This window comes from Aegilops tauschii, chromosome 2 (genome assembly GCF_002575655.3).
Source record: "Aegilops tauschii subsp. strangulata cultivar AL8/78 chromosome 2, Aet v6.0, whole genome shotgun sequence".
In the NCBI taxonomy this organism is placed as follows: domain Eukaryota; kingdom Viridiplantae; phylum Streptophyta; class Magnoliopsida; order Poales; family Poaceae; genus Aegilops; species Aegilops tauschii.
The window spans coordinates 18,505,314-18,577,402 of NC_053036.3; the positions used below are offsets into that span (position 1 = coordinate 18,505,314).

Sequence of the window (72,089 nt, forward strand, 5' to 3'; positions counted from 1 at the left end):
AGTTTTCTTGATCTTTGTTGCACTCTCAACTCCCTCCACAATCCGAAGCACCATCTTTGTAACTTCACTTCCACATATCTCCCCATGTTGTTGAAAACAATTTACCGGGAAACCATCGTAGCTCGGGGCTTTTGTGGGAAACATCTGAAATAAAGCCCGCTTTACCTCCTCAGCCGAGTATGGAGCCATCAACTTCTCATTCATCTCTCGAGTGACCTTGCATGGGGTTGTCTGCAAACACTTCATCTGTATTGGACACCCCCCTCGCCGAATAGAGGTTACTATAGAATTATGTCGCCATTCCCTCCAACTCTAACATCCTCTGTCACCTGCCCATCATCCATAATCAGGGATGAAATTTTGTTGTTTTTCTGTGTCTGGTCACTCTGAGGTGTAAAAACTTGGAGTTTTTATCTCCATCTCTTAGCCAGTCAACCCTAGATCACTGCCATTGCGTCATCTCTTCCCGGTGGAACAATTCAACCAATCGGTCACTTATTGTTGCTTCTTCCCGAGTCGGACCTACTTGTCCCAGAATATTCCTCAAAATTTCAAAATCTTTTTTCGAAATTACGAATCTCCTTCCTCACATGACCAAACGTGTATTTGTCCCATGCCGATAGCGAAGCTACTAGCGACGTGAGTTTGCCCTTAGTACCACTAACTGAGAGGCTCTCTTGTTTGCGATTCCGAGAAGAAGCAATAAGATCGTGTAGACCATCGTGCATTTCCCACATTGTTTCATACTTGAAGGACCTCCTACCCCCGCGTTTGCAAACAAGTTCACCAAAATTTCCTCGTGGACTGAAGACACCGCATTCAACCAAAATTATGAAGCTTTTGGTTTCCCTAGAAAATGAAGAAAACTAAAAAATGAAACAACCAACGAAAAAAAAGAGAAGAAAGAAGCCAGTCAAAACCATGAAAAGAAACAAAAAAAGAAAGTGGTCATAGAAAAAAGAAAATAAATAGTGAATACCAAGAAAAGAAACAAAGAAAACGGGTAAAAAAGTAAGGAAAACAAAAAAAATATTAAGAAATGAACAAAACAGAAAGAAAAAAATAAAAATAAAAGGAGCAAAACCCAAACAAAACCAAACCTGTATAGCAATCGAGCAAGGAGAAGAGAAGAGTGACTGCGGAATGGGCCGGTTCATAAATAAAGCACGAGAGGGTTTCTTTAGGGTAGCATAGCGTATATGTCGCTTTAAGCGAGATATAGCTCTCATGACCTCATAGTCCGCGGATAGTGCTCAGGGAGGCGACCAAACGCTCAACCTACCAATGGTGTGATAGCAAAGTGGCTGGCCCCCTACGGCATCTGTGAGATAGCAAGTCATGTGTACGGACTTGCAATTTTTATCGATTTTCATTTAAATGTTTTTGGAATTTTCAAATATATTCAGGAATTTACCACATACATTAATTTCAGAAAACGTCCATAAAGTAAAAATGTGCGTGGATTCTGAAAAAATGTTCGTAGATCTTACAAAATGTTTTGAAAATTTTAAAATATTCACAAATGGCAAAACTGGACATGATTTTTTAAATGTTTCATGAATCCAAAAATGTTACTAAAATTGAAAAACTATTCAAGAATTAAAAAATGTTACTTAATTTAAAAAGTATTCCTGAAATTTAAAAAATGAAAATAAAAGTAGACAATGAGAAAATGGAATGAAAACCGGTAAAACCAGCAAAAAAACATAGGAAAAATCGGTCGAGGGGAGGATGCCAACCAAAAACCAGAACCGTGACTCGTCACCTACCTATTCACCCAACATGGGCTGGCCTAATAAACATTCGGTTATTTTTTATTCTCTTCCCTTTTCTACACTTTTTAATTTATTTTTTTGTTCTTTCACAAAAAAGTTACTTTAAGCTTTTTATTATTTCGTTAAATAAATAGAAATCACCTTTAATTTTTTTCCCCATCGAATTGGCACATGGGCGATTCAGAGGCGATCCGATCTGCCCTAGGTCTCGTTAGTAGGAAAGCTTCCATATCGTCTTCCTCCAGCTCCAATCTCCATCTAGAGTGCGATTCTTGTTCTCTACATGTTCCTGCAACCCTAAACCAACCACATAGACCTTTCGTGTGTTCACTAAGTCTAGTCCTCTGTGCCCTAGGAACGACTTTCAAACTATTGGCAATGACTTTTGAGGCAATCTCATATAGCATCTTACACAGACTAATAGGGGAAAATTGCAAGCAATGCCGATTCTTTTACCTTGGAAATTAGTACTAAAATAGTTTTCTTGATCTTTGTTGCACTCTCAACTCCCTCCACAATCCGAAGCACCATCTTTGTAACTTCACTTCCACATATCTCCCCATGTTGTTGAAAACAATTTACCGGGAAACCATCGTAGCTCGGGGCTTTTGTGGGAAACATATGAAATAAAGCCCGCTTTACCTCCTCAGCCGAGTATGGAGCCATCAACTTCTCATTCATCTCTCGAGTGACCTTGCATGGGGTTGTCTGCAAACACTTCATCTGTATTGGACACCCCCATCGCCGAATAGAGGTTACTATAGAATTATGTCGCCATTCCCTCCAACTCTAACATCCTCCGTCACCTGCCCATCATCCATAATCAAGGATGAAATTTTGTTGTTTTTCTGTGTCTGGTCACTCTGAGGTGTAAAAACTTGGAGTTTTTATCTCCATCTCTTAGCCAGTCAACCCTAGATCACTGCCATTGCGTCATCTCTTCCCGGTGGAACAATTCAACCAATCGGTCACTTATTGTTGCTTCTTCCCGAGTCGGACCTACTTGTCCCAGAATATTCCTCAAAATTTCAAAATCTTTTTTTGAAATTACGAATCTCCTTCCTCACATGACCAAACGTGTATCTGTCCCATGCCGATAGCAAAGCGACTAGCGACGTGAGTTTGCCCTTAGTACCATTAACTGAGAGGCTCTCTTGTTTGCGATTCCGAGAAGAAGCAATAAGATCGTGTAGACCATCGTGCATTTCCCACATTGTTTCATACTTGAAGGACCTCCTACCCCCGCGTTTGCAAACAAGTTCACCAAAATTTCCTTGTGGACTGAAGACACCCCATTCACAAAAAATTATGAAGCTTTTGGTTTCCCTAGAAAATGAAGAAAACTAAAAAATGAAACAACCAACAAAAAAAGAGAAGAAAGAAGCCAGTCAAAACCATGAAAAGAAACAAAAAAACGAACTTGGTCATAGAAAAAAGAAAAATAAATAGTGAATACCAAGAAAAGAAACAAAGAAAACGGGTAAAAAAGTAAAGAAAACAAAAAAACATTAAGAAATGAACAAAACAGAAAGAAAAAAATAAAAAAAGGAGCAAAACCAAAACAAAACCGGACCAAAAACCAAACCTGTATAGCGATCAAGCAAGGAGAAGAGAAGAGTGACCGCGGAATGGGCCGGTTCATAAATAAAGCACGAGGGGGTTTCTTTAGGTGAGCATAGCGTATATGTCGCTTTAAGCGAGATATAGCTCTCATGACCTCATAGTCCGCGGATAGTGTTCAGGGAGGCGACCAAACGCTGACCCTACCAATGGTGTGATAGCAAAGTGGCTGGCCCCCTACGGCATCTGTGAGATAGCAAGTCATGTGTACGGACTTGCAATTTTTATCGGTTTTTATTTAAATGCTTTTGGAATTTTCAAATATATTCAGGAATTTACCAAGTACATTAATTTCAGAAAATGTCCATAAATTGTAAAAATGTGAGTGGATTCTGAAAAAATGTTCATAGATCTTACAAAATGTTTCGAAAATTTTAAAATATTCACACATTGCAAAACTGAACATGATTTTTTAAATGTTTCATGAATCCAAAAATGTTACTAAAATTGAAAAATTATTCAAGAATTAAAAAATGTTACTTAATTTAAAAAGTATTCCCGAAATTAAAAAGATGAAAATAAAAGTAGACAATGAGAAAATGGAATGAAAATCGGTAAAACCAGCAAAAAAACATAGGAAAAATCGGTCGAGGGGAGGATGCCAACCAAAAACCAGAACCATGACTCGTCACCCACCTATTCACCCAACATGGGCTGGCCTAATAAACATTCACCTATTTTTTATTCTCTTCCCTTTTCTACCCATTTTAATTTATTTTTTTGTCCTTTCACAAAAAAGTTACTTTAAGCTTTTTATTATTTTGTTAAATAAATAGAAATCACCTTTAATTTTTTCCCATGGAATTGGCACATGGGCGATTCAGAGGCGATCCGATCTGCCCTAGGTCTCGTTAGTAGGAAAGCTTCCATATCGTCCTCCTCCAGCTCCAATCTCCATCTAGAGTGCGATTCTCGTTCTCTACATGTTCCCGCGACCCTAAACCAACCACATAGACCTTTCTTGTGTTCACTAAGTCTAGTCCTCTGTGCCCTAGGAACGACTTTCAAATGATTGGCAATGACTTTTGAGGCAATCTCATATAGCACATTACACAGACTAATAGGGGAAAATTGCAAGCAACGTCGATTTTTTTACCTTGGAAATTAGTACTAAAATAGTTTTCTTGATCTTTGTTGCACTCTCAACTCCCTCCACAATCCGAAGCACCATCTTTGTAACTTCACTTCCACATATTTCCCAATGTTGTTGAAAACAATTTACCGGGAAACCATCGTAGCTCGGGGCTTTTGTGGGAAACATATGAAATAAAGCCCGCTTTACCTCCTCAGCCGAGTATGGAGCCATCAACTTCTCATTCATCTCTCGAGTGACCTTGCATGGGGTTGTCTGCAAACACTTCATCTGTATTGGACACCCCCATCGCCGAATAGAGGTTACTATAGAATTATGTCGCCATTCCCTCCAACTCTAACATCCTCCGTCACCTGCCCATCATCCATAATCAGGGATGAAATTTTGTTGTTTTTCTGTGTCTGGTCACTCTGAGGTGTAAAAACTTGGAGTTTTTATCTCCATCTCTTAGCCAGTCAACCCTAGATCACTGCCATTGCGTCATCTCTTCCCGGTGGAACAATTCAACCAATCAGTCACTTATTGTTGCTTCTTCCCGAGTCGGACCTACTTCTCCCAGAATATTCCTCAAAATTTCAAAATCTTTTTTTGAAATTACGAATCTCCTTCCTCACATGACCAAACGTGTATCTGTCCCATGCCGATAGCGAAGCTACTAGCGACGTGAGTTTGCCCTTAGTACCATTAACTGAGAGGCTCTCTTGTTTGCGATTCCGAGAAGAAGCAATAAGATCGTGTAGACCATCGTGCATTTCCCACATTGTTTCATACTTGAAGGACCTCCTACCCCCGCGTTTGCAAACAAGTTCACCAAAATTTCCTCGTGGACTGAAGACACCCCATTCACAAAAAATTATGAAGCTTTTGGTTTCCCTAGAAAATGAAGAAAACTAAAAAATGAAACAACCAACGAAAAAAAAGAGAAGAAAGAAGCCAGTCAAAACAATGAAAAGAAACAAAAAAAGAAATTGGTCAGAGAAAAAAGAAAAATAAATAGTGAATACCAAGAAAAGAAACAAAGAAAACGGGTAAAAAAGTAAAGAAAACAAAAAAAACTTCAAGAAATGAACAAAACAGAAAGAAAATAAAATAAAAAAGGTGCAAAACCCAAACAAAACCGAACCAAAAACCAAACCTGTATAGCGATCGAGCAAGGAGAAGAGAAGAGTGACTGCGGAATGGGCCGGTTCATAAATAAAGCACGAGGGGGTTTCTTTAGGGGAGCATAGCGTATATGTCGCTTTAAGCGAGATATAGCTCTCATGACCGCATAGTCCGCGGATAGTGCTCAGGGAGGCGACCAAACGCTCACCCTACCAATGGTGTGATAGCAAAGTGGCTGGCCCCCTACGGCATCTGTGAGATAGCAAGTCATGTGTACGGACTTGCAATTTTTATCGGTTTTTATTTAAATGCTTTTGGAATTTTCAAATATATTCAGGAATTTACCAAGTACATTAATTTCAGAAAATGTCCATAAATTGTAAAAATGTGCGTGGATTCTGAAAAAATGTTCATAGATCTTACAAAATGTTTTGAAAATTTTAAAATATTCACAAATTGCAAAACTGAACATGATTTTTTAAATTTTTCATGAATCCAAAAATGTTACTAAAATTGAAAAAAAATTCAGGAATTAAAAAATGTTACTTAATTTGAAAAGTATTCCCGAAATTAAAAAGATGAAAATAAAAGTAGAATTTGAGAAAATGGAATGAAAACCGGTAAAACCAGCAAAAAAACATAGGAAAAATCGGTCGAGGGGAGGATGCCAACCAAAAACCAGAACCGTGACTCGTCACCCACCTATTCACCCAACATGGGCTGGCCTAATAAACATTCAGTTATTTTTTATTCTCTTCCCTTTTCTACCCTTTTCAATTTATTTTTTTGTTCTTTCACAAAAAAGTTACTTTAAGCTTTTTATTATTTTGTTAAATAAATAGAAATCACCTTTAATTTTTTCCCATGGAATTGGCACATGGGCGATTCAGAGGCGATCCGATCTGCCCTAGGTCTCGTTAGTAGGAAAGCTTCCATATCGTCCTCCTCCAGCTCCAATCTCCATCTAGAGTGCGATTCTCGTTCTCTACATGTTCCCGCGACCCTAAACCAACCACATAGACCTTTCTTGTGTTCACTAAGTCTAGTCCTCTGTGCCCTAGGAACGACTTTCAAATGATTGGCAATGACTTTTGAGGCAATCTCATATAGCACATTACACAGACTAATAGGGGAAAATTGCAAGCAACGTCGATTTTTTTACCTTGGAAATTAGTACTAAAATAGTTTTCTTGATCTTTGTTGCACTCTCAACTCCCTCCACGATTCGAAGCACCATCTTTGTAACTTCACTTCCACATATTTCCCAATGTTGTTGAAAACAATTTACCGGGAAACCATCGTAGCTCGGGGCTTTTGTGGGAAACATCTGAAATAAAGCCCGCTTTACCTCCTCAACCGAGTATGGAGCCATCAACTTCTCATTCATCTCTCGAGTGACCTTGCATGGGGTTGTCTGCAAACACTTCATCTGTATTGGACACCCCCATCGCCGAATAGAGGTTACTATAGAATTATGTCGCCATTCCCTCAAACTCTAACATCCTCCGTCACCTGCCCATCATCCATAACCAGGGATGAAATTTTGTTGTTTTTCTGTGTCTGGTCACTCTGAGGTGTAAAAACTTGGAGTTTTTATCTCCATCTCTTAGCCAGTCAACCCTAGATCACTGCCATTGCGTCATCTCTTCCCGGTGGAACAATTCAACCAATCGGTCACTTATTGTTGCTTCTTCCTGAGTCGGACCTACTTGTCCCAGAATATTCCTCAAAATTTCAAAATCCTTTTTTGAAATTACGAATCTCCTTCCTCACATGACCAAACGTGTATCTGTCCCATGCCGATAGCAAAGCTTCATTAGACACTAGACATGCATCTCTACTTTCCACTTCATTCTTTTCAACTTTATGCACTGGACCACACTTCTCCTAGCATCCGCCTCCTGCAGAGGATCCCACTGCTTCATCCGAACCTACTTGTACTGATATTCGATCCTACGTGGCCTACGTGGCATCACCCGGGGGTATTGTACATGGCCTAATGATGGGCTAGATAATGTAACGCAGCCCATCCCCCCCCCCCCCCCCCCCCCCCCCCCCCCAAAAAAAAGGCCTAGCCCAAGTAAACATCATCGGCGATGACGTCAGCTTCTTCCTCCCCACCTCGCCTCCTCCACCACCCCACCACAACCAACGCAACGAGGCGAGCACGACACGAACGGAGGAAGGGGCAGGGAACGGATGGTGGGGCGAGATCGGCGGCGGCTATTCCCAAAACGCCATCCGTCCAGAGAGACGAAGGAAACGGGGCCAGGATTTGCGGGCACAAATACCATCACCAGCCCGTCCCTCTCTCCCCACTGGAAGCTCCAATCTAAACCGAGCCAAAGGAAGGAAGGAGGAGGGGGCCGGATTGGAAACCCTCTTTCCAATTCCTCCGTCCTCCTCTTCCTCCCTCCCTCCCAACCTCCCAACCTCAATCCCTCTCCCTCTCCCTTGTCCCGCGGCAAGGACAAGGACAGGCAGTCGGGAAAGAGTGATTCTTTGGCCGGCGGCGGGAGGGCGCCGCGCGCAAGAGGCGGCGATTCCCCCCGCTCATGCGCGGGCGTCCAGACACCGCTGACTGCCTTCTCCTAGCGCGCGCGTCGGGGAGGGTCGGGCGAGGAGGACTACGGGGAGGGGCGGCGGGCGAGAGGGGGCGTCGGGAGGAGCCAGCGCCATAGCTCCCTCTTCTTTGATGGGCATTCCGTTCCAGCTCCAATCCCAGCAGGTAGCACTTCTTCAGTTTTTCTCAAGATTAGTAGTGCAACCAACATTCGCGATCTCTGAATGCGTCATGTCCCATATGTGCAGAGCCGATCTGTTTTCCTCTTGGTAGAATTTCACGATGCCGTTGTATGTTATTATTATTCATCCATCTCTGCTTATGTTAGTTCCTGGTACAAGAAATTCATTCTTTTTGCACAATGTTACCGGTTGTGTTTCTGATAAATGGGATAAATCATGTTGCCCTGGATTGCATTTTGCTGACAGTTTACATAACTTCAGAGCATGGAACGTCCGGTCAGAATTGTCGAGTCGTAATCCAAAATTGAAATACTTGCATTTTGCTGGCAGTTTACAAAACTTCAGATCTCATGGAGCGTCCAGTCAGGATTGTCGAGTCCCAATCCAAAATTGAAATACTTATAAAATTCTGTTTACGGATGTAAGTATATCTTTGGGATTTGCACGGCTCTTTGCTCCAAAAAGTGCACAGTCGACCTCTGGTCCAGGCACCAAGTCAGCATCAAAGTCCTGCATTTTTATGGTGTATCACTCATACACCTACACGTCGTTAGAGCCTCGTGTAGCTCCGGCGCATTCTTCTAGCACCGGAAAATGTGCAGGCATCCGTGTAGTTGGGATAAATATGGCACACTATGTTGATCATGGGTGGGTGGGGGTGAACATCCTCTCTCCGAGTACTAAGATAGAAGCCCGTGCATTATAATTTACCCATTGGAGTTATCTTTTGTGCTTTGATTTTGCTTTTGAATGTAAAATGTTTATAACTACCCAGAAAAATAAGCTCTGTGCGATGTGATTATGAACTTATCCTCTCTATTTTTCCTCTTTTTGAAGGGAATACAGCAAGCGAAGGCCCTACTAGCAGAAAACAAAATAATGATCAAAGTATGTATGAATTATTTACATGTACACCGGGCATGCAGTCCTCGCTATCTGTTTGCCTAGCTTTAACTCTTTATAACTGTACATCATGTAGAAGGAAACTTCTCCATCTGAACCTTTTGGGGGGCAACCTGCAAAAAATGCATCCACTCCGAAGCCAAATATGGCAACTGCTGCCAAGGGTGATTAATTCTCTCAAGAGCCTTCTCACCAATATTTATATATTTGTTTTTGCTTCCTAGATATCTCTACATTTTGCTTGTCAGATATTTCTACAATTTGGCTTCTTAAATGTACAAGTAATTTGAACTTTAAATCGGCAACACATTATTATATACAGAAGTACACGTAGAATATTTTGGGAATATCTTATGCCAATCTGGTGTGCAAACTGGAAATTAATTATATGATTCCACAACAAGGTAGTTGCACATCATAGGTTGCCTCTTTTACACGTATTCTAGGCCACAAACTTCGAGAAGGTAGTATTCCTTGTTGATGTTTTGTTGCATACCATGACACCGCTGGAAATGACAGAATCATTTTTACCCTCTGTACAAACGGTCAGAAACTCTATCTGATTCCAGAATATTAGACACATCCATGTTGCAACTTAGAATTCTACATATTTGACATGACATGGATGCCGTTGTTTCCCCTATTTCTTTTATTTGGACTCGTTAGCATTAATTTTTTAACGGAACTCATTGGCATTGTGAACAGCATAGGCATTGATGGGGAGCAAAAATCCTAATTCATGCTCCCTGAATGCCTTGTCAATTTGATCAAACTTATTTGGGAATTTTTTATTCATATCTTTTCTGTAGGTTTTCCTTGTTGTCAGTTCTGCATTCAATAAACCTAGCATATGTGTTATGCTTCTCTGAGAGAGACGTTTCATTGCGAATGACTTACTGTTTTCTGATAACTTGACTGCAGTTAATGCTATGGTCGGAAATAAGACATGGTTTGGAGGGCTTTTCACTGGCTCAGGTAAAAAGCGTCAAGTCCATGCCGAGAAGAACTTTGAAATGACCCCTCTTCAGGTAAAGTTGTATTAGGGTTAGCAAGCGAAAACACACACTATATTTCAACCATATTCTCCCCAAAAAAATCACGACTATTCTTCTGTAGTAGAAGTGTTGGTTGTCATCTAAAGTAACAAATACAGTATCTGGCTAGTTAAATTTACAAGGATTTGGATGATCTCTTCTTTTCTGATATGATCTATTGACGGCGATCCTACATGTCTGCAAAATGCCTTCCCTTGTTTTTTTTTTTTTGCAACTGAACCAAAGCTTCTTTTAACTACTCAGGAACAAAGGATGCAAAAATTAAAGGACAGACTAAACATACCTTTTGACGAGACCCGACCGGATCATCTGGTATGAGATGCAATAAACAAAACTTACACCCAGTTGGTTAGTTATTTTCCCGTTTCTACCGTACCGACTTCCAATTGATGATTGCATCTCCACTGTATTTGTTTCGGACTGTGGTTGTAGACATCCCTGAAGGCTCTTTGGAAAAATTCCTTTCCTGATACAGAGCTCACGAGCTTAGTTTCCGAACAGTGGAAAGATATGGGGTGGCAGGGCCCAAATCCTGCAACTGATTTCAGGTACTTCTTGTTCTAATTGTATGATTTCTTTTTTAACTTTGAGAAAAGAGGGGGTTGGCCTTTGATATCCATTATAGGAAACCAACACTACAAAGTTCAGTACATAGAAGTAAACACCCCAACAAAGTTAATAGTTGCATCAGTATGGCTGGAGTCTCAAACAGCTTAGCGAGCAGGCTACATTTATATTGAACATTCATCCCTGAAGTATTTTCACCGTCGGTTGCATTTGTGTCGTCAATTGAAGATCTCAACCTTAACCTGCTGAAGTAGTTTGGAGGCCAGACACAGTCAACTGTGTGTGTCCTCCACTTCTACACCACAACCCAGAATCTTAACCAGTGATAAACTAAAAAAATAAAAAGGCTGTTGGTTCATTGGGCATCAGCCCAGCCGAAACATGCATTGTTCCAATCTCCCCGAATAGTCCACAAAAGAGCTGCTAACCCAATCGAAACCAGTTGCATTTTTGGCCCGGTCAAACGAGTGCAGCCATGCTCCCAGAAGATGATTGACGTTCATGGGTACCGTGGATCCAAACGTGTGAGGACAAGAGAAGAAAATATGGTCCCTATCCACATTGTGGCTACAGAACTGACATTTCCTTGAACCCATCCAACCTCTGTGTGTCATAGTCTCCTTGGTTAAAACTTGAAATACTCCTCCAAGAGACTAGCCAAAGGAAAAAAAAATGGTCCTCGAAGAATATTAATTTTCCAAAAGAACTTATTTCTACTGAAAACTTCCCACTGGTGGTTAACCTCCACTGGTATAGTGTTGCTGCAAAAAGACTCTTAACTGGACCCACAATTGAGAAGTTCCTCCCAACAAAGTTTAGTGAAAAGATATCTGTTCCAGCCATTAGGAAGAATCTTGGAGACTGGGATCTTGGTGCTAAAAGTAAGATTGTACAGTCAGAACCTAGCCAATCATCTTCTGGAAACCTAACATTCCTGGACTTACCTAGCCTCCTTTGGTAGCAGTCATAAGAAGATCCTTAACCTCCATCAGACGAGGCCAAAAATTACGAATTGCCAAGTTTGAATTTAACTTGAATAAGGGTCGAGTTGAGCAAGTATTTATTCATAAACAGTGTACATCATAACCTGCACTCAAACTTTATGGTTAGTTTGCATATCTATTTGACAAGTATGTTTTAAGAGCTTAGAAATGGTCCGATTTTGATTTTCAGGGGCTGTGGATTTGTCTCGCTTGAGAATCTTCTATTCTTCGCAAGAAGATACCCGGTATGCCATTTCAAGCAAAATGAAGTCGATATGTTAAACTACTTATGTGCTGAGAAAACTGGCATTCGGCTTCTTCATACTGACATACTATATGCTGTTGCTGCTTACCTGGTTCATATGCAGGCTTCTTTCCAGAAATTGCTGCTGAAAACACAAGGAATGCGAGCCACATGGGAATACCCCTTTGCGACAGCAGGCGTTAACGTCTCACACATGTTGATCCAACTGTTGGAGCTTAATTCAGGTATACACTCTACACGATTAAAGATCTTTCCATGTAGTACATGGCAAATATGGTTTACATGCATATATATGTATGAAAATCTAACCTGATAATTACACATGGCCTGTATGCACTGTATCAGTACTGATGAAGCCAATAAATCTAGTGGTGAGGGTACATGTACCATGTGCTACATCCACACAAGTCAAACCACTAGATCAGCATAGAACCCCAGAATGATCTGGTGCTGGCCCTCATTAGGGATATTTAATTTTTGAAACATGAGGAATCTTCTAACTTGATCATGACCATTTAACCATAATCATTTCAATAAACACACATACAGCTGGCGCTAACTGCTAACTGACGGCCAACAACAGTCTCATTGCGCTGTGGTTACTGATTAGAGTGGCCCTGCTATTATTACCCGCATACATACATACAGCATCGGTAGGTCTCGCCAGAATCATTGAGCCGATGGCCAATAATTCTAAAATTTCTATGATTTGCACAAAGGGTTTGCTTGATTGTTCATGTGCTGTTTGAATGCAAGTAGTTGGCTGCAATTACTGGGTCATTGTTGGTTTCATAATTGGCAGTAGCTCTACTGGTTTTTTCTTGGTTCATCTAACATATAGAAGTCAATGCCACAATCTTCTATCATTGATGTCCCTCTCTTTTTTATATTATTAACTATTATTTTTTAAAACTCTGGCTGCTCAGCTCGACCGAAAACTTTGCCGGGGATTAACTTCGTCAGAATGTTGTCCGGTGAGCTCAAACCCGCCATGGTTCATCTCCGGGTTTCAAATCGCTCTGTTATTCTTTGAGAAACACTAACGCCTCGCTACATCCTTTCAGAGCACGAGGACGTGTTCGACATCCTATACTGCATAGCCTTCGAGATGATGGACGCTCAGTGGCTAGCGATGCGCGCCTCCTACATGCAGTTCAACGTAAGAGCACGCTTTCTTTCGCTTAAGCAGCATGTCATGCCATGTTTATGTAACCTAACGACGACGATGAGCTAACGGGTGCTGCCTGAATGAATGGATGGATGGATGGATCGACCAGGATGTGCTGGAAGCGACGAAGGCGCAGCTGGAGAGGGAGCTGTCTCTGGAGGACCTCCTGCGGATCCAGGACCTGCCAGCTTACAACCTCTTGTTGAAATGAAATAGGCTCGAGAAAAGAAAAGAAAAGAAAAACAATATAAACCTGGGGAAAATGTATGTTGGGTTCCTTCTCTCCTGTGTACTGACCGATGAAACAGGCAGAGTTTTGGTATGAAAGCCTGTGCGTTTTCAGCATCACAGTCTGAACCATGTTGTTTCTAAAGAGGAGCTGTTTGTGTGTTCCGTGTGCACAATCCGCCCTAGGACGCTCACCCTGCAGGGCATCGCGCACAAACCCTATGACGACGATCGGTCGCACCCACGCGGCGCGGGGCATTTCGCTTTCTGTGCTTCTTCCTTGATCCTGAAGCTGAGAAGCTAGAATTCGCAAAAGTTCTTGTGGGGATTTTCCTCTGCGCACGAAGACGGGCAGGCATTCGGTAGCGGTCTGCGGAGGATGCTGTTAGATGGTGCTTGGTTTGTAGCTCTGGATTTCATCCGAGCTATACTTTGTAATAAACTTGCTGTGATTTGTTCAATGAATTGCTGCCCATTATACCTTTAAAAATATAAGAAAGTGGAATACATGATCGGAGGAAATTTGAGTGGCATTTGTACAGATTGGAGGAGACCCCATCATTGAGAGCTTATGTATGTATGAATGCAAAAACCTGCCCATCATTGAAATCTGTAATAAAACTTCATATTTAAAAAGGGGAGTATATGTTTGATTTGATTTTATTAATTTAGAATGAAAAAAAAACATGGAGATCTGCGCCCTGCGGGTGCGGACAAGCGGCCGGATCCGTCGGGCGGCAGCAGCACGCAGTACCTGCGACAGTGAATCCCTGCCAGAGGAGAAGAGAACAGAGGCGCCACTGTGCCGTGCAGTGTGCACTGTGGCTACTGTAACCAGACCAAGAGTCCGTCCACTCCAGTCCAGGACAAGCCTAACTAACAGGAAGGAACTGTTGTTAGGGCAGGCATAAGGGAGGAAGGAAGGGCAAGAGGAGGAGGAGGAATGATCTATCTTTGCAATGAATTTGATGTGATGAGCTAGCTGCACTGTGAATCCTAACTGTAACTGTGTGTGGTGATGTCTCTATGTGGTGGTGACATGGTCTTTGCAATGGACATCCCTTGCTGCAGCCAATCACTCCACTGCTCCTAAACATTCCCCTATCTATCTATCTATCTATCTATCTTTGACCCTAATGCAAAGCACACAAGAAACACACAAGATGCATGCATGGATCACTCACCACCACTTTGCTGGATTGTCATTTCACCTCACACAGGCACCATTTGCAGGTCAGGGTCAGGGTCAGAGTATGTATGTATGTGTGGTAGTTCAGGTTCAGTGATCGGCACCCACCAGGTCATTTTCACTGTGCAGCAGGGTGAGCATTGGGCGACTGTAACGGCAGAAAAGCAGAGCTGATGGATGGATGATCAACAACCATCAGACAACAGTGAAATTGGTGTATGGTGCAACTTGATTCAACGAATGCTTCATCCATCTATCTATCTATGCTGGATGGATGCAGTTACAAAACAACGGGGCAAACCTTCTTCTTCTACTACTACTTCAGAGAACAATCATGGACGACCATTCAACCACAAGCTCAGATTAAGAATGAATCAAGTCTTATAATTACTAAGGAAAAAACATGGAGTAATTAACAAGAAGGAAAGGAAAGGAAAAAAAAAGCAATATCATGGAGGATCCTAGTATTTCACTTGGCTACTCTTTTAACAACAACAATGGCAGCAGCACCTCTAGCCGTCCGTCCACCGCCGCACTCCGGCAGGGTCTTCTTCTTCTTCACGTCCGATTCACAAAACCAAACCAAAAACAAAAACAACTTCCCGTGCTCGTTACAGATCGACCGTCGACCGTCGCCGTCGTCAGAAGCGCGCGTTCTCGAAGCCGTGCAGGTCGCTCACCCGGTTCATGGACTTGCGCATGATGGCCACCTTCGCCAGCTGCTCCGCCGCGCGCCACGCCGACGTCGGCGTCAGCGGCTCGCCCCCTGCTCCCCCTCCGCCGCCCGACGACGCTCGTGGCGTGCCCGACGGCGTTGCCGACCGGGATGTTGGCGTTGGTGGCTGCTGCTGGCCGCGCCGCCACCGCATGTCGCTCAGCTCCGTGTCCAGCCCGCCCAGCAGGTCCTGCTGCTGCTGCGTCGGCGGGGACTGCAGCACCAGCCGCCGCGCCGACGACAGCAGGTGCGTGGCCGTCGAGAAGTCGCTCAGCTCCGCCAGACGCCGCGACTCCGCCACGGCGCGCGTCGCCACGAACAGGTCGTGCAGGCGCTGCTGCGAGGACGTGGAGCTCCCGCCGCCGCCGCCGTCGTGGAGCGGGGGCAGGAGCAGCGGCTGCTCGGCGCCGCGTACCGTCTCCTGCGACGCCGGGTCGCGGTAGGCGCACCGGACGGAGAGCGAGTGCGGGTGCGCGCCCAGCGGCGCCCGCAGCTCCACCAGCAGCTCCCGCTCCTCCTCCGCGTACATCTCGCCCAGCCGCACGCTCAGCGCCGACCCGCCGTTGCCGCCGGCGCCGCCCGCCAGGGCCACGGCATGCTGCCCGGCGCCGCAGGAGTACACCGCCGTGATCTCGCCCGTCGGGAAGGCGAGCTCCAGGTGCACCTCCTGCATGACCACGCTCACGAGGCCGCCCAGGCATTTCGCGAAGGCGTGCTCCGCGGGGGCGCTCGACTCCAGGTGCTCCTCCTTGGGCGCGAGCGGCGACCGCGCCGGCGCGTCGTCGGCCGGCCCGGCAATGGGGATCTCCACGTGGGTGAACCGCGTGGCCGCCGCCGGAGCCGCCTGCGGGCGGCGCAGGGAGTGGTGGTGATCGCCGTGCTTCCTCGCGTCCTGCTGCTGCTGCGTGTCGGAGAGGAGCATGACGGTGGCGACGGGGTTGCGGTCGCGGCGGTCCTCGAGGACCTTGGTGGCCTTGCGCAGCGCGTCGCCGGCGCACGCGCTCTGCGCCTGCTCCTGCCCCTGCGCGGCGGCGCACACCACGAGGCGGTCCACGATCTGCCGCGCCGACCGCTGCCCCTGCCGCGACATCCGCCGCAGCGGCATGAGCCGCTTGGCGGCGCCGGAGAAGGCGACGACGGAGAGCCGGTCGGCGGGGCCGAGCGACGCGATCACCAGCCGCATCCCGCGCTTCAGCATCTGCAGCTTCTCCCCCATCATGCCCTGGCTCACGTCCAGCACCGTCACCAGGTCGATGGGCGCGCGCCGGGACGCCGACGACCGCAGCCCCGGCGCCTTCACCTTCACCACCACCACGTACTTGCCGTGCCGCCGGCCGGACGACACCAGCGCGGCCTCCGGCGCCACGGTCACCGCCAGCCCGGTCCGCGCCCGCGGCGGGTGCGGGAAGAAGCCCCGGAACTCGCCCTCCCGGCCGGCCTCCTCGCCCTCGCCCTCGCCCTCGTCCTCGTCCGCCTCCGGGATCGGGTTGAACCCGCTGCCGTTGGCGGCGGACTTGGGCGCCAGGAGCGGCTCGTCGTCGTCGTACACCTTGGGCACGCCGGCCGCCTTGGTCTGCGGCGGCGGCGCTGCCTTGCGGGAGTCGTCGGAGGTCCTGCGCTTGCGGTGCGGGGAGCCGTCGACGTCGAGGTGGAGGCGGAGCGACGCGAGGAACGGCGCCTGGCGCCACGGCGCGGAGCAGACCGGGCAGCAGAGCGCGCCGGAGGCGGCCCCGCGCGCGCGCGCCGCGATGCAGGGGAAGTGGAAGGAGTGGGAGCACTCCGCCGTGAACACCGCCGCCCCGCCGCCGTTCTTGACGCCCCGCGTGCACACGCCGCACCGTGCCTGCAAGAGAAAACCGATCAATCACCCACTCCATCGAAGAAGAAGAAGAAGAAGAAGAAGAAATCTTTCCATGAAAAACATGAGCTAAAGCAGCATCGGGATGAGGAAAAGATTTTCATTCGTTCTGTTTGGGCAGTAGCTGCAGTAGGATTTATCGGGATGGGGTCGAATCGAAGATGAATCACTGGACGGTTGCTCAAATCAGAATCAGGATAAAGCTGATCCGATCCGATCCGAAGCAACTTCTCCCCACTCTTTCTTTCACTTCACACAAAGGGGGAGCAGAGCAGCCTTTTATCTTGTCCTCCTTCTTCCATCACACGATTGCATCCATCATCTTGCTTCCTCCAAATGATGAGATTCTTTCCTTGGCTTCCATGGGAACAATGTTCTCGAAGAACAACTTGGAGAGATCTTTCTTTCTCTCCGGCGTCCATGGATTTGTTTGTAGTGTAGCCAAATTTGGGGGTGTGCCGAAAGAAGATCTCGTCCGCGGAATGATGGAAAGGAGAACAAGATGTAAAGGTGGCACGGAATGAAAAACGAAACAGAGAAGTGGGGATTGGAAAGCTGCTGCCGTTAGAATAATAATTGGATAATCACAAGCAGAATCGAATCTCAAGAGGAGTGGGGTGGGAGGTGATGGGGATTAGGACAAAACAGAGGAGTGTGGCAATGATTGATCCCCATGCTCTGCTCCCCTCTCCTCCACTGGGAAATGGGAATGGGGATCGCCGATCGCCAGCCGCCATTGCTAAGAGACAAGCAACACGAGAATGATACTGCATTCGGACGCCCTCGTCTCGGGACTGACTAGAGGAGGAAGAAGACGGGGAGGGAGGGAGGGAGAAAAATGGGGTCTTTGGCTGGTTCCGTTACCTTGGTGGGGAGGATGGAGGCCTTGAAGAGCGCGAATCTGGAGGGGGATCTGGGCGAGGACGGCGCCGAGATGGCCTGCAGCAGCGGCACCCGCTTCCTGGCCGACACCGGCGCCGACGCCGGCTGCGGCGGCGTCACGGGCGCCACGCTCTCCGGCTCCGCCGTCGGCTTCGTGCGGCACCGCAGCGCGGGGGCCGACGGGTTGCCGCCGCCACCGCCGCCCATGCCGGAGAAGAAGGCCAGCTTCCGCGGGGTCGCCGGCGCGTCGCCGCGCGCGGGCGGCGGGCGGCGCTTGGCGCTGCCGCTGCCGCCGCCGTCGCTGCTGTCGTCCCGGCTCACCGACGTGCACAGCGCCCTCCGCCACCCCGTCCCCATCTCGAACCTCTCCCTCTCTACCACCGCCGCCGGCTCCACCCCTGCTGCTCTAACTTGCTGGCTCAGAGTCTCCGGGGAGAGAAAGAATGGCGCCGGCTCCTCTACTTATATGATAAGTATGATGCTCTGCGGCTGCTGCTTCTTCGTCCTGCCACCACCATGAATCCGTCACATGGGGCTCTGTATCTCGCTGCTCCTCCGGCGTGTGTGAATTGTGGTGGGATTGGACTTTGGAGGGAAGTTATAATAGGGGAGGGGAGGCGGGTAGGCTGGCCTACGACTACGAGCGAGCTTCCGCTTCCGTCATGTGATAGGGGGTGGGAGGGAGGGGTTGGCCAATTATTACGGGAAAGCTTGCTGCTCTGAGCTCACTTGCCACGGCTGGAGTGGACCCACTTCCTGCACCTCTCTTTATTGGCAATTTGTTGCTCCTCTTTTGAACACCCGCCTCCTCTTTTGTGTAATCATAATTACGGACTCGTTATTAGATTAGCCTAGTAAGTGAGTATTATTTTTGCTCCTTGGAGGAGAAGAAGAGGGTGAAACCCTAACCGTCGCTCCCCGAATGCGATCCCCGCTCCGCTCTTCCCTTCTCCGGCCACAACTCCGACGGTATGGGGAGGGAGGGAGGGGGGGGGGTGGGGTTATGATCTCTTGCCTGTGAGTCTCTTGTCGTTTCGCGTTTTCAATACAAGTCTCTTGTCGACGAAGATTATCCACGCCAACAAGCAAAACCAACAAGCCCTCGCTCAGAAGCTCTTTCTTCATCTAAGCTTTTAGTAACATTAGCTGTCATCAATAGGGTGGAAGCAATAACGAGTAGAAACCTTGCTTTAAGGTAGATTCTTACGTGTTTGGATCTTTTTCTGGACACAGGCACGTCAACTATTGGCATTACATGGCCTGACATGGGTGTTCCGTCTCACTAGTTCCACTCTTCTCCAACAGAGCCTCTCGACGAGAGCTACGGTGACGAACTCACAGCCTTTGTCGAGATTCCTGAGGCACGGTCTCGTGTAAAGCACGTCGATGAAGCCCTCGGCGATTTGATCTGTAATGTTATGAGCGATACGCTACACATGTAATGGGATTTCGGAGTCCCCAACTCAATCACGTCTTTCTTTCCCCCTCTCGCAAGGCGACTAGGGCAAAGCCATCCTACCCTCGATCCCCGCCGACGAGACCGTGGATTCTCCTCCCCTTTGCCTGCTACTCGACTAGTAAGGCGACTGGAATCTTGGTGTCTCGGCTTCGGCTAGTAGATAGTCCTCGGAGGAGCGGCGCTTGGACGGATGTCGGCACTTAATCTTCGAATCAGTCTTTCGGGCTTCGACCCTCCTCGATTTCGTCCGTGAGAACCGATCAGACGGAGCTTCGACGTAGATTCCCACCAGCTCCTCGGGGCGGCGAGGTTAGGATTTCTCGTCGTGCGTACCTGACGGCGAGATTTGATTGCAGATTCTTCAGATCGATTCAAGGGGCGAACGACACGGAGCGCAGTCCGGGCCGCCGCTTCTTAGGGACACATGCACGAAGATTTATGGCTATCATCGGCAAGGTCACGCCGGCTCGTTTTGACGGTGAAAGTGGTTGTTCCGTGGTCCAGGACCACGCTATAATTTTTATTATTTTCGGAGCTCTCTAAACTTGAAATGAACTATGCATAATAGATCCGACAAAAGAAAGCCATAAAAGAAAATGTTGGGACGAATGTGAATCTTTGTGTAAGATTAATGACATAAAATTTTAGATGTGCAATACTTAGGGACACGTTTAGATGTATTTCAGCAAAACTTGTTTTTCAAAAGAAAATGGAACTGTATTTGGGTCCCGTGGATGTTTGCTCGGGTCTAATCGGAACCCGACCGGATCACCGGGCCAACGGCGAGAAAGCGAGATGATGGACGGCGTGGGGGCCGGCCGGGCGGCGAGCGATCGGAACGGACAGGGGCGATACGCACCCATGCACGAACGCATCCGGTCAATGGTCGTGCGGCACACTGGCCGTGGCCTACTGGCCTCGCTGGAAGCCACCGGAGGCGTCGCGACGACGGACATGGCCGGCGACCGATCAGCGGCGGGCTGGGCCACCAGCGGCGGGCGGGGCAGGCAGCCGGCCGCTCGACGGACGGACCGATCGACCTCTTTCGCTGTCACGTGGTATAGTGGCGCCGGTACGTTTTTAGTTGGGGGTGCTTGGATGCTTGCTGGGGGTTTGGATCCATCGATCCGGCCGCCGTGCGTACGAATGATTGGGCATGCGATGGGAGAGAAGAGAGGAGAGGAGATGAGCTCGTGGCATGGACGGCAACGTCTAGTGGGGCTGGCAACTGGCACCATCCACCGGAATCCCCGGGTTTTTATATATGGGCCGGTACGTACGTACGTCTGCGTACATGCTTAGTATGCTCGTATGGACCAGCAACCGCTTGCAGCACGTACCCTACCAGCTTGCGTGGCCGCTCGCAATAATTGGGGATCAACGGAGCGAGGACCTGTCATCGTAAGTGCTTGTTCAAGTTTCTTTGTTCCAGTTACGATCTGCTTTGCTAGGGGCCTAGCCTAGGGGAGATGATGTGCGTACGTGCCGTGTTCTTGGTCGATTCTTTTTGGCCCGCGCTACGCATCGGCTGGCTGATCCTTGACAAATATCGATCGGGTCGTGAGTCGTTGTGTTTGTCCTAGGTAGTCGTCGGAACATCGCAACATGGACGATGATGCGGTAATCGGTCCTAACATGGGTGATGTTGCGGTCACCCGTCGGCCGTCGCAATGTGGAGGATGTTGCGGTTGCCGTTGTGTCGGCGATAGTTGTGGCGAAACAGGTGATCTCACACCGCTGGCGCTGTCCCCCATTGCAACACCGGCGACCTTGCAGCAACAGAGATGTACCCAAAGGAGAGAACCGTGGAGAGCCGTGATGGCAGCAGCGGCCACTGAAGCGGTATCTCTTGCATTGCGACACCGCACCAGCGAGCTTTGTGTGATTTTACCCGCGGGCCGCGGGACGGGAGAGGGAGAGTTGGCGGTGGCAGCCGGTGGTGCTCCGGTGTAGGTAGAGCAGGCCGTTCCGTGAGACGGAGGGCGGAGGGAGAAATGCTGTGCGTGGGAAAGCGGGCAGTAAAGAATGAGCCGGAACGGGGTTGCTTGCTCGGGGCGGGGTGAAATGGATGGGGTCTGGGGTTGGGGTATGCCAGCGCTGGGCCTGGACCTCGGGATTCGCCTCCTCGGGATGACGGTCCCACCGCGCGCTCTCTCTCTCTCTCTCTCTCTCTCTCTCCCTCGGGACGCAGCTGGTTCCTCGCGGCAGGCAATTTACTATGCCGGCTGCTCGCTTGGTTGCTACTGCTCCTGCTGCCACTGCCCCGATGTGCGGGAGACAGTCTAGTCCACCCCAGGCGGGCTCCAAATGTCAAACTCAAACCGGCCGGGTCTAGTGTACATGATCCGTGCGTACAGTACGTCCGTCGGATCGTGGGTCAAACACGCAACGCAGTCCTTTCCACCCACTGGACGGGGCGGGCTAAAGCCACTGTCCTTCCTGCTCCTCCACTCCACCCCACCCCCCGGCCGCCGACGCGCTCCACCGGTCGCGTCGGCGCCGCCCGCCCGCCCGGCCTTCCAAGCACACGCCACCGTCGACCGACGCCGCACGCTGCTTCTGCCTTCGGGTCTGCTCATGCCTCCGCTTCTCTGCCTTTTCCACTGCTGCTACAAGTTTGGCATCGTCTGCCCTACACACAGTAAACAAACACGCAACTTTTCTCTTCTCTTCTCTTTTTTTAGGGGATTGATCAACCCCATTCTTCTTCTTCTTCTTCTTCCACTAGCTTTATCGATCCCACGTACTTTAATCATCATTCTTCCGTTCATTCATTCGATCATTCCCGAGGAGCAAAGCCAAGCCAAGCTTTCTCCACCGTGCATCCTCAACAGTCGCAGCTAGCAGCAGCAGCATGGTTACGTACGTACGTACGTACCGCTAATCCCAACCCTTGTCTCCATGTGCCTGACCGCATCGTCCCGCCCATCCGCTTTTCCTCAACTTGCTCTCCATCCCTTTTCTTTTCCGCCACATTCACGGGCTACCACGTACTACCACTACGTGGAAAACTCACCTGAGCAATCATCCAAACAGCAATCATCAACCATCAAACAACAGCAAGAGGGAGAAAAGAAGAAGAACCATCCATCGCCATACAAAGATCAATGATCAACGAAACAAGTAGCTAGCGGGACGACGAGAAGAAGGATCATGCATCAACACATGCCAACTAAGCTGCCACCACCATATCATACCGCACTAGTACCTGATACGGTACTAGCTAATAGGAGTATAACTAGCAACTGTATTTTATTTGGGGCCTGTCAGATTCCCCTGCAAGGTCAACAGATCCATCCACTGGAAGGAACCACTGAACTACTGTATTTTATATATTTGGGGCCTGTCAGGTCTCCAAATCACCCCTTCCAAGACACAACCGGTGCATCAACTTGGTGTGTGATGTACTACTAAGTATCCCGTTTTATCCAGGCTCCTACTCCCTAGCAAGTCATTTTGTAAATCAGATATGTATCGAGCTTTTATTCAGGACTGAAAAAGTTAGGGGGCGTCGCGTCACGGCAGCTAAGCACCGGCCGTAGAAAAGCATCACGTACGTCGCCGATGTTGAAGCCATAGATGGAGCGCGAGACTCGTGAGACACGCTACGTCGCCGACCTCGTCACGGCACGCGTCCTCACCGCCGCCGCCGGCGAGATCGTCCTCCGGCACGGCGCGCTTCGCATGGTCCTGGTTGACACGCGTGGCGTGACGGTGGATGCGCGATATCTACACGAGGGGGAGTGCATCGAGCCGGATCAGATCATTTCCTTCCCGTGTCACCGGGCCAGGGTTGACAGTGCGCCATGCACGGAGACGCGGGAGGTGGGGACATGCATGCCAGTGGGGGAGGGGAGGAGCCATGCAGCTGTCGGATGTGGTACATCTGGCAGCACGAGAGAGGTGGATTCATGGCGGTCTCACCGCCACAGCGGGCCCAGATCTGACCAGGGGGAGACCGCGGGGCGCGGAGAGGGAGCAAACACATCATATCCCCCACGCCCCACCTACCTCCATTATTGAGAGCCGCGACTCTCATCTCGCTCCGCTCTTCGGGCACCTATGGGAGAAAACTAGGGTTTGCCATTCCTCTTCTCCCCCCTCGCGAGATTCCTTCGGGTGGTGGCGTGGCAAGGTGGGCGGCGACGAGCGTTCGTTCGCTCAGGTGGCGGGTGCTCGCGCGCGTGGGCGCGGTGCTTCATCCGCATCGATGGGGGATCGTGGGGGAGGCAGATCTGGCGGATGGCGCGACTCCTCGACGCGCGGTGGATTCGGCGGGGGACGCAAGACGGCGCAGGCGAATCCCTCTCGCCACATGGTGTGGCAACACCCAGATCCGCCGCCGCCACCATCTGGAGGGGCCAGATCTGGCGGAGGTACTGAAGATCGATGGGAGGCTGCGGCAAGGGCAATGGGTGGAGACGCCAAGGCGCGGGCGAATACGACGACGTCGACGGTTCAGACGGCTTCATCGGCAACGGTGGATGCTCCAGATCCAACTACCAAGGTCAACAACAAGCTCTGCCTCAACTGCAACCTCCCAGGTCACTTTGCTCCTCGTTGCCCTACTGTTCGTTGTGAGAAATGCAATAAGCTTGGGCATATGGTGCAGTTGTGTCAAACTCTGAGGCCGTGGGAATGCGTACCTTTTCTGTGTGGTTTCCAATCCCCTGGGCAGGGCTTTTTCTATATCCCTGATTTGTGTGTTGCTAAGAAGAATGAGAAAACGAACAATGTAGTGATTTCTATTGTGGAGGGGAGTGCCACAGCTAAAGAAATTGAATCTGAGTTTAATGGCTTCTTTGCTCATAAGCCTGGTAAAAAGAAATGGAGCCGTACAACTCGTCCCATTGGTCATAATCAATTTGTGATGAGATTTCCTAATGCTAGTGAGGTGGAGAGGGCCTGTTACTATGGGAAACGCCTACCTGTGAAAGATGGGGCTGCTGTGGTCAACTTAAAGCCCTGATCAGCTTCTGTTGGTGCTAAAGGGGGAATGGAAAAAGCATGGGTTAGAGTTTGTAATATTCCTTTAGAGAAAAGATGTTCTGAGCATGTCGCATATGCAGGAGGGTTAGTAGGTATCACTCTTGAGGTGGATGAATCTACTCTGCATAAACCTGAGTACGTTAGAATTCTTCTTGGATGTAGAGAGGTGAACCCCCCCCCCCACTGCTGAGGCATGTTGGGGGAACAATTCTATGACTTTTATTATGAGGTTGAAAAAATTGTGACGGCTGGAGGAGAGAAAAATCATGCCTCTGTCACTGTGGACAACAGTGCATCACCCTCTTTCCCAAAGAAAGCCAGGATGAATTCATATCCTGCTTCTTCTGATGGGCAAGGGGAAACCAGTGCATCTGTGATGGGAAATTTCTCTTCTCAAAAATATGATAAGGGGTCACAAAGATTATCTGCAGTAGCTGAAAGTGAGGAGGAGGGGGAAAGCGATGAGGGAAATCATACTGAGCTTTTGCTCGAATCTATGGCCAGAGAATATGCAGCTGAGAAAATGTCTTATCCTGAATCACCAGCTGAAAAATCTTATGAGGAAAAAACTGATGAGATATCAGGGGATGAGATGGAAAGGTCTCCTAATGTTGCTGGCAATATGAAAAAAGGTGCTTGGGATATTATCCAAACTCCTATTCCTCCATCTCCGATGTTTATGCAATATGTTGATGACTCTTATGGAGAAAAATTTCCTCCCTTGTCAGATTATGTGGTGTGGCCATCTCTGCCTCATATTGTGCCTCTTGATGAAGGGTCCACTGAAGGGGGGATAGTCACAGTGTTACACTGTTGAATCGCCTTCTGGATCGCTAATGCATGAAAATATGGCTCCTGAAGGGCGGGCTTCGCGCAGACAGTTTCAGAAACTGGAGCGTGTGGAGGAGACGGCCACCAACAGACTGAAGAAGTGCGATGCTGAAGGTAAAAAAATATCCCACTTGAATAATCAATTTTCTGTGTTGGATGATAGTGCTATCGTTGCTCGGGCTGCTATGATGGGGGTGCATATTCCTGATGATAGCTTTGACACGATAGATATTTTGCGTGAATTAGAAGTATCTAGAAACCTGTTACATGATAAGAGGGTTGAAACTAACACTCCTCCTATTACTATTAATGATGGGCTGGGTAATGATATCCCCTTATTATTTACTTGGGATAATGAAAATGTAGACGATGATGAGCCTTATATCCTGGTACAGTCTAGACAAAAAAGGAAACATGCTCAACAGAGGAAAAAAGTGAAGGTCCTGTCCCCTCATGATATGGACAGACCTGTAACGAGGAGTCAGATAAAAAATAAGGATGGTAAGTCTGCCCTGAATCCTGGCAGACCTACTAGGGAGAGGGGGAAACCTGCAAGATATAAATGATAGGACTATTATGGAACTGTAGGGGGGAGGCAAGAAAGGCATGTCTACCTGCCTCACTGATATCATTAATGCCAATGATGTGGATTTTATTGGTCTGCAAGAGACTATGAAAAAAATCATATAATCCTTCCTATTTTAGGAAATTGGACCCTGAAGGTAAATTTAAATGGGAATGGATTCCTTCCAGGGGTAAATCAGGAGGTATTTTGGGTGGTGTCAATAAAGACAAATTTGATCTTATCAATGTTAAACATGGGAAATATGTCCTTCAAATGGATCTTTTTGATAAAGGTAAGAAATGCAACTGGGCCCTGCTAGTGGTGTATGGAGCAGCTCAGGATGAAAATAAACCAGAATTCATTGCAGAACTGTCTAGTATGTGCAATAGTACCCACATTCCTTATTTGGTGGGAGGAGACTTTAATATCCTTAGGCACAGTGGAGAGAAGAACAAGAAAACCCCCATGTCCCATTTTTCTGAGGTGTTCAATTCAGTCATCCACCTTCTGGGGCTTAGAGAGATCAGTATGTCAGGAGGGTGTTATACCTGGTCTAACAAGCAGGAGAATCCTACCCTGGAGAAGTTGGATAGGATATTAATGCCATCTGACTGGGAGGACTTGTATCCTCTTGTTTCAGTTAGTAAGCTAGTGAGGGAGTTATCTGACCATAACCCTTTGTTGTTGAATGGGGGTTTGGCCTCCTCTAGAGCACCAGGTAATAGGTGCTTTAAGTTTGACAACAATTGGCTTAATAACCTAGAGTTTTTGCCTCTGGTTGCTGAAATTTGGTCGAGACCTGTATATACCGAGGACCCTATTGACACTTTGAACATAAAACTGAAGAGAATTAAAAAATTCTTTAAAGGGTGGGGCTCCAATATTTTTGGGCACAACAAGATCAGAAGAAACATCATTAAGCTCGAACTGCAAGAGCTGGAAGGGCTTGAGGAGACTGTTGGGTTATGTGGACAGGCCTATACCAGAAAACTGGAAATTTTGCTAGAGCTCAATAACATGTATGTGGAGGAAGAGCTGTATTGGCATCAATTCTCTACTCAGAGATGGCTCCTGAAAGGAGATAACAATACTATTTTTTTTCATAAGGTAGCAAATGGACGCCGGAGGAAAAATTCCATGATCTCACTGGAGTATGGTGCGATCATTGTTGAAGGGACTAAGAACCTCCTGACGCATGCTACTGAATATTATAAGAATCTCTTCGGACCAGCCCCCGGTAACCTTTGTCGTATTGATGAAAATCTTTGGTCCCATGAGGAAAGGATATCTTCTGAAGAAAATGATGAACTAACTAAACCCTTCTCTATTGAGGAAATTAAAAAAGCCCTATTCGACATGAAATCTAACCGGGCACCTGGGCCCGATAATATTCCGGTTGAATTTTATCAACATTGCTGGGAGGTCGTAGCTCCGGACCTATTTGCTCTGTTTGAATGGTTCTATGAGGGGAAACTGGATGTGCAAAGGCTGAACTATGGCATCATTACCTTATTGCCTAAATCGACTGATGCTAGTAGAATACAGCAATATATACCAATTTGTTTATTGCGTTGTCCGTACAAACTTATTACCAAGGTCATGTACCTTATGGCTGGAAAATATGCACATAAACTGTTTAGCATACAGCAAAATGCTTTTATCAAGGGGAGGCATATAGTAGATGGCATTTTATCCCTACATGAGATTATGCACTACACTCATATCAAAAAACAAAAAGGAGTGATTCTCAAACTTGACTTTGAGAAAGCCTATGACAAAGTCAATTGGGACTTTTTGCTAGAATGTCATGTCAAACGTGGTTTTAACCAAAAATGGTGTGGATGGGTAAATCAGATCCTAAGGAATGGGACGGTTAGTGTTAAGATCAATGATGAGTTAGGACCATATATACAGAGTGCTAAAGGGGTCAGGCAAGGTGATCCACACTCTCCATTCCTGTTTAATCTTGCGGCAGAATGCCTAACTAAGATGATGACCTCGGCCCAGAAAAATGGCCTCGTCAAAGGGTTGGCTTCTGATCTTATAAAGGATGGAGTGGGGATTTTGCAATATGCAGATGATACTGTCATTTGCTTCGAGCATGATATAGATAAAGCTGTTAATGTGAAACTATTGCTTTATTTGTTTGAACTCATGTCCGGATTGAAAATTAATTTCGACAAGAGCGAAATTATTATTATAGGAAGGGATAATGAGACTGATGCAGTATATGCTGAGATGTTTGGGTGTCAGATGGGTTCTTTACCTATGAAATACCTGGGTACACCGATCTCCTACTCCACTTTGAATAATATAGAGTTGGATTTCCTAGATGCTAAGATGATAAAAAAACTAGATGCCTGGATAGCCTATGCAGCTTCATCTGGAGCTAGGCTCACCTTGTTAGGTTCGAGCTTGGATGGGATCCCTTCTTATCTTATGTCTATGTTCTTGTTCAACAAGACTTTTATTGATAAACTGGATAAACACCGGAGAAGATTTTTCTGGAAAAGAAAGAACAAAAAACGTGCTTATCATATGGTGAAATGGGCTAGGGTTTGCCGGTCCAAAAGAATAGGTGGGCTGGGGATCAAGGACCTCCATAAGCAGAACATTAGTTTGTTAACTAAGTGGTGGTGGAAGCTTGAAACTAAAGATGGGTTGTGGCAGCAAATTATTCGGGCCAGATATTTCAAAAACAAAACTGTGGCTAATATTCGTAGTCGTTTTTCGGATTCCCCTTGCTGGAAAGCGATTATGAAAGTTAAGGAGACATATATGGCAGGAAGGGCTATCAAGATTAATAGTGGTAACTTGGCTAGGGTTTGGCATGACCCATGGTTAGATGTTGCGCCCTTGTGTGAAAAATTCCCTATCCTGTTCAGCATATGTCAGGATCAGGATGGGACTATTGCTGATTTTGTGGCAAAAAACTACAAGATGGGCTTCAGGCGCAGGCTGTTTGGGGAGGTTAATGATCAGTGGGAGTGGGTGGTATCTGAGGCAAAAAAATATGCTTTAAACACTACCCCTGACACTGTGTTTTGGAATCTCTGCAAGAACAAAAGATTTACCACTAAATCTATGTATGAATGGTTGGAGAGGGATTTAGCTGGTCCTAACTATAAGTGGATCTGGAAAGCTAGTATCCCATTGAAAATCAAAATATTTCCGTGGCAGCTATTTCAAAATGCTGTGCTTACTCGGGATAATTTGCGGAAGAGGAATTGGCCTGGGAATCCTGTTTGCTCTTTCTGCACTAACATAGAAACTGCAAACCATCTATTCTTTACATGTCCTCTTGCTCGAACAGTCTGGGGGACCCTGGGGCTCACGGCTGGAGCATCCTGTTGCCCACGGTCTCTATGGCAAAGTTGGGCGTGGTTATATAAATTTTTCCCAGGTGGAAAAAATTTCTATATGATGATTATTGCTGCTTTGTGTTGGGGGATCTGGTGTCTTCGAAATAAAGTCACTTTTGACAAATATAATGCTCATTCTCCACTGGAGGCTGTTTTCAGTGCATGCTCTTTTATGTTGTATTGGGCAGGGCTGTTGAAAGAAGAAGATAGGTCGAAGTTTCAGGCGGGCGTGAAGAGATTGGCGTATGCGGCAGCAGCTCTGGCGGACAGGTCTCACTCGCGAGGTGTGATGCTTTTGAAGGATGGAGATGGGATCCAGATCGCCTAACCTGCTCGTTTTCCAGTCCACTGGGGTTTGATGCCCGTCCTGGAGTGATCTGTGATTTTGGAGGATTATCTCTTTATGCCCTGAGTAGGCTATGTAGCCTCTCAGGTTTCGCACTATTATCTTTTGTGGTTAGGGTAGTGGCTAGTCAGTGTCATCAGGTTTCCGTCCCATGGCGGTTGATCCGTTTTAGGGTCTTCTCGCGGTGGGTTTCCTGTCGATGCTCCAGCTCGCTCCTCCCCTTTCAATCTTATTTTGGGTTGTTGTCTTGGAAAACTACTGGAACATTGTATTTCCGTTGATTGCAAAATTAATGGAAAGGCGTGCGAGCCCGGTTGGAAAAAAGGACTGAAAAAGTTAATATATACTCTCATTCGGTCATACCTGTAAGTTAGGAAGAGAGAGATTGCATGCATCGATAATTCATTGATCGTTCGCATGATGCACATATATACGTACAGGATGGACCGGCCTCTACTTATCTCCCAAGATGTACAAATATACAGAAGGGAGAGAGGGGATACAACGGTATAAGTACAAGACCCTAGTCCTATACATGTAAAGTAGATAACGTTCGTTCAACCCCCCCCCCCCCCCCCCGGCAGTCGAAGCGTCACCGGAGACACAGAGATTGGATCGAAACTCCTCAAAGACTGACGTCGGTAGTCCCTTTGTCATAATGTCGGCGAACTGCTCAGCGGTAGGGACGTGTAGAACATGAACTCTACCAAGCGCCACCGGTTCACGAACGAAGTCTATATCGAGCTCAATATGCTTCATGCGGCGCTAACGAACATGGTTGGCGGAGAGATAAATGGCGGAGACGTTGTCGCAGGGCTTGGTGGACCTCACAAAGCAACTCCTGAAGCAGTTGACGGAGCCAAGAGCACTCAGCAATGTTGTTAGCCACTGCCCGATACTCCGCCTCATCACTCGAGCTAGAGATCGTGGGTTGCCGCTTGGACGACCATGAGATCAGCGAGGCCCGAGATAGACACAGTAGCCTGATGTAGAACGACAAGTGTCGGGGCAACCAACCCAGTCTGCGTCGGAATAGGCAACAATGTCGGTGGAAGTGGAAGCCGCCAGGGTGAGTTCCAAGGTCATAGTGCCACGTATGTACCGAAGGATACGCTTCACCAGAGTCTAGTAGGAGTCACGAGGGGAGTGCATATGAAGGCACACCTGCTGCACGACATACTGCAGGTCAGGACGGGTGAGCGTCAGATACTGCAAGGCACCGGCGATGGAGCGGCAGAACGCGTCGTCAGGCACAGGAGATCCCTCCAGGGCAGAAACCTTCGCCTTCGTGTCGACAGGCGTGGCGGCAGGCTTGAAGTTAAGCATGCCAGCGCGCTCGAGAAGCTCGTGGGCATACTTCTGCTGATGCAGAAAGAAGCCATCAGCGCGCCTGACCACCTCGATGCCAAGGAAGTAATGCAGTGGCCCCAATTCCTTGAGGGCAAACTCATCACGATGACGAGCCATGAGCTGCCGAATGAGCTCAGGGGAGGATGCCGTCAGGATGATGTCGTCGACATCGAGCAGAAGCTAGGTACGCGGTAGCAGCTCCCTGATGATACATGAAAAGTGAAGCAACGGAAAGTGTGGACCGAAAACCAAGCCACTGTAGGAATGCCACGATACGCTGGTACCACGCCCATGGCGCCTGCTTCAGCCCATAGAGGGAATGAGAGAGCAAGCACGCGTGATCTGGATGCTCGGCGTCGATGAAGCCAGTGGGTTGCTGACAGAACACCTGCTCGCCAAGGTGGCCATGCAGGAAAGCGTTGGAGACGTCCAACTGATGCACGGGCCATGCGCGCGAGACCGCCAACTGAAGGACTGTGCGAATCGTGCCCTGTTTGACAACCGGGGCAAAGGTGTCGATGAAGACCACACCCCCATGCTGTCAAAACTCACGGACCACCCAACGAGCTTTGTAGCGCTCGAGAGATCCATCCGGACGTGTCTTGTGGCGGAACACCCATTTGCCACTGATGACGTTGGCATGGGGAGGCCGAGGAACAAGATGCCACGTGTTGTTGCGCTGCAAAGCATTGAACTGCCCCCCCATCGCCGCAAGCCAATGAGGGCTAGGAAGGGCTGCGCGAGCGGAGGAGGAAATGGGTGATGGTGCCGATGTCGAAGCAGCACACACATACTCGTCGGAAGTATAGCGTGCACTCGGCCGGTGCAGACCTGCCCGGGCCCGTGTCATCACGCCAAAGGGCGGTGCAGCGACGGGTGAGGGTGGAGTTGAACCCGTCGCAGAGGAGGTGGCAGGCGAGATAGCAGCGGAGGCGGCATCGCCGGCTGCCGTGGCGTCACCGTCCGCTTGTCCCGAGGCGGCGATCGAAGTGGCGCCAGCCGAGGCACCCGAAGGAGATGCCGGGTCCGACTCGACGTCGGCGGCTGCACCCTAAAGAGGCTGCAGAGGGAGTCGCAACCGGTGGTGGAGGAGGAAGCAGCCGCCGAACCGAAGAGGCGGTGTGGGGCTGTGAACGGGGCCCGCGCCATGCTGGGGCGCAGCGAGCAGCTCCGCCGAAGGCATTGCAGACGGTGGTACCTGGTGCGAGGGAAACACCTTTTCGTCAAAGTAAACGTGTCCTGAGGTGTGCACATGGTGGGAGACAGGGTCATAGCTGTCAGAAACTTTTTACTCGCTATCATCTCCTAAAAAGGTGATGTTAGGCCTTAATCCAGTAACTAATAAAGCTAGCAGGCCGGGCGACATGGGTTGATGAAGCAGGCAGATATGCCGGCCAGTCCAAGTCCAGTCCAGTCACGTCAATTAATCGGCGACTTCAAGTCCAGTCCAGTCCAGTCCTTTTTGCCTCCGATCGTCATCAACCAGCAGTCGGGATCAATCGACGGTCGCACAGCATCCTCACTTCTTCTGTGCTAGTACTCCCCTGTCCGTAGTAACAGATTGCTTCCACTTCAATAAAAGAACAGGGAAAAACACTGATTGCTACTCCCCTGTCCGTAGTCGGCACCATGCAGTTCATCTTCGTTGCTTCATGATTAACGCGCATCTCCATTTCGGTGCAGCAGCAGGTCGTTTTTTTACGGTCCAAATCAAAGCCCCCATTTTACATGAGCGTCTCGTCTGAATTACCACACCACTCGTTGTAACTCGACCAGCTTAGCAAATCGTCTCGCCTAATACCCATCGATCTTACACATACGGGAGGGAATCCCAATCATCATCTGTCTCGAAATGTCCCGCATAGATTTGGTCAAACCCTACCCTACATATCTCTACATTGATGGTTTGATTGCATTGTCGCGCAAACAAGCTGTGTGTGATCGTGTTGCTTCTGGATACTTGTGTTAAAGTGGACCATGATACGCAAGATCACAAACACCACTGACGCATGATATTTATTAACGAGGTTCCATATGTCCTACTATTACAGTTATACTTTGTACTCTCAATTGTCTAACACATTTCTTCATTGATATATGCTGCAAATATTTACACTTATTGTATTTGTGTTTTGTCACATATTGCATTTGTTGGTTGTTGTCTACTGCAAACAAAAAACACTAGGAAAAAATAGTATGGAAAATTTAACCGAACAACAAATAAGAACTAGGTGAAAAACCAAAGGAAAAAATTCAAGGAAAAATTGGACAAAAGCTTAAGAAAGGAAATAGTAAACGAGAATGTTAAAAATATGACGTCAGTGTTTTAAGCATCGCAAAACGAATGTTTTATTATGGAATATTATGTTATCGCGAGGATGGCAATCTCCTTTAGCAAGCATGGCAAATCTTTGCCATGTTCGTTTTGTGCCAATATTTTCCATGCTTGCTAAAAAAAATTGGCATCCCCGCGACAACATAATTTTCCATAGAAAAACTTTTGTTTTGCCATCCTTAAAAAATCGACGTTCAATGTGCAGTGAAATCCATACTAAATAGCATAAAAGAATGGAAATGCTGGAAAAAAATAAGGGAAATAGAAACTTTATGATGAATAAAAATAGTGCTAAAACATTAGGAAAAAACCCACCAGTCATACCACACGGTGGCACTGAAGCGTGACTAACAAGCAACAAGTAATAGCCAAACATTTTAAATTTTGAGTATCACTACAAAAAGAAGGTACCAACATTTGTTTCGAGATGAAATTTTACCAACATTGATACTTCAAATTAATTGATCTCACTGGACACCATGCTTTATCTATTCTACCCGTGAATACACATCTATTTTTGTAAAAAACCGCGTTGGTGCGCGTGCTCCAGTGAGCACTATATTTCAAATAGTGCCATAATGGTATTTTGAAGTTTCTAAATATTCTTAAAATAATATATGTTCATATGGCTGTAGACCTCACATGTGCATATTTATGTGATGAAGTAAGTACCATGAGAGCTACACAAAAATGACCGACCAAATCAACTATTTGGAAATCACCATTTTGTCATTTTTGTGTAGCTCACAAGTTTACTACTTTGTTACAAACTTCTCACATTTTTAATATGCATCCATATGAACATGTAGATTTTTTTAAAGAATTTTTCAATACTTAAAACTGTGTTTTTCGAACTATTCAATATTAACTGCTCCAATGCACTCGTGCTCCAAAAATCTCTTGTAGTCTAATTTTATACGCAAAGAGACAGTAGTCAAAGCTTCATCTTCAAGTATGTGCCACGTCTACGGGCAAAAAATAAGTATGTGTCATGTCCACAACAACGGCCTACGTTTACGTGTGATTACAAGCTCTTCTCATTAACTTTCTTGCCGCCAAACTTGCATGCCAATTTATCCATCTTTGGACATCAAAGTCAGCCACACTAAACTAGAAACCTTTTTCTTTATGACGTTGCCTGATTAATCTGCCTAACCATTTCAGTATTCGATGCGTACCCTACCCAGAGATACGGCAACAAAAGGTCAACCAGACGGACACGACGCAGAACCGACACCATCAAAATCATTAACTAATTCCTCTAATGAAAATGGATTATGTCCACATATCATAGTTTAATTAAAACCCAATGATTTTGAGCACATGCATATGGAGGATACTACGTACTATAGTACAATGTGCAGAGAGTGCTGTGAGAAGCTTTTTACTCGCTGTCATGTCCTAAAAAGGTGAAGTTAGGCATTAGTCCAGTCCAGTAACTAATATAGCAGGCCGGGCGACATGGGGAGATGAAGTAGGCAGATATGCCGGGCAGGCGATAGATCATAAGTAGATAGATAGAAAGATCAGTGTCAGTTCCAAGTCTAGTCCAGTCACATCAATTAATCGGCGACTTTAAGCGACCTTGCATTGCTTGCCTTGCCTCCGGTCGTCATCAGCCCGTGTAAATCTAATTAGTCGGGATCAATCAACGGTCGCACATCATCCTCACTTCCTCTATGCTAACTGATTGCTTCTACTTCAATAAAAGAAGAGAAGAAAAACACTGATTGCTACTTCTCTCTGTCAGCAGTCGGCACCATGAAGTTAATCTTGTGTGCTCCATGATTAACGTGCATCTCCGTTAGCGTCTCGTCTGAACTACAGGTAAGCTACATACTACTATATACTATGCCCTAATTACGTGCACTTTTTCAGAGAGAAGACCGACGTACGGCGACTTTGATTGTAGTGCACTACTTCCTCGCCGAAAAGTGAAGCAACTTGATAATTGTACGCGTGGTCTCAGCTGGCCTAATCAGCTTTCATAAGTCACGTAGTACGGTACGAACTCTCCAGAGTCAAACATGAATGTATTTCTTAAACTTGCACCTCCGATGTGGTAGCTACCCTTTGACTTCTGATTTCACTTATGGGTGGGAACGGATCACCACGGCACAACATTATTAACGCGTCTAATTTGACGACAAGTATGTATCAATGCATGCATGTTCATCATCGTCACACATGACGTGATCCTGATCTTACACACACGGGAGACAACCCCAATCATCATCTCTCTCGAAATGTCCCCCATAGATTTGGTCAAACCCTACCCTGCAAATCTCTACATTGATGGCTTGATTGCATTGTCGCACAAACAAGCCGTGTGTGATCATCTTGCTTCTGGATAATTGTGCTAGTCAAGGAAAACAAATAGTGTGCTACAAGTTTTAGCGCCGCCTTCTTCAAATGATATACAAGTTATAGCGTGCTATATTTGAAAATAGCGTTTTGGATAAAAATGTCAAATATATTATAAAATTTAACACTGCCATAATTTGTATAAAAGGGAAGTTTACGAGAGCTAGGCTCAGGACATGTACACTCCTAGTTTGTAAGGAAAGGGAATACTCCAAATTATACAGAGAATCACCGGTGGCTGACTTGCCGGCCCTGGCGGTGTGGTTGACATCGGCACTGTCTTGCTCGAGTTGGAGGCGTGGCCGGAGAGAAGCTGCTGCCGCTCACGAACTGTCGCTGCCGCCTTTGCTCATGAGTCACGAACGGCGCCATCGTCGCCGCCCTTGGTCACAAACTGATGGGAAATTGGTGACGAGTTGGATAAGTTAGGCAGTATGCGTTGTGTTTGCGTCTAAGAGAGAGTGAGAATGAGTTGGACTGATGTGATGTGGTGATGCCTGATGGGCTGTCGTGTGGTACACGCTAAAATGTTACAACCTTATTTTGTTTAGCGTCAAAATAGCATTCTATAGCGCAAATAGCGCCGTAGCGAGCACAATAGCTAAAACGTAATGTGGCCATTCCAAATATGCAATAGCGACGCTATAACGTCGAAATATTGCGCTATTTTTTCGTTGGTTAAAGTAGACCATGATACGCAAGATCACAGACACGACTAACACATGATATTTATTAACGAGGTTCAGTCTAACACTACGATATCCCCAGAGGCTCAGAACAATTACTATGTGCAACATTGGTTGCCCGGGGAGCCGGCTGCCGGGGCACTCCTTATTTTTTCGGAAAAGGAGGCTTGCCCCCGGCCTCTGCATCTAAGCGATGCATGCAGCCATCTTATTAAAAGTTGCGAAAAGAGCACATGGTCTTAGATTCATTACAGCTCGCAAGCGGAGCAAAAAGCAAAAACAAAAACTCAAAACCACAACCAGTATGTATAATAGGACAAGATCCCTAGACTCCTATCTTATTATGAGACCGTCATCCAAACCGGTTGAATATGGCGCATACTACCATCTCTTACTGGTTGCACCCAGTAACCAAAGGCTCCCTGGAGACCATAGGAGTGAGTAAGGACCACGTACGGATCCATGCCATACCTTTGAAGATGACTTGCAAAATTTTTAAGATGTGTTGTCTGTTAAAAAACATGTCGTTCCTGCAGTTCCATATAGCCCAAATAAGCGTGCATATTCCAATCCAAATACAAAACACAGTAATATGATCTACTCTAGCTAACCACGTCCGAAATAACGATTCAATGTTAACTGGAGGAATAATGTTAAAGGCTATATGAATCGTTCGTCAAAGTAATTTCACGAGAGGGCAATCTATGAATAGGTGTTGTATTATTTCATCATGGTCACAAAACAACATCGTGCACTGCCTACCCAATGTCGCTTTAGTAAATTATCTTTGGTGAGGTTCACTTGCTTGTGGACAAACCACATAAAGATTTTAATACACAAGGGAACCTTAACTTTCCAGATATGTACCGATCTCGGGATTGGGCCAGAATTAATTAGATCCATATACATTGATTTGACCGTAAACACACCGTTTCTAGCTAGCTTCCAATGAAACGAATCAGGTTGGTCGGATAGTTGAACCTCCATCAACCTCCGTACAAAGTGCATCCAGGAGTTCCAGCTCTCCCCAACAAAAGGTCGCCTAAACTGGATATTTAAGGGTACCGATTGTAATACTGTGCCCACGTAATCTTCCTTACATTGTACAATATTATATAAGGTGGGATACTGCATGTCTAGAGGCGTCTCCCCTAACCACGTATCCTCCCAAAATCTTGTTGTCATTCCATTACCAACGAAGAATTTGACCCTATGGAAGAACAAATCTTTCGTTCTCATAAGCCCTCTCCAGAAAGGCGGATCCTTAGGTCCCACGGTCACTTGGGCAAGAGTTTTAGATTGCAAGTATTTGTTGCGTAATAGCTGTGCCCACATACCCTCCGTCTCAACTGATAATCTATACAACCATTTACTCATGAGGCATTTATTTTTAATTACCAGGTTCTCAATACCGAGACCTCCCTGGTCCTTAGACCGTAAGATGATATCCCATCTGGCCAGGCGATACTTCTTTTTAGCCTCATCAGATTGCCAAAAAAACCGAGACCAAAAAAAGTCTAATCTCTTCCATAAACCTTTGGGTATTTCGAAGAAAGATAGCAGGAACATCGGCATACTAGTTAATACTGAATTAATAAGCACTAACCGACCTCCATACGACATTAGCTTGCCCTTCCAGCAGCTAAGCTTTTTCTCAATTCGATCTTCGATGAATTTCCGTTCTTTATTCGAAAGTTTGCGATGATGAATCAATATGCCCAAGTAACTGAATGGCATAGAACCTAATTCACATCCGAAGAATTGTCTGTATGTGTCTTGTTCCTCTTTAGCCCTACCAAATCAGAACAATTCGCGCTTGCGAAAATTATTTTTTAGTCCCGACAATTGTTCAAAAAGACATAACACTAGTTTCATATTCCGGGCCTTTGCAATGTCGTGTTCCATGAAAAGGATAGCGTCATCGGCATACTGCAAGATGGATACTCCCCCATCAACTAGATGCGGGACAAGTCCACCAACTTGGTCGTTCTCCTTTGCCCTACCGATCAGAACGGTCAGCATATCAGCCACTATATTGAATAGGAGAGGAGACATCGAATCCCCTTGTCTCAACACTACAAAAAAAAGACACATCCATGACATTTTGGGCCGAACGATTTTTTTTTCTGTCATACATATGACACTTCTATGACGATAATTGTGACAAAACCCGGTATCATCATAGATGTGGTGGGCTCCTACTTCTATGACAAAAAATCATGACAGAAAATGGGCTTTTCGTCCTGGGCGGGCCGGAGACGCAGCTGCATGACATTCTTTGGGCCGTCCATGACGGAAAAAACCGTGGCAGAAGCGAGGGGGAGGAAAATTTCGGGGAGTTCCCGGTTACGGTGGGAGGTCGGGGGCCGAGCGATGCGCATTTCTCTCGTACACGTACGCGCGTGTGTGCGAGGCGTTCGCTCTAACTGAAACCGAGCGAGGCGTTGGGCTCTAACTGAACCCGTGTGATTGCACTGCAGGCTACGCGTTACTGAACCCGAGCGATCGATCGATGGCTGGCGGTAGCGTTGCCTCTGGATGAACAGGACCCCGTGGTGTGGAGGGCTGGATGAACAGTAGACGGTGGAGGGGTGCCCATGGAGGGGTGGTTGAACAGGACCCCGTGGTGTGTAGGGCTGGATGAACAGTTGAAGGTGGAGGGGTGCCCGTGGAGGGGTGGTTGAACAGTAGCCGATGGAGTAGCGCGCGGTGGAGGCTGGATGAACAGGAGCCCGTGGATGCTGGAGGAGATCGACGGTAGCCCGTGGAGGCTGGAGGAGGTCGACGGTGGAGATGAACAGTATCCTGTGGAGTCCCGTTTTGCGGTACGCCACACCCCTGCCGATGAACAGGACCCCCGTTTCGACCGTAGGAGGTCTGTTTCGTCCGTTTTGCGGTACGCCACACCCCTCCCGATCAACAGGACCCCCGTTTCGATCGTAGGAGGTCCGTTTCGTCCGTTTTGCGGTACGCCACACCCCTCCCGATCAACAGGACCCCCGTTTCGACCGTAGGAGGTCCGTTTCGTCCGTTTTGCGGTACGCCAGACCCCTCCCGATGAATAGGATCCCGTTTCGAACGTGGCCGGTCGAACACAAGGCCGTTTCCTCCGTTCTGCGGTACGCCAGGCCTCGTTTCCATCGCATGTTCCGTCCAAGCCCTCCCGATGAACAGGACCACGCATTCCGTTCCGACCCAGCCGGTTGGCTCCCACGCGTTCCGTTGCCTCCCGATGAACACGACGCATTCCGTTGCCTCCCCATGAACACGACGCATTCCGTTGCCTCCCCATGAACAAGACGACGACACTGTTTCTCCGTTCCGACCCAGCCATGTCAACGAGCCCTCGCCATACGTATGCGCGAGGAGGCGTTCGAGACCCCGCCCGTATGTACACATACGTGGCCGTATTTTCTTTCTTGCACCCTGGCCGCTGTACGTACGTGTACATGCTACGTGCACGCCTCTACTACGACATGTGCGCGCCTCTACATCCACCAGTATATATGTACGTACACGTTCGCGACCAGAATGACAACGCTACGTACGCTTCGACCAGGTGGGTCCTGACTGTCAGGCACTTCCTTGCGTGCGAAGATGTAGCTGGTGGGTCCCAGCAGTCAGGGGGGCGAATCGTTTTATTTTTTTGCCCGGACGCACTTCCTTGCGTGCGAAGGTGTAGCTGGTGGGTCCCAACAGTCAGGGGGAAACTTTTTTTCGCGAAATACGGTGGCCCGTTCGGTGGGTCCCCGCTGTCAGGTGGAGGAATAATTATTTTGCACGTAATAAGGAGGCACTTCCTTGCTGCGGCCGTGGACCCAGCTGTCAGCGTCTCCACGCACAGTACTCTTCCGATGGAAGTCGGTCATTGACCACATTGACCATGCCGCGCCGAGAGCACCACGGCGGTGGACGACGGCGAGGCCTAGGAAGGGGACGACATGGAGGCAGGGAAGACTCAGCAGTTGTTTCCCACGCGGAGGGGAGTACAACTGTACGAGGGTTTACTGGTTCGTCTGCCGTCGCCGGAGAATAACAGCAGGTGTGGGTGAGTAGAGGGATGGCTAGGCCAGCGATGGGAGTACGGTGGGGCAGTGAGGCCTGCGCGGCAACACAGCCGGCCGCGGGGAGGAGGGAACAGGCAGTCCCGCCGGCGCTTGTTTGAGCGGCTGGAGCAGGAAGAGCAGAGATTGAATAAGCACGACGGTCGTTGGATGGACATCCAACAGTCAGTGCTTGTGCGTCAACCTTTTTTTAGGAAAGACTCAAATCTGTGGAAAACAGCATACAACCCATCTGCCATTATTTCTAATAATTTACAGCCCATTTGCTAATTCTTAAGGTTTTTTTTGGAGCCCATATTCTTTTTGTTAGCATTACAGCCCATATTGTGGCCACGGTTAAAAAATTATACGAAATTTTGCATATTTCGGTGCGGTCCGAACTGTTTTTAATCCCGAAATTTCGACTCACATTCAAACTGATTTTAAAAATAAATGTATATCAATATAAAATCCAACAAATTCTCCACGCATAAAAATTAATGTAATTTAAAATCTTGAAATGAAAAAAAAGATATTTGAAACTAATTGCCGGTTTGATGTGTTTTCAAAATGTACAACCCATTTCTCATAACTGATGGGCCATTTTTTCGGCCAGCCGAATGAAAGCTCTCCTCATCTTGAAAGATTTCCAGCCCAACAGGCCTGACAAAGCGACTTACTTGGCAAATCACAAAAAAACTGGGCTGTGGCCGTGGACCTAGCTGTCAGCCTCTCCACGTACACTACTTTTTCGATGGAAGTCGTTCCTTGACCACGTTGACCACGCCGCGCGAAGAGCACCACGGCGGTGGATGACGGCGAGGCCTAGGAAGGGAACTACGCGGAGTCGGGGAAGACGCGATAGTGGAAGCCCGCGCGGAGAGGAGTACGAGGGTTCACTGGTTCGGCTGCGGTGTGAGGCTGCCGTCGCCGCAGGGCCTGGCCAGCGGTGGGAATAGTAGGGGGCGGTGAGGCCTCTGCGGCAGCACAGCCGGCCACGGGAGGCAGGAGCATGCGGCACGACTGGCGCTGCTTTAGGCGGCTGGAGCAAGAAGACCAGAGGTTGAAGAAGCACTACGGCTGTTGGATGGACATCGTACGGTCACTGGAGCTAGAATCGTTCATATTGACTAAGTTGACAAAGCCCTTCGTCCCCGTCAACTTAGTAGGCCCACAAGTCAGCCTCCCACCAAGGTGGGTCCCAGCTAGTCGGGGGAGTATTCATTTTTTATGCGTAAAAGGAGGCACTTCCGGTGGGTCCGAGCTGACAGCGGGGGGAACGTTTTTTCGTGAAATACGGTGGCCCGTCTGGTGGGTCCCAACAGTCAGGGGGAAACGATTTTTTTCGCAAAATACTAGTGGCCCGTCCGGTGGGTCCCCGCTGTCAGGTGGAGGAATAATTATTTTCCGCGTAATAAGGAGGCACTTCCTTGCGGCTGCCGTGGACCCAGCTGTCAGCCTCTCCACGTACAGTACTCTTCCGATGGAAGTCGGTCGTTGACCACATTGACCACGCCGCGCCGAGAGCACCACGGCGGTGGATGACGGCGAGGCCTAGGAAGGGGACGACGCGGAGCCGGGCAAGACGCGGCAGTGGATGCCCACGCGGAGAGGAGTACGAGTGTTCACTGGTTCGGCTGCGGTGTGAGGCTGCCGTCACCGTAGAATAACAGGGGGTGTGGGTGAGTGGAGGGATGGCCTGGCTAGTGGTGGGAGTAGTATGGGGGCGGTGAGGCCTCCGCGGTAGCACAGCCGACCACGGGAGGCAGGAGCAGGCGGCACGACCGGCGCTGCTTTGGGCGGCTGGAGCAAGAAGACCAGAGGTTGAAGAAGCACTATGGCCGTTGGATGGACATCATACGGTCACTGGAGTATTGACTAAGTTGACAAAGCCCTCCGTCCCCGTCAACTTAGTAGGCCCACAAGTCAGCCCAACAATATGGTGGGTCCCAGCTAGCAGGGGGGTATTCATCTCTTGGGCGTAATAAGGAGGCACTTCCTTGCGTGCGAAGATATAGCTGGTGGGTCCGACTTGTCAGCGGGGGGAACGTTTTTTTCGCGAAATACAGAGGCCCTTCCTGTGAGCCCTAGCTGTCTGGTGGAGGAATCATTATTTTGTGCGTAATAAGGAGGCATTTCCTTGCGTGCGGTCGTGGACCCAACTCTCAGCCTCTCCACGTACAGTCCACTTCCGATGGATGTCGTTCATTGACCACGTTGACCAGGCCGCGCCGAGAGCACCAGGGTGGTGGACGACGGCGAGGCCTAGGAAGGGAACGACACGGAGCCAGGGAATACTCGGCAGTTGTTTCCCACGCGGAGGAGTACGAGGGTTTACTGGTTCGTCTGCCGTCGCCGGAGAATAACAGCATGTGTGGGTGAGTAGAGGGATGGCTAGGCCAGCGATGGGAGTACGGTGGGGCCGTGAGGCCTGCGCGGCAGCATAGCCGGCCGCGGGAGAAGGGAGCAGGCAGTCCCGCCGGCGCTTGTTTGAGCGGCTGGAGCATGAAGAGCAGAGATTGAGGAAGCACGACAGCCGTTGGATGGACATCCAACAGTCACTGCTCTCGTGTGTTGACTAAGTTGACAGGGCGTTGCGTGTGCGTCAACCTTTTTTTTAATGAAAGCATACGCGTCAACCTGTAGTAGGCGCACAAGTCAGCCTCAAATCTGTGGAAAACAGCATACAACCCATCTGCCATTATTTCTAATAATGTACATCCCATTTGCTAATTCTTAAGATTTTTTTTGGAGCCCATCTTCTTTTTGTTAGCATTACACCCCATATTGTGGCCACGGTTAAAAAGTATACGAAATTTTGCATATTTCGGTGCGGTCAACTGTTTTTAATTCAGAAATATCGATTCACATTCAAACTATTTTGAAAATAATTTATATAAATATAAAATCCAAATAATTGTCCACGCATAAAAATCAATGGAATTTAAGATCTTGTAATGAAAAAAATTGAAACTAATTCCCGGTTTGATGTGTTTTAAAAATGTACAGTCCATTTCTGGGCAAACCGAATGAAACTCTCCTCGTCTTGAAAGATTTGCAGCCCAGCAGGGCCGATAAAGCAAGTAGGCCTTGTTTGGGTATTTCTTTTTAAAAAATAGAACTGGGCTAGCCATTTTCAGCAAGAAAAAAACACAACTGGGCTCATGATGTGGTAAACATAAATAAAACCCTGGCTAGACGGGCCACAGCCCCCGCACAGCCCCGTTGTTACCCTGATCCGTCGCTAAAACTAGTATAAATAACAACTGCTTGTTCCTCAAAAAAAACTGCGCGACTTGCCGGGTTCCTGGTGTCAGCCGCTCGTAGTGTAATTCTCTCGTTTATTGACTACGTTGACAATGGCGTGAGCCCCAGATGTCCAACCATTAGGAGGAACCATATTTTTGGGCTTGTACTATAGAGGCACTTGCTTGCGTACTGCCATGACACTGGTGGGTCCCTACTGTCATCCTCTCCACGTACAGTCATCTCCTTGTTCCTCTCGGTTGTTGACGACGTTGACAACGCAAGAGGGCGGTGCACCGCGCACGGCGAGCGAACCAAGGCCGTAAGGCGGAGGACAACGGCGAGGCCTCGGACGGAACGAACATGAGCCATTGAAGATGCGCCGGTCCAGTCGCAGGCGGAGGGGAGTACGAGGGTTGACTGGTTCGGGCACGGGTGTGTGTTGGGGCTGACGTCGCCGGAGAATAACAGGACGTGTGGGGGAATAGAGGGAGGGACTGTCCAACGTTGGAGGGTACGTACGGTAGGGCGGCGGAGGCGCAGCCAGCCATGGGAGGTGGGAGCAGGCGGAGCAGACGGGGTGGTTTGGTTTGGGCGGCTGGAGGAAGAAGAAGACAAGAGATAGAAGATACACGACTGATGTTGGATGTCAATCCAACGGCTGGTTGGCAGAATCGTTTGTTGACTGGCTAGTAAGTCGACACCACCTTGGATAGGCTATTTCCTCGCGGGTCCCAAATGTCAGAATCCAAATCTGTCACGGTCATGCAACCTTTCCTATGAAAATTTACAGCCCATTTGATGTGCTAGTTCGAAATAAGTTTGTGGGTGCTGGTGGGGGCTAATCACTTGGCTTCTGTAATGCACAGTGAGCTCAAGCAACCGGCGAGAGTGATGTTATTTCCCTTGGTTGGGATTTGTTAAAATATTTCACTCTAAATTAAACGAATGGCAAGCCATTTGCCTTGTTTGAAAGAAAATATGATAGTCACAGCCGAGTTGAAAAGGGCAGGAACATCTAACTCCAGCTTACAAACTGTACAAAAGCACAAGGGTTAATTGTTCATCAGGTTTACAAAAAAAACCCAGATTGAAAAGGGCAACAACATCTAACTCCAGCACTGTTTTCGGCAGTCACAGTCAAATGGATCGGTCAGGTCCATAGAATGAACATCCTGGGTCGTAAAATTTACTGGATTATGACCACAATATGTTGTAAATAGAAGCCCGACACGTTCAGAAGCTCTTTTGCCCACCTGAAACTCCTTTTTTAGCTCTTCGACATACCCATCCGTCAAAACCATGCTGCTGATAAACTTAAGCCTGATGGACAATAGTAACCTCGCATTCAGCAGGAAGAATGTGACAAATCTTGTGTTTGCACGGTTGGCTACATATCATTCTAGCGTTATTGTCTTCAATCGAATCTCATGAGAAGTGAGAAAATCCCAATGCTTACGAATCCACCGATTGGTTATATCTTTCTTACCCCATCCTGTTGCCTAAATAGACATGAAGATTGAAAACAGTTAAGGTCTAAAAGAAGAGTGTCGAAAGAGCAACAGATGAACGGTTAATTCTAGTACACTATATGCGGGCTTCCAATGTGCGTGAAATTATCACCTTTATATACAACTTCTCCAGACATGGAAAGCATTGCAGCAAGCCAATAATCTTGTTCAGATCAAAACTATTCATTTGGATATATAAGATCTTGACAGAATCCAGCACCATTGATAGGCCATCCATGGAGAAACTCTTCATTGAGCATAGAACATAATATTAGTACAAAATGTGTACTCCAAGATGATATATAAATTATGCGCAGAAATTTAAAATGCAGCTTATGGTTACAAGTGTAGATGATAATATAAAGTACCTGAAGAACTGTGGAGCCAAACACCATATTGAAATGAGCACAGAGATCATGTATTACACCCAAGGTCTCCAGTTTAGGCGCAGAGAGGATGGTTATTTGCAACGGTGAATAACTAGAATCAAGGATCAACCTTTGAAGTGAAGGGGCATCTTGGATGATGAGCTGCCTTCCGTCAAAAGAAATTCCAATTCTTACAAGGTTAGGCGACTTTATTTGGAGACAACCGATTCTAACTGTGAAAACAAGCACCAAGCACTCCAGCGCAGGGCAACTGGAGTGGATGATGCTGTGCAATGAGGCCTCCGATATACGAACCCGCACAAGTGAAAGTTTCTTGAGAAATGGAAGTCGAAGGTTTAGTACCAGATTGTCTGGTAGGTAGCACAGCGCAAAGGTGGCGGTGTGGAGAGAGGACGAAAACTGCGAGATGGACATCGGTGCTGAGGGCACAAGTTCATGGCGTTCGGTATGTGGTATGTGATTTCCAGGGGAATAGTAGAACTCAATTAGCTGTAGTTCTGTGAATTCAGGGGATTTCAGCCAGGCGTCCACCGTGCAGGGCATGGTATGCTTGCTCAGGTAGCATGACGGGATGCAGAGGCTTTGAACAGAGCCCTGGTGGGAGGAGATGATGGCTCTGGGGATTTCAAAATCATTGAAGAGAGATAGCCGGCGACAGTCGAGATTAAGGGGCACGGCGCGCCATAGAGGGCGCCACCGAATTGAGAGGACTTGGATGCGGCAGCAATCCTTGGTGGGGAGAAGCAAGATGATCCCCCCAAGGACGGCATCCGGGAGATCGCTGATGCGGTCCACCCGAGATTCTACGGGTTCCTGGGATCCCGTGGGGGCGGGGTCGCCGCTTCTCCCCGCACTACCGGGTGCGGGATCTACAACAGGCGTCGCCGCTGGCGGGAGCCTCATCTTCTTGGCGCTGGAGTCAGCCGACTCCATTTTCCTCGAGGGCGTCGCGTCGCGCTCACGGATTTGAGCAAAGTAACGAATGACGAGCCTAGTTGTAGTGCGAGCGAAGAAGAAGGGGAGCTGGGGGTTTTCTGTAGGAGTGAGGAAGAAGGGGAGTTGGGGTTTTCTGTAGGAGTGAGGTGAGGAATATGGGGGTACGAGTGGAGCGAGCTGACGTGAGGTGGGTGGGAGCGAGGAGGAAGAAGAGCACCCAGTGTGGATGGGCTTTTGAATTGATTTTACTATTTACTAGTGTGGATGGGCTGTTTTGTCTTGGGCCCAGAGAAACAATTATTACTAGTACAGTGGAGACACTCTACAGCTACCCAGAAAAACAATTACTACTAGTACAGTGGAGACACTCTACCGCTTCTGGCTCCTCCTAGGTCATTGAAACGTCTCCTTCTACTGAATGCCGTTATACTTTTGTTCACCGACATGCGGGCCATGCAGCGCGCGGGCCCAAATGCCATCCACCAAATTAGAAGGCAGTATGCAGGCGGAGAGTCACCCCGGTCGTAGCGCGGCAGTAACGAGCCGTCGTATCACAAAACCCCACCTCCCCGCAGTCTAAGTTTGATGGACGAAGCAACCATCATTTCACTCTTCGCTGAATCCCCTTCTCCCTCACCGTCTTCAAGAAAGGCAACACTCGCATCTGCCACTGTTCTTCTCTCCGAACGAAGGGAAGGTAAGCGGATCCGTGATGTTGGTATATTTTCGTTCAGAGAAAAAAAAGAACTTTTGCAAAGCAGTAACCGATCCTCACTCTCTTTTTTGTTTCATTGTCATTGCGATTGTGTTTTCCTTTCAGTGGTCTCCTAGTATTCGTCAGTTTCATGATGGACCAAGGAGAACCAGGCAAAGATCTGCCGATATTGGAGCAGACGCGGGAGGCTGATCCCCACGAGACAGAGAGCTCCAAGAAGATGGAGGCAACCACCGAGCTGACCCCAGATACGCTCACGGCCACTACTGAGATGGTTAACACCCCGTTTGAGGTTACAGCCCCCGTGGCACTGCAGGAGCAGTTTTCCCCCTTCGAGGATGTGTCCCCCCCCCCCCCCCCGCTGAGCTGCCCAAGGTGATTTCCTTCTTTGCCGATCTCGATTGTGGTTTTTCATCTAAGTATGTGGTGATTTTTTTAGAAAAGGAAGTATGTGGTGATTAATAATGCAAAATTTTATTAGCTTCGATGCCATGCTATACATAGTGGTTTAAATAACTTGTGTTTCTTATACTGAAAAGTAATTCAGAATTTGTTTCTGTTTCAAATAGAGCCCTGATGCAGACAAGGATTGTGTGGTTGTACATGTCACTCGCTATGAGGCGGACGACCTGAATATACGCACTGGGAAAACAGAGTTCTTAGACTGTTGGATCCTGGAAGCCATTTGCGGTTATACCAATGAAGAGTTGTACTCCAGCCTCACTGTTGTCAGGCGTGTTGTCCAGGGTGTACTGAAGCACAAGAAGTTCAAAGCTACTCCTTCGTTTGTGAGGCATACTGTTCTTGTCAAGCTTACACAGGAAGATGATGTGGCATGCCTCCACAAACAAGTTTATCAGTGGCAAGGCCACAAGGTTGTCTTCATGAAGGTTCACAGGATTGAGCTGCCGCGGGACGTCCTCGATGATGTTCATGGCAAGGTCCGTCTTGTGTCCAGCCCAAATTAGATCGAGGCATGAAATAGTTGCCCCAGCTAGTGTTTAATAGTAGTTTGGATTGTGTCTAATTATCCGAACCTTGCCTGTTATCGACCCCTCTGGGGCTAGTACTCTGTTTGAATCTGTCTATGGGAACTGCTGCTACTTTTGTGTGCCCGTGAATCATGTGAGAACCATCGTAATTGTTGCCGAAACAGATGCGTCCTCACTAGTTTTTTCATGAATATGGCATGGTAAGACATAAGTTGTCACGGTTTATCATACGAGCAGTGTGTGTTTTGATGAAATAGAGCACTCGTTCGAGAACCGTGCGCCGACGTATACATAAGTACTTGTAAACACTGTTGGTGCTACCCCACTTGTAAGCAGTTGTGCAAAACACGGCACATTGGCTCAGCTCGCTTCAACACTAGGCTATCGACCAGCTAACAATCAACAATCTGTTGTCTGACATATAATCAACTATGTATCTTGTTACAGTGGTTCATGCAGTTAATTGAGGCCACAATGTAATAAATTCCAAACGTTCACACGCTAGTCCAGCGCTCATGTGGAACACTCACATTAAACTCGTCTTCATAAAAAACTTGAAAAGCATAAGTTAAGCAATTTTATACATCCCAATGATTCATAGAACATAACAAACATATACTAGTTCACAACAAAAGACAAAGTTGTGAGAAGGTTTACAAATCAGGAAAAAACAAGCAAGGCTTCTCTGAGCAAAGGGCCTCCCGGCAGGCTTAAATTTCCTGGAGTTCACTCTGGTTTTTTCTTGTTGCCACCATTCAGGGTTAGGTTCTGTCATTCCAGAATAACCAATTATAATTGTGGTCTCAGCTGTAATGCTGAACTGAACCATGCAGTGTACTGACCAGCTGAAATGCTTGTGCATTCCACTAAATTTAAGCACCACTATTTGCAGAAATAAGCAGACCACAATGCCTCTTGTTCGCGCACCTGTCCAAAAAACCGCCGTGCAGGTGTGCCAGCTAGTCCTCGGTCCATGGATGAACTGGTAGAAAGTGCATTTTGGACTAGGATGCAGTTGTTTTCGCTCGTCCCTGCACTGCAATCAGGAAGTATAACGTACAAATCAGCTTCTTTTAGATTGCGTTGGTCATTCTACCTTAGTTACTAGTACCAATGTAGGGATACCTTGAAGACGGGAGGTTAGACGACAGCAACGAGGGATAGCCATCTCATTTTGCGCAGTTGTACTAAAACTGAGGTGTGTGCTTTTGATTGCGCGGATAGAAACGATACGAAGACAGACATCCCTGTTTGCGCAAATACGAAATACGGTTATTTAAACAGTGACAGATATTACTACTTTCCCCCGTTTCCTCTTAGAACCAAGTCCTAGGTTCATGCTACAGCTTTCCCACTTTCTTCCCTGTTTGAACCAACGCTTTGAGTCGACTGTATGAACTAGCTTTACTTCTAATAATAGTAGAAGTCTAGGTGGCTTTGGAACAATGGACGGAAGTAGAAAAGGATCCACACGAAGGGAGCTGGGGCAGTAGAGCAAGGCAGGTTTCGAAGGAATATATACCTGAGGGTCGTCGGCATGTGGCAAAGACGGCGTCGGGAGGCCGCATCTTGGCCACAATACTGTAGGGAGGAAGAAGGGGTCAGAGGCCCTCCCGAGCCGGCGCTCTCTCGGAGAGAACGGCACGGCCGCCGATCGGGACGCGCGGGCAGCCGTTGGTCTCCTCCCTCGCCGCCGACGACAGCGTGAACGATGCACCTACACCCCTGCCCCGGTCGAGGTTGTCCGGCCGGATTTGTGACCAGCCGTGAGCTGAGAGAGAGAGTGTGGCCGCCTATGTGTTGCTTAGATCTGGAGAGCATGAGAGAGTGAACGAGAGGAACCCCAGTAAAGCAAGCGCTAAGGCTCCGTCTTTTATATATAGTGGAGTGATTTTGTTGTACCAGCTTCAAAAAAATGCGCTCCTACGTGTACCCGCGAGTGGGTGTGAGAGAACTAGTGCGTGCGTGCACCGCTTCTCTTCGTGAGAGTACAATATACTATGCCCAAAGAACGTTCGCCGCAAGAGTAATAGTATAAGTGTGTGACGTGTGAGCTAAAATAAAATGTGCGCGCCGTCTTTTGTTTTTTAGAAGTTCTGAGGGTAGGGTGTGAAGAGCACATATGTGCGTGACGTCTACCTGCAAATAGACGGTGGGTGCGACGTGTGAGTGTGCGAGAGGACTCGGGAGAGTCGTGACTCGTGAGGGTGCGTGTGCGTGAGAGAGAGGGGGGCACGTATCAATGCAATGCATGTGTCCGTAAATCATTATCCGACAAACGTTCGCCACAAGCCTTTTCCCGACGAACGCCGTAAGAACCGTTAGATCGGCATCCGACAGTGTCAGTTTTGCCATGTCATTTAACAGAACAGCCATTCCTCCTACACACAAATCTTCCACGTGAGTGTTAGCAACTGCCGTATGCTCCCCCCGTTCCGAAATGCAGTGCATATAGCTTTATGGAAAATTCGAACCTCGCAAACTTTTACCGAGTTTTCATGTACCAAATTGCACATGTAGAATACCATGTATATATCATTTCATTCATCTTCGAGAGGTAACTATAAAGATGGGTGAGGAGTCTACAAAGAAAGACCATCGTATCACCCGCAGCAATTTCAAGCATCCTTTAGTGTCGAGGAATATCATAGGAACTCTATATGATATGATTTTTATAGGATTTTTCCTTTAGAGCCAATTGGTTCATAGGAATAGATTCATATACTCCACATTTCAAAGGAAATAAACATGATATCATTTCTATAGCTTTAGAGCCACTTGGTTCATATGAATGGATTCCTATACTCCCTTAATTTCAAAGGAAAATAAACATTAGCGTATATTCAATATAAAAGTTCCTATGATATGAACTAAATTACATCTCTTTTCTAATCCCTCATAGGAATTGAGATACATGTCATCTCTAGATTCAATAGAAAAGTTCCTATGATGTGAACCAAATGACATCTCTTTTCCAATCCCTACTCATAGGAATTGAGATGCTCCATGTCATCTCTTTCCCTACAACTTCCATGTATACATCTTCTATTCCTAAATAGATAGTACAACCCACTAGTAGCTTTTTTCCAAAACATGCAACTATGGCACAAGAACTATATAGTGTGCCAATAACTTTGAAAGATGGTCGCTGGATGAAGCTAACCCGACAGTGCAGAGATAGGCAAATCCGAGCACTACTGGCCGTTGGATATCATCAACATTCCACCAGATGTGCCACATGTACAATTTAGAAGAATCCATGGTTGAACTTAAGCATAATGCACAAACCTCAAAACGCAAGCACTTCTCCTTTGTTCCAGAATCTTCTGTATCATAATTGATTATTTTTTTCTAAATGAATTGCCATTATTTGTTTTTTACTTTATGATTTACAATACAACCCCATGAATCTTAACATTTTTATAAAACTAATTGATTTTGAATGAGATGAACTATAAGAACTAAACAAACATCTACATCATGCATATATGAATCAAAGCTTTACATGCTATAGTGTGTATTTATTCGTAATTTGGTTTCGAAATCTCATGCGTTCAATACATGTGTACCTTACTAGTTTTGAGTAGAGTAGCAAATTTCACGCGGCCCCGGGTATATCAAAATGCAGGGCCCATGCATCATTGCCTTTCGGTCGAACCTACGTCCACAATTTTTTGTACGTACTATATCTCCACTAGTCCCCGAACCCAAAATGCTGCCTCGTTCCCGTAAAACCTAGCGGCCCACACATATTTAAGGCGTCGACTCGAACCCGTTTACTACGACGTGGCCCTGCACACCGTAGTACTCCTACAAACCCTACCGCCGCACTCATCATCGGTTTTCTTCAAGAGGACGAGGGAGAAGCCGATTTGTAGTGGAGGCGCTTTAAAAAAAAGGATCTGTAGTGGAGACCCCTACCCTAGGGTGCCCTAGGTAGCTGCCGCATGCATCATTGTTTTCTCTTTTCTTTATGCTCTTGCGCCCTAGAGTGAAATGATGGTTGCTTCGTCCGTCCAACTTAATGCGGGAAAGGTGGGGCTTTCTGATTTGACCCCTCATCGCTCATTTTCTACTACTGCGGTGCTACGACCGGGGTGCCTCCAATTCCAACCGCTGCTCCGAACTGTAATTTGGTGCATCGCACGTGGAACAAGACGGTGGATGAGCCACATGTCGGCCAAAGGGGTCCTGTTAAGTGTGTCGCCATTTCGTGTGCGGACTGACCCTGCTTGAGTTGCTACACCAACACGACAGGAGCAGCCTACCACTTGGTTTTGCTCCTTGGTGAATCCCGACTATATTGATCTAAAAAGATACGTGCTGAACTACCCTCTCCGTCTTGGTTTTTTTATTTTTAGGCGTCTCGGTTTATAGGGCCTGCACGTAGTTCTAGGTCATCCATTTGACTAACTAAATATGAGTTACTATGTCACAAAAAGTATATCATCGGATTCTTAAGCGGATGTAGTTGTATTTAAAAGTTGAGGGCGGGGCTTTTCCTGCACGGTAGGCGGGGCAGTTCTGCCTAGTCGGTTCGACAGAGATGCGAGAAGACGAGGGAGTAGGCTGCTGCAAACGTAGGGCTGTGTGATTTGACAGCGAGTTACTGCTGGACAGGTGGAGCCTCGTGATTTGACTTGCCATTATCATTTTAACTGCGGCGCTACGACCGCCGTGAGTCTCCCGATTCCTGACCACCTCCATACAGGTGCCTCTCCCAATGCTCCACCATGTAGTAGAGGCTGGCTCTTGCATGAGAGCCCACTTCTCCACTTTTTCCTTGCCTCTCTTTCCTCCACATATGCAAAAATGCCATGTAAAGCGCACTATTGTACTTACTTTTACTTGCTCCTACAGGTGCTTAAGCTTGCCACATAGGCATAAAGTCTGATGTGGCAAGTTAATCAAGAAGAGAGAGACTAGTTTGGTGACCCAAGGAAGAAATGGTGCTAAGCTCGTGTACCTAGGTGAAAAGACAATTTTGAGTATATAGCTAATTAAATGAAGCAAACTTAGCAACACGATTTCATTGGAAGAGGTCACTCCTTGGCAAATGCAATAAATACTAGTACTCCCTGTCCCATAATATAAGAACGTTTTTGGCACTACACTAGTGTCAAAAACGTTCTTATATTATGGGACGGAGGGAGTACGAAGAAAGAGATAGAGAGGAGTAAAAAAAAATTACACTTATAGCGAACCTTATAGCCAACCTTGTTGTAGTATGAGTGACTAAGTGATGACTATGTATGACATGCCAACATCAGATAGCCTAACGCAACGTGTTAAATCTCCAAGGGCGCGACCGCGCGAGCGACGCGACGGTCGTGGTAGGCGCGACCATGATACGGGCTGTTGGCAGCCCTTGGATCTGAGATCAAACGGTCGCATGCTATGTTGCTGAAAATTTGCAGAATAACCCTCCAGGATAGGATATTCACCCATAGGTCTAGAATCACGCCATGCAACCGTTCGATGTCATATCCAAGGGCTCTCGGAAACCCGTATCATGGGAGAATGGAAAGCCACTACCCTGCCGTTCGCACGCTGGCAGTTCGCTCCTACTCGTCCCCGCACGTCCTTCAATACTACGGCGGTTCGCTCCTAGTCGTCCTGTCCATTCACATTACGGCAGTTCCACTAATCCTAACCCTCCTCCCAAATCCATGGCGTCCCAAATCTCCACGATCGGCGGTGAGTACAAGGTTAGAACTATCACCGGCGATGAGTTCGACGTCATCTACACCCGTTCTTCCGCGACGGTGAAAGGATGCCTTTCTCGCTTCAGACGCATGTTCGAAAACTCAGATGATGAGTGGGTCGCTGGGCTAGATGTTGAGTACACCACAGTCCTGGGACGAGAGAAGGATCTAAAGGATGAAGAGAGGAAGAAGCCCGCCATGATCCAGGTTTGCGTACATAACGTTTGCTTGGTCTACCACATATGCCATGCCGACGTTGAGTGCCAGGATTTTAAGAACTTCCTCAAGGACAAAACAGTGAAATTCGTTACTGTAGACTTTAAGAACGACAAAGAAGTCCTGGGTCGGATAGGCCTCGTTGTAGGCAACCCCTTCGACCTCCAGAAGAATCGGCTGGTGCCCTCTCGCCAGCCTTCAATGCTGACCCTGGCAGGAGCCATGGTTCATCCTTCGTACCGTAAACTGGAGAAACCTCATTACACGTTTCATCGTCATGCATGGCAGCAGAATGTACTAGATATAGACCACATCCACTATGCTGCAATGGATGGCTACCTTTGTTTCAATATCTACAAGGTTGGATGAAGAGCAACAGCCAAGTGTGCGGTTCAAGCAAAGAAGTATCGGCCAAGAGGAAGAGGGACAAGGACGAAGTCGAGGACATGGACGAGGACTCCGAGTAAGGTGGCAGTGTCGTTGCTCATGGTGGTTCTAAACTTCTAATGCAGTGTCTACCGGATTAGTTGCATAGTTTAATTTCAGGTGTGCTTAGTTTAATTTGAGGGGTGTGTTGTGCTGAGCCCCCAGCAGAACTATGTTATGTTTCTTCTCGTTACTTTAACTCTTCAGTATGTACATACTACTAGTATTTCTTTAATAGAATTTAGCACCCCAATTAAGCACGTACTAGCTTTTTTAATAGTAATATATGCATAATTTGGCGACGAGCGCTCTCTATATATACCACCTTTTTTTTAATTTCAATTTTTGCTCCATGGCGCAATCCATTGATAGTACTACTGTACAAAAGTATATATTTTTTAAAAGGCTAGAGTACTGTTCATCACATATATAGCCAGTTAAATTCTCAACCTAGAACGACATGCATGCCATGTAGTAAACCGATACGGAGGAAGTATAGTAAAAATGAGGTGATTTTACCGAGCGATCGGTGGGGGAGCATGGCCTGTCATGCGGTCCCACGTGTCATGATGTACCAAGGCGATGCGCGTGTCCCTCTTGAGGCAGAAGCAATACTACGTGGTTTGAGATGATGGCGAACCGAAGTGTGAAATAATGGTTGCTTCGTCCGTCTGGGAAGGTGCGGCATTGTGATTTGATGTCTCATTGCTCATTACTACTACTGGGCCGGTACGAGTGGGGTGCGTCCCCCTGCTGTTCTGCACTGTTATTTGGTCCTTGACACGTCGACCCGGTTGCTATATGTCCCACATGTCGGCGACAGGAAGTACATAATTCATGAAAGGGAGCGTCGACGGAGGAGTATACTACAGAATTCATGAAAGGGAGCGACTTAGTTTTGGAAAAATCTGTTTTTATGGAGTACGTACCCACTAGGGTTTATAGGGCTCATCTAAAAAACATTCATTTTTCCGTTTGATAAGTCTCAATTCTACTATACTAGTAGTAGTACCATTACATGTTGGATTTCGAGGTGCGTTAGATCACCCGACGCAAGCAGTGTCAAGAGGAAACTAACCAATGCATGTACAAGTTCATGCAAATTTAGTGGTCATTCATGCATTCGTTCTAAATAATGCCTCGGTAAACATAACTTCTTGAGAAAAACGAGCGTACTAATTACTTGTGCAAACTACGAAATTAATTCGACCACTCACTGTCTACCTTGGTTGGAGAGATTTTCAAATTGAGCCATAAACTGGAAAGGAGGGAGTAGTAACTTTTGTCTCGATTACTATTTGTGGCCTTGTATAGATGCAAAATGTATTTTTTTATAGTGGCCTTGTATAAGTAAATGGAGGGAGTACTAACCAAAGTACGTAGTAGGGACGAGGAGTAAACGGAGGGAATAGTAAAATTTTCTCCTCGTGCTGCGAGCCACCGCGCGCGTGAGCGAGGGAGCGGGCGTAAAGGCGTACAGTAGTAGTAGTAGTAGTAGTACTACCACTCGTAAGCAAGCTTAACCTCATCCTGCGAGCCGCCGCGCCCGTGGGCGGGGGAGACGGCGTACTAAGCAAGCTTCTCCTCGTTCTGCGAGTTGACGGGACACATCAAAAGTACTCCAGTGTATAGAGCCTTGCCTCTAAGGCAGGCCCCACATGGTTTGCCTCTTTTTTTAATTTAACATAACGCGTCAAGTCGCAATTTGTTTGTTCACCCGTGGTAGACGATCCTCCCTCCACCAAGTGGACAACCAATACACGTGCCAAATTACCACGTGGGCTACCTTTTTCGTACAGAAATGAGCTCCACCATGTACCCGCGCGGGTGTGGTTGGGAAAGAGACGGGAGTACGTGCACCGTGCGTGCACCTCTTCTCTTCGTGCACGTCCCCCACCTACGTGGGTGTGTGTGTGAGAGAGAGACAAACCTAGACATAATGCGCCGTCCATCCCCATGCCTCCGCCCAGTCCGACCACCAGTCACCACCACGCCCCACTCCTCCTCACCTTATCTCTCATCTTTCTCCCTCCATTTTTATATACAAGGGGCCAGTATCAAAATTACAATTTGCAGATATACAAGGCCACTAACACTAATCGATGCAATATTAATGGTGTTTGCCTCGTGGTACTAGCAAAGGATGACATTAATTATCCCTTGCATGCATGCGGGAGTTTGTAAAAAAATGCATCTTGATGTTCCGTGCAATGCACGGGCATCTTGCTAGTCCATGAAAACAACACATGGCAAAATTCCACGGCGAACGAGGGATTTGAATCCGTTGGGAGGGGCTGTTTGGATCTTGCCCGGGGTAGCCAAAATATTGGCAACCCTTTTGTCCACCGGTGCCTTTGCCACCGATGAACGAGGAATGGCTCGGGTGCTCATGCTGTCATGCATCCTCCAGCGCGCACGTTGGAGACGAGCTTGCACGAGCTGTGTTTTTTTGTCCCACAACGCCGCCCGAGCCGCCCGCAGACCGACCGGCGACCCGCAAATTACGCCATCCAACCGTAGCCGCACACATTATGACAGCAACTCAACCAACCGGACGAAATTCACACAAACACGTAGACAAATTGATATTTCATATAAACAACGGCAGAAATCATATAAAATACCGGATTTTCATACAAACATGACGGATTTCATTACATTCAAATGAACTACGCGGTGCTAGTTCTGGACAACACAAGTATATAATACCTGGCCTAAATGGTCGCCCGCCGATCGATTTGTGTTCCTCATGTCCGGTAGCACGATCACCGGACTGCCGGGAGCCCCGGAGGTATATGCTTCAGCGCAAAGGACGGCTCGCTTCCCCACTACCCAACCGATATCATTGGCTGGTGCCGAAGATGATGGTGGCCGGCACCGGTTCGAGTTCATCACCGGCCACTACTTCGCCATGGCCGGCACCGGCTCGAGTACATCCTAACATTCCCCTCTTCCGTGGAGCCCATGCGGGGTCGACGAAGGTCCTCGCAACAAAAGGATCCGGCAAGACACCTGCTGTGTACGCCGGCGTTGCCTCCGCGGTGGCCTTCATGGGACCCAAGCGGCGGCGGCCTCCCGTGTTCTATTTCTCCTCGATGATGGCGGCGGACGCGGAGGCGCTGGCCACCGACTCGTCGCTCTCCGCGCACCTGGCTTTTGTCGCTGCTTGCATGGCGCGGCCGCCGGCATGGGAGTCTCGGCCACAGAAACGGGAGACGCGGTACGAGGCAGCGGCGTGGACGGCAGCAACGACGCCCGTGCGCCGCTCCTCGTCGAGCTGGCCTGGAGCGGCGAGTTGCTAAACTACGCGCCGGTTGGGGCGGCAACTGGCTCCGTCGGGCGAGGGGAGGGAGGTGGATCAGCGAGCTACATAGCTCGTATCCGACGGGCTACCCAGCCGGCTTGGATGCGGAATAACTACTCTTCGTAAGCCATTGTAAGAGTGGACAAAATGGTGGAGGAGATAGGGGAGCGGCGGAGGTGTGCGATTCTTGGCCGGCGTTTGGCCTCGTTTAAATAGGAGATTAAATAGACGACGGAGGGGAGGAGCTCGGCTGGCGTTGCGTTTAACGCCGGCCCGGTCATGAACGGACGTGTGTCCAGAGTGGGTTTCTCGGCTTCCACACGGGCGGGTTTCATGGAGGCGTTTGAATGCGGCACGGAGGCATGTTCAGCCGGGCGTGCCGCGAGTGGCGCCCTCGACTCTGACCTAGGACACCGCGCCGTTCTTCCACTAACGTGTGGGCTCTTTGGGTGCATGGCCTGCATGTCAGTGACCAAACGCAGGCAGCGCACAACAGAGGAACCTTTGGTGGGCCAGGGCGGTCAGAAGCGGGCATTTCATAAACCGATGATTGTTCATTGAGTGTGACGTCATCTTTTTCATGTAGATAAGCCTACTATGTTGATAGCCCGTTTGATACGTTGTGATTCATAAAGGCCACTGCAAACATCAATGTTCTGCTTATCACAGATAAGATTGATTAATACCTGTAACCATCCATGTCCTTAACAAAGGGTGCATGCACGTATAGGTTGAGCGTGTGTCTTGCGTCGGGTGCTGTGTGCATGCAGGCGTGCGAGTGTTGCGTGCGTGCAAGGGTACGTTTCAGTGTTGCATGCATGGGTGCGTACGTGCGTGTGTTCGTGAGTGCATGTGTACGTGTCAGTGTTGCACGCCTACATGCGTGCGTGCATGTGTACATGCGGGGTGAGGCTACACGTCAGTCAACTGACTTTTTGATCTCTGGTCATTAGATTTTCCAGTCGTTGGATACGAAATCAAGGGCCTCCAGTTTATCATCAAACTCCACCCCCCCTGAGCCGCCAGCCACCACCGGCCGAACCGCCAGCCCCCGCCGCCCGCGGCCGGCCCGCCCTCCCCGAAACCACTCCCCACCGCCGCCGCACCGGCCATCCCTCTAGCCCCCCCCCCCCCCCGCCGAGTTTTCCTCAGGGGATCCCCACCCCACCGCCCAATGAACGCCCCCCAACCGCCGGTGACTGCCAACCAGAGGTCTCACGACTTCGAATACCAACCGACCACTAATTTATTACCATTTCTGTCCTTCATATACGCGCTGACGGGTGGGCCCTATGGTAATGTGCGCTGCTGAATGTGGACTGTTTGACTGGTCAATTGATCGTGTTATCAACAAATTACGGAGCTGTATGGTGAGCCAGTGACCGTATGATCACCCTAAAATGTACTCCTATTTTATTAACACAGTACAGACTCAAACTACCATTTCTTTCTTTCATATACGGGCTGACAGGTGGGCGCCACGGTTACGCGCCCCAATGGAGCAACACTAGTTGCGCCGCGTGGAACGTTTGACTGGTCAATTGATTGTGTCATCAAAAAAATACGGAGTTGTACGGTTGAGCCAGTGACCGTATAATCATGATATGTATTTGTTTAACACGGTACAGATGCAAGGGCTCATATATACGCGCAAGCACTCACCGCTATAAGCGGACACACGCGAACCCTACCCCTACGAGCACCTTCGAGAGAGTGGGCCAGCATATATGATCTTGAGATTTTATGAAGTCACCATAGGTGCCTCGTAGTCGAGTGAAACGTCTCCTCCCACTGAACGTACATCGCCGGAAAATACTGAAATTAACACAAGATAAATACGAGCACCGGGACTTTAACCTTGGTGGGCTCGAGAAACCACTGTCCTCTAACCATCCAACCACATGTTGGTTAGCACGACAAAATGTATGTGATGACCGTGATGAGCTTATTCTGAAGTCTAGTGACCATATCGTGCTTTCGCTTCAAATACAATGACCGTAAGTGTCGTCAACAAAATACGGAGCACGCATCAAATGCAAAGTCCGTCAGTGTCATCAACAAAATATGGAGACGTATCGTGAGCTAGATACCGTTGTACTATTGTATATGCTTATTTTCTTAGTGGCCGATTGCGTGTGTGGTGTGGTGGGCACATCATTTCTAGTTGTGGTGGGTCAACATGAAGACTCATGGGTCGGTTCCATCCTGCGCCACATATAGGTTGGACCGAGACGTGTTATACGAAGACCCATGTGGAGGACTCGGCGTACAACACGAAGCTACCAGAGTCGCGGAGGACTCTATCCCCACTGGTGATAAGCCGACTATATATGATTTGTAACCCTAGGCCCTTAGTATGTTATACAAGCTTGGGGGCTATCGTCGATAGTATACACACACACACACAATGCCTGGTATTGACGTGTACTTTGTACACACCCCTATCACTAATATACAGTACCAGGAGTAGGCTCTTTCTTCAATTGCAAGGGTCCGATCCGAACTTGGGTAAAACTTTGCCTCGTATTACCATCCAGCCTAACAGCCAGGGGTATCCTACCGAATGATATGATGAAATCATATCTGCCAACTACTAAGTGAGAGGTGTGTCGGGGGGGGGGGGAATGTGTGCGAGAGGCCTAAAGATAATGTGCGTGCGGGAGACACGTAGGCACATATATGTGCGTATAGAGGGCTAGTAGAGACCGTGCATGTGTATATATGCATGTGAGAGAAATAGTGTTTTCCAACTAAGATTAGTGAAAAGAGTGGTACATAGTAGTCAGAAAGAGAGAGAGCATGTGCGTGAGACACCCCGACACCCTGAGAGAGATTGTGAGCATGTGTGAAAGAGAAATGCCTATGCATATAAAGTGTGTGCACTTATGCGTTAGATAGAGAGATATATAACGCGTTTGTGAGAACGGGGCGAGGCATAGTGCATCTACGTGTAAAAGGCGGTTCTAGCTCTAACTTCGCAGTGTGATATGTGGTTGCATGTTGCATACGGTGTCACCAACCGGGACTAATAGGCATCCACGCGTCAGCATTTCAGGGGCTGGGGTTTTTGTTTTTTTAAAGGGGGGGGGTTGGGGGGTTAATTTGTTGGGGATCGTAGCAGAAATTTAAAATTTTCTACGTATCACCAAGATCAATCTATGGAGTCATCTAGCAACGAGAGAGAGGGGAGTGCATCTACATACCCTTGTAGATCGCGCGCGGAAGCGTTCAAGAGAACGGGGTTGATGGAGTCGTACTCGTCGTGATCCAAATCACCGATGATCCTAGCGCCGAACGGACGGCACCTCCGCGTTCAACAAACGTACGAAGCGGGGACGTCTCCTCCTTCTTGATCCAGCAAGGGGGGAGGAGAAGTTGATGGAGATCCAGCAGCACGACGGCGTGGTGGTGGAAGTAGCGGGATCCCGGCAGGGCTTCGCCAAGCGCAAGCGGGGAGGAAGAGGTGTCACGGGAGGGAGGGAGGCGCCAGGGCTTGGGGTGCTGCTCCCATGCGCCTCCCCACTATATATAGGGGTGGAGGGGGCTGGTTTCTTGCCCTCCAAGTCCATTGGGGCGTTGGCAAAGGTGGGGAAAAGAAATCCCATCATTTCCCTTCCCCACCGATTGTTATCCCCTTTTTTTAGGGATCTTGATCTTATCCCTTCGGGATATGATCTTATTCCTTCTAAGGTGGGATCTTGGTGCGCCTTGACCAGGGGTGTGGGGCCTTGCCCCCACTACCCACGTTCATGTGGGTCCCCATGCAGGTGGGCCCCACTTCGGAACCTTCTAGAACCTTCCCGGTACAATACCGAAAAATCCCGAACATTTTCCGGTGGCCAAAATAGGACTTCCCATATATAAATCTTTACCTCCGGACCATTCCGGAACTCCTCGTGACGTCCGGGATCTCATCCGGGACTCCGAACAACTTTCAGTTAACCGCATACTAATATCTCTACAACTCTAGCGTCACCGAACCTTAAGTGTGTAGACCCTACGGGTTCGGGAGACATGCAGACATGACCGAGACGACTCTCCGGTCAATAACCAACAGCGGGATCTGGATACCCATGTTGGCTCCCACATGTTCCACGATGATCTCATCGGATGAACCATGATGTCTAGGATTCAATCAATCCCGTATACAATTCCCTTTGTCAATCGGTACGTTACTTGCCCGAGATTCGATCGTCGGTATCCCAATACCTTGTTCAATCTCGTTACCGGCAAGTCACTTTACTCGTACCGTAATGCATGATCCCGTGACCAAACACTTGGTCACATTGAGCTCATTATGATGATGCATTACCGAGTGGGCCCAGAGATACCTCTCCGTCATACGGAGTGACAAATCCCAGTCTCGATTCGTGCCAACCCAACAGACACTTTCGGAGATACCCGTAGTGCACCTTTATAGCCACCCAGTTATGTTGTGACGTTTGGCACACGCAAATCACTCCTATGGTATCCGGGAGTTGCACAATCTCATGGTCTAAGGAAATGATACTTGACATTTGGAAAAGCTCTAGCAAACAAACTACACGATCTTGTGCTATGCTTAGGATTGGGTCTTGTCCATCACATCATTCTCCTAATGATGTGATCCCGTTATCAATGACATCCAATGTCCATAGTCAGGAAACCATGACTATCTGTTGATCAACGAGCTAGTCAACTAGAGGCTCACTAGGGACATGTTGTGGTCTATGTATTCACACATGTATTACGATTTTCGGATAACACAATTATAGCATGAACAATAGACAATTATCATGAACAAGGAAATATAATAATAACCATTTTATTATTGCCTCTAGGGCATATTTCCAACAGTCTCCCACTTGCACTAGAGTCAATAATCTAGTTACATTGTGATGAATCGAACACCCATAGAGTTCTGGTGTTGATCATGTTTTGCTCTAGGGAGAGGTTTAGTCAATGGATCTGCTACATTCAGGTCTGTATGTACTTTACAAATATCTATGTCTCCATTTTGAACATTTTCATGAATGGAGTTGAAGCGACGCTTGATATGCCTGGTCTTCCTGTGAAACCTGGGCTCCTTGGCAAGGGCAATAGCTCCAGTGTTGTCACAGAAGAGAGTCATCGGGCCCGACGCATTGGGAATAACTCCTAGGTCGGTAATGAACTCCTTCACCCAGATTGCTTCTTGTGCTGCCTCTGAGGCCGCCATGTATTCCGCTTCAGATGTAGATCCCGCCACAACGCTTTGCTTGCAACTGCACCAGCTTACTGCCCCACCATTCAAAATATACACGTATCCGGTTTGTGACTTAGAGTCATCCAGATCTGTGTCGAAGCTAGCATCGACGTAACCCTTTATGACGAGCTCTTCGTCACCTCCATAAACGAGAAACATATCCTTAGTCCTCTTCAGGTACTTCAGGATATTCTTGACCGCTGTGCAGTGTTCCATGCCGGGATTACTTTGGTACCTTCCTACCAAACTTACGGCAAGGTTTACATCAGGTCTGGTACACGGCATGGCATACATAATACACCCTATGGCCGAGGCATAAGGGACGATACTCATCTTTTCTCTATCTTCTGCCGTGGTCGGGCATTGAGCCGTGCTCAATTGCACACCTTGCAATACAGGCAAGAACCCCTTCTTGGACTGATCCATATTGAACTTCTTCAATATCTTGTCAAGGTACGTACTTTGTGAAAGACCAATGAGGCGTCTTGATCTATCTCTATAGATCTTGATGCCTAGTATATAAGCAGCTTCTCCAAGGTCCTTCATTGAAAAACACTTGTTCAAGTAGGCCTTTATGCTTCCCAAGAATTCTATATCATTTCCCATCAACAGTATGTCATCCACATATAATATGAGAAATGCTACAGAGCTCCCACTCACTTTCTTGTAAACACAGGCTTCTCCATAAGTCTGTGTAAACCCAAACGCTTTGATCATCTCATCAAATCGAATGTTCCAACTCCGAGATGCTTGCACCAGCCCATAGATGGAGCGCTGGAGCTTGCATACCTTGTTAGTATTCTTAGGATCGACAAAACCTTCCGGCTGCATCATATACAATTCTTCCTTAAGAAAGCCATTAAGGAATGCCGTTTTGACGTCCATTAGCCATATCTCATAATCATAGTATGCGGCAATTGCTAACATGATTCGGACGGACTTCAGCTTCGCTACGGGTGAGAAAGTCTCATCGTAGTCAACCCCTTGAACTTGTCGATAACCCTTAGCGACAAGTCGAGCTTTATAGATGGTAACATTACCATCCGCGTCCGTCTTCTTCTTAAAGATCCATTTGTTTTCTATCGCTCGTCGATCATCGGGCAAGTCTGTCAAAGTCCACACTTTGTTTTCATACATGGATCCTATCTCGGATTGCATGGCTTCAAGCCATTTGTTGGAATCTGGGCCTGCCATTGCTTCTTCATAGTTCGAAGGTTCACCGTTGTCTAACAACATGATTTCCAGGACAGGTTTGCCATACCACTCTGGACTAATAAGTCATCAATTACATTACCATAACCTGGACTAATAAGGGAAACCGAATATGCACAAGACAGTAACACTCACTTGAAGTTGTAAGGAAAGAGTATTATATCTTTGTTTTGATTTAATACCAACGATCGTAGCAAGTTGGCCTCGGCTTCTTTGGCATGTTTTTCAACCGTATATGCATCTATGAGATTTGTGTTAATGAACCCAATATCACCGATTTGTCTTTTCTTCAATTCGGCGATCTTCAATCTGCATAATATAGTGAGGATAATTATAAATACATGCAATGAAAGAGCTGACCTATATAGAGAGACTTAATGACAGAAGTAGTACTACTTACAGATAGTAGCAAGTGATCGTTGTTTTATCGAGGGCCTTTTGATTGTAAAACTGGAAGAAATCCTCAAATGGAACCTTCAACAGTTCAATTCCAACGAGGTCATGCTCCGGTTTAACTCTCAGCGTCAAAGTATTCATCCCATCAGACTCTCTGCAGGTTTTCATGTACCAATCATGTAATCTTCGCATCATCGTTGTTAGAGATCTTTCATCTTTGACGAGAGGCTTCCCGTAATGGTATTTGTGTTCGTCCACCTCCATGATTTCATAATGTACATCGTCGGGCAGGTAATCTCCAAGATTGCTATAACCGGCCACCATCCTCGGATCATTAGCGACGATGTCTTTTGACACCTTGAGCGGGGGGCACGATTGGTTCGCTTGTTCGTCGAGCTGGGCAATTTTTTTCCCAGCTCGTCGTTCTTTTAACCTTTGATCACTGACAGTACTTCCCGACCGCTCCGCTTCGGCATATGTCTTTGCAAGAATGCGCTCATAGTTGCCTCTCGGCGGAGACTTTGGTGGTTTTGTCAGGGCAGCCAGAGTGCGCCTTGCTTTCACCGGATCTACCTTCTCCTCCGGAGGTGGATGTTTCTTTGCTTTCACCCCTTCAAAGAAGTTTGTCACTTCGGCTCGCACGATCTTCCTGGTTTCCTCCTCGGTCCTCTCGTATGGTAACTTCTCTGGAGTCTTCAGAGAAGGACCGAATCTGTATTGCCTCCCGCCTCTGGCAGCTGTACTGCTAGACGCCGGCAGAGCAGACGGAGCGGCTGCGGCTGTCTTCTTTCCTTGCTTACGAGGCGGAGGAGAAGGACTACGATGCGCCGGAGCAGCCGGAGCGGCGGCGGGTCTCTTCCGCCCTTGTCGACGAGGCGGAGAAGGAGGAGGCTGGCTGCTCTGGCGCGCCGGCGCAGGCGGAGAAGGAGGCGGAGTGCCGCCACGCGCCGGAGAAGGAGGCTGAGTGCCCTGATCACTCGCCGGAGGAGGAGGCGGAGTGCCGCCACGCGCCGGAGAAGGAGGCTGAGTGCCCTGATCACTCGCCGGAGGAGGAGGCGGAGGAGGACGCGGAGTGCCCTTACTCGCCGGAGCCGTCCAGTTCGGAAGGTTGATGAGCTCCTTCCGCCATAGGCACGGAGTCTTCAGAGCTAAACCCAGCCGAGTCTCCCCTTCACCGGTAGGGTGGTCAAGCTGGAGGTCCTCAAATCCCTCCGTTATTTCATCCACCGTCACCCTAGCATATCCTTCTGGAATCGGCCGGCAGTGGTAGGTTGCGCCGGGTTCAGGAGGTAAAACAGAGCCAACAGCCACCTTGACTTTGAAGTTCTGCCATTGCGCCATAAGGTGGCAGTGTTGAGACTCCGTGATAGCATCCACGGGGTAGCTAGCAGGAGCCGTCAAGACATGCTCCAGCTGAAGCAGCTCAGTGGAAGCCACGTTGCTTCTCAGCTGAGATGGCGGGGTAGTTTCGGCATATCGATTGCGGTCTCGTTCCTCTAGCGCTTGAACCCTTTCGTGCAGCTTCTGAATTTGGGTCTACTCCATTTTTTCCTCCTCTCCTGGCTTTTGTAACCGCCTGCGTCCAGAAAACCAGCCTTCCACGGAACGGAGCCTGGCGTGCCTCGTGTCCGTCCAGGGTGCTTAGGATTCCCGAGGGCCATTGTGAGCTCGTCGTTCTCTCTGTCTGGAACGAACGTCCCTTCCCGCGCTGCATTGATATATTGCTGAATCTTCTTGACTGGTATTCTCAAAAGCTCGTTCGTCCAAACGCACCTCCCTGATACAGGGTCCAAGGTTCCGCCAGCCCCGAAGAACCAAGTCCGACAACGGTCTGTCCAGTTCATTGTCCGTGGTTCGATCCCTTTTTCAAGCAGATCATTCTCAGCCTTGGCCCACTTAGGCCGGGCTTTGAGGTAGCCACCTGAACCCGTGCGATGGTGAATCTTCTTCTTCGCAGCATTCTTCTTGTTTGTCGCTGACATCTTCTTACTCTTTTCCGATGTCTTGTGGGCCACAAATGCGGGCCAGTGATCTCTGATCTTCTCATACCGGCCGATGAATTCTGGTGTCTCTTTTTTGTCGGCAAACGTTTTCAACTCATTCTTCCACCTCCTGAATAGGTCTGCCATCTTCTTAAGAGCATGAGACTTGATTAATTGCTCTTTAACTGGCTTCTCCGGATCCTCCTCTGGCGGTAGGGTGAAATTTGCCTTCAGCTCAGTCCAAAGATCATCTTTCTGCATATCATTGACATAAGACACCTCAGGGTCTTCCTTCTTAGGCTTATACCATTGCTGGATGCTGATCGGAATCTTGTCCCTAACTAGAACCCCGCACTGAGCAGCAAATGCATCCTTTGTCCGGATGGGTACAATCGGTTGGCCGTCGCGCGCGATTGCTGTGATCTCAAACCTTTCATCCGAGCGCAACTTTCTCTTCGGGCCTCGTCTCTGTACCGCAGTTGTGCTCGATCCAGAGGGCTAGAAAAAAAGAAGAAAGACGAGTGTTAATTAATATGTGTACATACCAAAACAATGAATGCATCAATTAGCTAGTCAGCACAGGCTTAACTAATATATTTACCTGGCCGGACTCTGTTCGGTCACCGGAGCCGTCACCATGGGCTCCTTCTTGCACCAGCACTGGGTCACCGGAGCCATCATAATCATGTCTTTCCTCCTCCACTCTTCGATCACCGTAGCCTGCTTCTTCACCCTGTTCTTCCAGACCATCATTGTCGTTAAGATACGACAAGATATCACCTTCGGCTAAGATTATGTCCCCCAACACCTCTTCTGCTTGCTCGTCTCGTCCGTGCTCCATTGTTTCTGCAAATATTACAACATGGCAATTATTACACAAACTTGACAGCAGGTGGTTAGTGCAAACGTAGACCTAGCTTATTCTGGGTTTGGGGTGGCCTCGGCAACGCTTCAAGGGTAGGGGCGCGGCGGGCGGGGGTAGGAGACCGACATCGTTTTTTTCTAGGGTTTGGGTGTCCTCGAGAGTTTTGGTCGAGCGAGAGGGCCGGGGGGTGCTCCCGTGGTATAAGTTATCACGGTTGAGAGGGGGTATAAATATCGACCGTCCATCATGTCGAAGTTATCTGGGAGGGAGTTATATATATCGACAACGACGACATACATACATGGGAAAATAATGTTATCGGGGAGGGGGTATATCGACCCCCCCACGTGTTGAAGTTATCGGGAGGGGGTTATATTGACAACGACGACATACGTACATGGGAAAATAATATTATCGGGGAGGGGGTATATCGACCCCCCCTCGTGTTGAAGTTATCGGGAGAGGGGTATATCGACGACGACAGACCCGATAAAACATAAGAAAACGAAGAAGAAATAAAAAAAGGAGAAGAAGAAAAGGAATAGAGGAGAAGATCGAAGAAAAAAAAGAAGAAAAAAAAGAGGAGAAGAAGAAAGGAATAGAGGAGAGAAGAAGAAAAAATAGAATTTTTTCTATTTTTTCTTCTTCTCTTCTATTCCTTTCTTCTTCTCCGCTTCTGTTTCTTCTTTTTTCCTCTTCTTATTTATTTCTCCTCTTCTTCCTCTCCTCTTCTTCTCCTTTCTTCCTCTTCTTATTTTCCTTTTTCCTCTAATTCATAAAAAAATGTTCAAATAGAAAATTTCGACAAAAAGTAAAAGTTTTGCCTAATGCATTGTTCATATGAATATACAAACATTTGCATATTCTACAATAATTAATATCACCCAAAAAATCTGTGAACAGAAAAAAATCCTAACTTTTCTAAAAATCCATCTTTTGCATATATACATGAACATATATATACACAGAGGACATATATACATACATATACTCATACATGAACATATCATCATATATATAAAAAAACAAGCATATATATGAAAAAAGGGCGCCGGCCGGACCAAGGTGAGGAGGACCGCGGGGTCGGCGGCGAGGATGGCGACGGGGCAGTGGGCGCGCGCTCGGGGTAGGGGGCGACGGCGGCGAAGGGCCGGGCAGGGCGACGGCGACGACGGGGACGGGCCAGGGCGGCGCGCGTCGGGGCAGGGGCGCGGCTGACGGCGAGGGCGCGGGCAACGGCGACGGCGACAACGGGCACGGGCGACGGCGACGGCGACGGCGGGGGCGGCGGGCGGCGTCGGGGCAGCCTGGCGGCGTCGGCGTCGTCGGGGCAAACTGCAGATGAACTCTGAAAAATTTCCTAAGTGTTTGCTTATATAGCAAAGCCTTTAGTCTCGGTTCGTGGCACCAACCGGGACTAAAGGTAGGCATTAGTCCCGGTTGGTGCCACCATCCAGGACCAAAGCCCTCTTTTCAGCAGCCCAAAGGGCGGGAAGCGGCGCCCTTTGGTCCCGGTTGGTGGCACCAACCGGGACTAAAGGGGGGGCATTGGTCCCGGTTGGTGCCACAAACCGGTACCAATGCACCCCTTTAGTCCCGGTTGGTGGCACTAACCGGGACCAAAGGCCTCTTGCTGTCCGCGTCGTGGCCAAAAGTTTAGTCCCACCTCGCTAGCCGAGGGGCGCCCGCACCAGTTTAAAAGCCCCGGCGCGGCTGCTGTCTCGAACTCCTCTCTATAACAGGCTTCTGGGCCTAACTTTGGCGCGCTGCCCGTTGAGCCTTCTAGCCCTTCTGGCCTGTATTTGCAAACCCGAGGGTTGGAAGGCCCAGCGGGCAGCGCCCCAACATTTTTTTTTGCTGTATTTAGTTTTTTGTTTTCTTTTTTGCTATATTTATTTTGTCTTGTTTCTACTTACAACAAAAAACTTATTTATTTTATTTTATTTTATTTTGTTTCTAATTACTTATTTATTTTACTTTATGATAATTCTTTTTGCTATTAAAGTTTTATCAAAAAAAGTTCTTTATGAAAATTCGTTTTGCTGTATTTAGTTTTTTTGTTTTCTTTTTTGCTTTATTTATTTTGTTTTGTTTCTACTTACAACAAAAAACTTATTTATTTTATTTTATTTTGTTTCTAATTACTTATTTATTTTACTTTATGATAATTCTTTTTGCTATTAAAGTTTCTATCAAAAAAAGTTCTTTATGAAAATTCTTTTTGCTTTTAATGATTTTGAACAGAAAATACTTCGATAATTTTAGTTGCATCAATTTTATATGATTTTAGTTTCAATAATACTAGAGGTTTCTTATAATGTTTTGAACAGAAAATACTTTGTTTATTTTTAGTTTCATAAATTTTATTAAAGTTTATTTTATTTTGTCGTAACACAAGAAGTCCGGAGTTGTAATAAGTTATTAAAAATAAAAAAGAGGCGCAATGCTCGTTGATTTGCTTCAAGCCTTTCGGAATAGTGTAGACTGCACTGCACATAGCTCCATGCAGTCTACCTTATTTCTCAAGGCTTGAAGCTAAGCAACGTGAGCATTGCGCCTCTTCTTCATCGTCTCTGCACTCAGGGCTTATAAACCGCTCCTAGTGCCTCTCAGCTAGCGAGGTGGGACTAAAAAACTGCTTAGTAAGAAACTCTAGTACCGGTTCGTGCCACGAACCGGTATAAAGGTGCTCGTGGGGCCACAACCTCATTAGTACCGGTTCGTGGCACCAACCGGGACCAAAGGGTGGAATTGGTCCCGGTTCGTGCCACCAACCGGGACCAATGGCCTTGCACAGCGGGGTGGTGGTGGGAGTTTAGTCCCACCTCGCTAGCTGAGAGAGAGCCGCACCTGTTTATAAGGTGCGGTGCGCCTGAGCTGTCGAGCTCCTCTCTAAAGCAGGCTTACGGGCCTAACCTCTCTGTACATGCCTGTGGGCCTACTGGGCCTTCTGCGGGCCTAAATCCTGGCCCATGGACGAGTTTCTAATCGTATTCAGGCCGTGGTGGCCCAGTAGGTGGCATAATTTTAATTTTTGGCCTGTTATTTTTCATGCATTTACTAATTATTTTGAGCTATAAGACCCTAAAATTGAAAAGCATTTCAAATGAACTCTGAGAAGGTTGAAAGTTGGCATGGTATCATCATTTCATCCACATAGCATGTGCAAGAAAGTTGAGAGGGTTACGGCAAAAACTAGATGCACTTCGTGTACAAAATGGACAATGGTATCATACTCGTCTGTTACAAAGTTGGCATGGTATCATCATAATAGTTGCGGGAGAAAGTCTTCACTTTTTCTTCGCTTGTGTCATTTGCTTATTGCGCCGTAACTATGGATAATCTTCATCGTTTATCAGGATGCTTGGGTCAGCCTTGACTTTGAAGGGAGGAATTTCATGAAACTTTTCATAATCTTCAGACATGTCTGTCTTGCCCTCCACTCCCACAATGTCCCTTTTTCCTGAAAGAACTATGTGGCGCTTTGGCTCATCGTATGATGTAATCGCTTCCTTATCTTTTCTTTTCCTCGGTCTGGTAGACATGTCCTTCACATAGATAACCTGTGCCACATCATTGGCTAGGACGAACGGTTCATCAGTGTACCCAAGATTGTTTAGATCCACTGTTGTCATTCCGTACTGTGGGTCTACCTATACCCCGCCTCCTGACAGATTGACCCATTTGCACTTAAACAAAGGGACCTTAAAATCATGTCCATAGTCAAGTTCCCATATGTCCATTATGTAACCATAATATGTGTCCTTTCCCCTCTCGGTTGCTGCATCAAAGCGGACACCGCTGTTTTGATTGGTGCTCTTTTGATCTTGGGCGATCGTGTAAAATGTATTCCCATTTATCTCGTATCCTTTGTAAGTCAATACAGTCGAAGATGGTCCCCTGGACAACGAGTACAACTCATCACAAATAGTGGTGTCACCTCTGAGACATGTTTCCAACCAACTGCTGGAAGTCCTGATGTGTTCACATGTAATCCAGTCGTCACACTGCTCCGGGTGTTTGGAGCGCAGACTGTTCTTGTGTTCATCGACATACGGGGTCACCAAGGTAGAGTTCTGTAGAACTGTGTAGTGTGCTTGAGACCAAGAATATCCGTCCCTGCATATTATTGAGTCCCCTCCAAGCGTGCCTTTTCCAGTCAGTCTCCCCTCATACCGCGATTTAGGGAGACCTATCTTCTTAAGGCCAGGAATGAAGTCAACACAAAACCCAATGACATCCTCTGTTTGATGGCCCATGGAGATGCTTCCTTCTGGCCTAGCGCGGTTACGGACATATTTCTTTAGGACTCCCATGAACCTCTCAAAGGGGAACATATTGTGTAGAAATACGGGCCCCAGAATGACAATCTCGTCGACTAGATGAACTAGGACGTGCGTCATGATATTGAAGAAGGATGGTGGGAACACCAGCTCGAAACTGAAAAGACACTGCGCCACATCACTCCTTAGCCTTGGTATGATTTCTGG

General features: G+C 47.8%; 2 protein-coding genes and 1 long non-coding RNA gene across 4 annotated transcripts; 2 read left to right on the forward strand and 1 right to left on the reverse strand.

The window, feature by feature from the left end:
- The first annotated feature begins 7,650 nt into the window (after positions 1-7,650).
- LOC109733262 (uncharacterized) lies at positions 7,651-14,028 on the forward strand. The gene is made up of 11 exons (XM_020292461.4): positions 7,651-8,320; positions 9,175-9,225; positions 9,317-9,404; positions 10,162-10,268; positions 10,539-10,607; positions 10,728-10,843; positions 12,036-12,090; positions 12,214-12,334; positions 13,037-13,084; positions 13,175-13,269; positions 13,388-14,028. Exons 1-11 carry the CDS (start codon positions 8,288-8,290, stop codon positions 13,487-13,489), a joined length of 885 nt encoding a protein of 294 aa, XP_020148050.1. The 5' UTR covers positions 7,651-8,287; the 3' UTR covers positions 13,490-14,028.
- A 1,030-nt stretch (positions 14,029-15,058) lies between these two features.
- Positions 15,059-18,816, reverse strand: LOC109733253 (E3 ubiquitin-protein ligase WAV3). The gene is made up of 2 exons (XM_020292452.4): positions 18,133-18,816; positions 15,059-17,253 (listed from the first exon to the last, which is right to left on the reverse strand). Exons 1-2 carry the CDS (start codon positions 18,505-18,507, stop codon positions 15,337-15,339), a joined length of 2,292 nt encoding a protein of 763 aa, XP_020148041.1. The 5' UTR covers positions 18,508-18,816; the 3' UTR covers positions 15,059-15,336.
- A 4,800-nt stretch (positions 18,817-23,616) lies between these two features.
- On the forward strand, positions 23,617-30,042 carry LOC141041486 (uncharacterized). 2 transcript variants are annotated; one of them, XR_012201624.1, is made up of 3 exons: positions 23,617-25,230; positions 25,327-25,543; positions 29,545-30,042. It is a non-coding gene; the product is annotated as an uncharacterized lncRNA (long non-coding RNA). The 2 variants fall into 2 exon arrangements; XR_012201623.1 differs by having other exon boundaries at positions 23,617-25,543.
- Positions 30,043-72,089: the final 42,047 nt, after the last annotated feature.

Coding starts and splice junctions, on each gene's coding strand:
- LOC109733262 (XM_020292461.4), top strand. CDS start 8,288: ATGGGCATTCCGTTCCAGCTCCAATCCCAGCAG. Junction 9,226..9,316: donor AAAACAAAATAATGATCAAA/GTATGTATGAAT, acceptor TACATCATGTAG/AAGGAAACTTCTCCATCTGA. Junction 9,405..10,161: donor TATGGCAACTGCTGCCAAGG/GTGATTAATTCT, acceptor ACTTGACTGCAG/TTAATGCTATGGTCGGAAAT.
- LOC109733253 (XM_020292452.4), bottom strand. CDS start 18,507: ATGGGGACGGGGTGGCGGAGGGCGCTGTGCACGTCGGTGAGCCGGGAC. Junction 17,254..18,132: donor CCTCCATCCTCCCCACCAAG/GTAACGGAACCA, acceptor TTTCTCTTGCAG/GCACGGTGCGGCGTGTGCAC.